Source organism: Bos grunniens, chromosome 2 (genome assembly GCF_055505025.1).
Source record: "Bos grunniens cultivar Pamir isolate PY7600 chromosome 2, Bosgru_T2T1.0, whole genome shotgun sequence".
Lineage (NCBI taxonomy): Eukaryota > Metazoa > Chordata > Mammalia > Artiodactyla > Bovidae > Bos > Bos grunniens.
The window spans coordinates 133,153,320-133,225,408 of NC_141166.1; the positions used below are offsets into that span (position 1 = coordinate 133,153,320).

The 72,089-nt window shown below is 41.4% G+C and overlaps 1 long non-coding RNA gene across 1 annotated transcript; it reads left to right on the top strand.

Annotated features, from left to right (window-relative positions):
• The first annotated feature begins 10,734 nt into the window (after window positions 1-10,734).
• Window positions 10,735-57,655, top strand: LOC147378786 (uncharacterized). Its single transcript, XR_015153389.1, has 2 exons — window positions 10,735-11,242; window positions 57,022-57,655. It is a non-coding gene; the product is annotated as an uncharacterized LOC147378786 (long non-coding RNA).
• Window positions 57,656-72,089: the final 14,434 nt, after the last annotated feature.

Genomic DNA, 72,089 nt, shown 5'->3' on the forward strand with positions numbered 1-72,089 from the left:
ACTGAGGAGTGAGCTCCTGCACCATCATTCCAGGCATGACAGACCGCATATTCCCTTTCAGGGGAGGATTTGCTTTTCTGATTTCCAGAGCAACTCAACAGAGTGTAAAAGCCATCCTAGAATTTAAAATGAATGCACAAGTCTGTTTAGTGAAACAAGTCGGAGAAAGACAAATATGCTATGATATCACCTATATGTGAAATCCAAAAAAATATAACAACTAGTAAATATAACAAAAAGAAACAGACTCACAGATATAGAGAACAAACTAGTGGTTACAAGAGGAGAGAGAGAAGGGAGAAGGGGCAATGTAGAGGTAGAGGGCTGAGAGGTGCAAACTATCAAGTGTAAGATAAGCTGCAAGGATATATTGTACAACATAGGGAATATAGCCAATACTTTCAGTTCAGTTCAGTTCAGTTCAGTCACTCAGTCGTGTCTGACTCTTTGCGACCCCATGAATCACAGCACGCCAGGCCTCCCTGTCCATCATCAACTCCTGGAGTTCACCCAGACTCACATCCATCGAGTCAGTGATGCCATCCAGCCATCTCATCCTCTATCGCCCCCTTCTCCTCCTGCCCCCAATCCCTCCCACCATCAGAGTCTTTTCCAATGAGTCAACTCTTCACATGAGGTGGCCAAAGTACTGAAGTTTCAGCTTTAGCATCATTCCTTCCAAAGAAATCCCAGGGCTGATCTCCTTCAGAATGGACTGGTTGGATCTCCTTGCAGTCCAAGGGACTCTCAAGAGTCTTCTCCAACACCACAGTTCAAAAGCATCAATTCTTTGACGCTCAGCCTTCTTCACAGTCCAACTCTCACATCCGTACACGACCACTGGAGAAACCATAGCCTTGACTAGCCGGACCTTTGTTGGCAAAGTAATGTCTCTGCTTTTGAATATGCTATCTAGGTTGGTCGTAACTTTCCTTCCAAGGAGTAATATAGCTATAAATGGATCATAACCTTTAAAGATGGTGAATCACTGCATTGTATATCTATAGAATATTGTACATCAACTATACTTCAATAAAAAATAAAACCAATGCACATGTTAAAAACTACATTTTACAAAATTGAGGCATTGTTTCTTTCCTGTTCCTGATCTCCTTTTGCTGAAAATTAGGACTGGCACTATAGGACCACTATTTTGTCAAAAAAGCATTCATAACCATTTTGGTGTCTGGGGCTGTAGTAGCCTCTCCCAGTGTTTTTTGGAGGGACCTAAACTCTTTTAAGAATTGACTTTAACAATTTTCTGGTGGACATATTCTACTGAAACCAAATCTACCTGACAGGACACACTCAGCTCATCTTTTTTCTTCTCCTCACTTTTCAGAGTCTTCTGCTATTTATTTTATACATAGCATCCAGGGGTTTTAGTGTACTTAGCAGAGAAATATTTGGAGAATAGAGAGGCATTTGTTTATTTCATCTTCTCTGACGCTCTGTTTTTACGGTCTGCAAGTTAACAATGGTTTGTATGCATTAAAGTGCTCTAGAAAAAAATAACAAAACCTAATAAACAAAAACAAGAGCAAAAAATAAAGAATGCATGACAGGGACCATGTGTGATTCATAAAGTACAACACATTTACTATTTGATCCTTTACAGAGAAATTGTACTGACTTTGGGTCATATATAAGCTAGTTTTTAGAGCAGTACAATGTATGTAACATATAATGATAATCCCAGCACTTTGATTTCTTTGTGTAGATCTAGGTTGTTGTATCACATTTTTTCTATCTGAGGAATTTTCTTCTAGAGTAGTTGTACTGGCAATATATTTTTTGTTTTGTTTGATGAATGTTTTTATTTCTCCTTTGTTTTAAAAAGATATTTTATTGGATTTATAATCAATTTTTTTTTCTTTCAGCCCTTTAAATATATCACTCTATTGCCTTCTGGCTCATATAGTTTCTGGTGAAACATTTTCTGTAATTCTTTTATTTGTTCCTCTGTATGTAGTGTTTTCCCTACCCTCTAGTTTCCATCAAGGTTTTAAACAACGTGTATCTATTGATTTGGCTGCACCAGGTCTTAGCTGTGGCACGTGGAATCTTTTAGTGGCAGTGTGTGAACTCTTAGTCCTGGCATGTGGGATCTAGTTCTCTGACCAGGGATTGAACCCGGGCCCCCCTGTATTGGGAGTGCACAGTCTTTACAAGAGTTACAGGTTCAATTCCTGGGTCAGGAAGATCCCCTGGAGAAGGAAATGGCACCTTACTTTGGTATTTACTTGCCTGGAAAATTCCACAGGCAGAGGAGCCTGACGGGCTACAGTCATGGGGCCACAATGAGTCAGACACGATTGAGTACATGCACAAACCTTTAGATATTCGTTAAAATTTTTAGATGAGATCTTAGCATTTTATACTGTGTCCATTGTCTGATGCAAATAAGTGCTTGTGCCCTATCTCTCACTGGAGGTGCTTGCTTTCCCTTAGATTTTGGGTTAATTGTTTTGTTCCAATCTCAGACCTCTTACTTATTCAAGAAAAATCATGATTTTTGCAAATTATCCAGAATTTTTTGGTTGTAAAGTGAGAGCAATGCTTTTCCAGTTTCTTCATATCCTAATCAGAAGCTTGAATTCCCATGAAGTTCATTTTAAGTTTTTGATTTCTCAATTATGGTCTATCCAATCTCATTTCAAAGTGTGTAACCTCTATGAGCCACAGTTCTCTGATCTATTAAAGGCACATAGAAATATTTATTTAATAGGGTTGTTTAGGATTAATTTTTAAGGTTAATTTATTTATTTTATTTGGAGACTAGTTATTTTACAATATTGTGGTGGTTTTTGCCATACATTGCCATGAATCAGCCACGGGTGTACATGTGTCTATATGAGAGACAGCAAAAGAGACAAAGATATAAAGAACAGACTTCTGGACTCTGTGGAAGAAGGTGAGGGTGGGATGATTTGAGAGAATAGCATTGAAACATGTATATTACCATATGTGAAACAGATCATGAAACAGGGATGGGGGACACATGTTTAGGATTAATTTAAAGATAAAAATATTTTCTCATTATTAGTATATAGGAATGCAAGGGATTTCTGTGTGTTGATTTTATATCCTGCAACTTTACTATATTCATTGATTAGCTCTAGTAATTTTCTGGTGGAGTCTTTAGGGTTTTCTATGTAGAGGATCATGTCATCTGCAAACAGTGAGAGTTTTACTGCTTCTTTTCCAATTTGGATTCCTTTTATTTCTTTTTCTGCTCTGATTGCTGTGGCCAAAACTTCCAAAACTATGTTGAATAGTAGTGGTGAAAGTGGGCACCCTTGTCCTGTTCCTGACTTTAGGGGAAATGCTTTCATTTTTTCACCATTGATGATAATGTTTGCTGTGGGTTTGTCATATATAGCTTTTATTATGTTGAGGTGTGTTCCTTCTATTCCTGCTTTCTGGAGATTTTTTTTTTCTCATAAATGGATGTTGCATTTTGTCAAAGGCTTTCTCTGCATCTATTGAGATAATCATATGGCTTTTATTTTTCAGTTTGTTAATGTGGGGTATTACATTGATTGATTTGCAGATACTGAAGACTCCTTGCATCCCTGGGATAAAGCCCACTTGGTCATGGTGCATGATTTTTTTAATATATTGTTGGATTCTGATTGCTAGAATTTTGTTAAGTATTTTTGCATCTATGTTCATCAGTGATATTGGTCTGTAGTTTTCTTTTTTCGTGGCATCTTTGTCAGGTTTTGGTATTAGTGTGATGGTGGCCTCATAGAATGAGTTTGGAAGTTTACCTTCCTCTGAAATTTTCTGGAAGAGTTTGAGTGGGATAGGTGTTAGCTCTTCTCTAAATTTTTGGTAGAAAGAGAAATTAAGGAAACAATCCCATTCACTATTGCAACGAAAAGAATAAAATATTTAGGAATATATCTACCTAAAGAAACTAAAGACCTATATATAGAAAACTATAAAAGACTGGTGAAAGAAATCAAAGAGGACACTAATAGATGGAGAAACATACCATGTTCATGGATCAGAAGAATCAATATAGTGAAAATGAGTATACTACCCAAAGCAATCTATAGATTCAATGCAATCCCTATCAAGCTATCAACGGTATTTTTCACAGAGCTAGAACAAATAATTTCACAATTTGTATGGAAATACAAAAAACCTTGAACAGCCAAAGCAATCTTGAGAAAGAAGAATGGAACTGGAGGAATCAACCTGCCTGACTTCAGGCTCTACTACAAAGCCACAGTTATCAACACAGTATGGTACTGGCACAAAGACAGAAATATAGACCAATGGAACAACATAGAAAGCCCAGGGATAAGCCCATGCACCTATGGACACCTTATCTTTGACAAAGGAAGCAAGAATATACAATGGAGAAAAGAAAATCTCTTTAACAAGTGGTGCTGGGAAAACTGGTCAACCACTTGTAAAAGAATGAAACTAGAACACTTTCTAACACCATACACAAAAATAAACTCAAAATGGATTGAAGATTTAAATGTAAGACCAGAAACTATAAAACTCTTGGGGGAGAACATAGGCAAAACACTCTCCGACATACATCACAGCAGGATCCTCTATGACCCACCTCTCAGAATATTGGAAATAAAAGCAAAAATAAACAAATGGGATCTAATTAAAATCAAAAGCTTCTGCACAACAAAAGAAAGTATAAGCAAGGTGAAATGACAGCCTTCAGAATGGGAGAAAATAATAGCAAATGAAACAACTGACAAAGAACTAATCTCAAAAATATACAAGCAACATCTGCAGCTCGATTCCAGAAAAATAAATGACCCAATCAAAACATGGGCCAAAGAACTAAACAGACATTTCTCCAAAGAAGACATACAGATGGCTAACAAACACATGAAAAGATACTCAACATCACTCATTATCAGAGAAATGCAAATCAAAACCACAATGAGGTACCATTTCACACCAGTCAGAATGGCTGTAATCCAAAAGTCTACAAGCAATAAATGCTGTAGAGGATGTGGAGAAAAGGGAACCTTCTTACACTGTTGGTGGGAATGCAAACTAGTACAGCCACTATGGAGAACAGTGTGGAAATTCCATAAAAAACTGGAAATAGAACTGCCATACGACCCAGCAATCCCACTGCTGGGCATACACACTGAGGAAACCAGAATTGAAAGAGACACGTGTACCCCAATGTTCATCGCAGCACTGTTTATAATAGCCAGGACATGGAAGCAACCTAGATGTCCATAAGCAGAACGAATGGATAAGAAAGCAGTGGTACATATACACAATGGAGTATTACTCAGCCATTAAAAAGAACACATTTGAATCAGTTCTAATGAGGTGGATGAAACTGGAGCCTATTATACAGAGTGAAGTAAGCCAGAAAGAGAAACACCAATACAGTATACTAACACATATATATGGAATTTAGAACGATGGTAATGATAACCCTGTATACGAGACAGCAAAAGAGACACAGATGTATAGAACAGTCTTTTGGACTCTGTGGGAGAGGGAGAGGGTGGGATGATTTGGGAGAATGACACTGAAACATGTATAATATCATATATGAAACAAATCGCCAGTCCAGGTTTGATGCAGGGTACAGGATGCTTGGGGCTGGTGCACTTGGATGATCCAGAGGGATGGTATGGGGAGGGAGGAGGGAGGGGGCATTCAGGATTGGGAACACATGTATACCCGTGGTGGATTCATGTTGATGTATGGCAAAAGCAATACAATATTGTAAAGTAATTAGCCTCCAATTAAAATAAATAAAAAAAAAAGGTAAAGATAAAAAAATACATATAGCCACAGCACCTGACATGAAACAGCGTATTTTATTTCTCCTCTGTTTTCTGACACCTATTTAAATGGATAAATGAAAATTCTCTTAAATGACATTTGTGTTAATTCATCAGTATAAACTGATGCAGCATCATTTGTCTGTTGTCATCAGGGAATGAATATCATCTTTAAATATTTGGAGAGAATTTTTCAGAAATGAAATCTGCCTTTGGAGTTGGAGGTTAATTTGTCATTCCTCTGGTTTAGCTCCATCTTTTCCCCTCTGCCTCATCTGCTGCCAGATTGTCCTTTGCTAGGGAATACAATGTACACTGAGACAGTTTTTCCCTTTCAAGCAGCTTTAAGTGGTCCTAGGGATTTCTTTTTTAGACCTGAAGGGTCTGTCCTCTGATTCCAGCCCTTTGGTCCTAATGCTAGTTCTCGGATTAGGACTGGTTAGTCTGAATCATTATTGCCCTCATTTATGTGAAGATTGGGCTTCCCAAGTGGAGTGGTGGTAAAAAATTAGCCTGCCAATGCAGGAGACACAAGAGACGTAGTTTCCATCCCTGGGTAGGGAAGATCCCTTGGAGTAGGAAATGGCAACCCACTCTAGTATTCTTGCCTGGAAAATTCCACGGACAGAGAAGCCTGGTGGGCTACAGTGCATGGGGTCAAAGAGTCTGATACAACTGAGCACACACACACACACAGGTCTTAAATCCTTTCTGAGTCTTCCTGTCTCAGGTGAAATCTCCCCAGTATTTTCACTTTTTTTTTAACCTGACAAGTTGTCCTTGCCACCAGGTGTCTGCTCAAATTCTTCTACAAGTGGGACTCCATGAATTGAGACTCATTCCCCAGATGTGGGCTGATCTATGCCGAGTCTACAAAGACCTAATTGTGCCAGGTACTAACCTTGGAGAGTGTAGCCCAGGTTTGGATTAGCCTTTGCAGAATCAGTATGTTTGCTGACTACATGAATAAAAGCCCAACTTGTCAAACATGCTATTGTTAAGCAGTATCTTCCCCATCTTCTACTCAGATGATGGATTTTGGCCCCAAGGACCCCTGATGCTTATCCTTATGAACCGCTGTGCTAACTGGATCTAGTCTATTTCTCCAGCACACCATTTTGCAACTTGAGTTGTCTTCTATCATATGCTTTCCTCCCTTAGCTTCTGTACATCTGTGGGTGTTAGCAAATATCAGATCTAGAGGACCTGGAGATCTAGCTTGGGTTTTTCCAATCACTCCTGCACCACCGTCTTCAAAACATCAAAACGTCAGTGTCTGTGGAAGCCTGCCCTGAACCCAGCTCTTGGCTGGCATGCCATGCTCACACCTGGACAGCTCTTTAGTTCACACTCCTGATAATTCACCCTCTTCTCATTCCTATTATCTCCTCAACAACTCCTAGATTATCCTTTTCTGGTTTTCTCCTTGGATTGTCCACTTCCACAGGGATGCAGGGGCTTTGTCAAAGGGGACTTGCCGTGAAGACTTCCCCCAGTTGTCTTCATGGAGCCCTGGACCAGTCCAGCTGACTTGTAGTGCTCTGAAGTTCATCTGTCCTCCAAGGCCCACGTTCTAGTCTTATAACTCCTCTTCCCTTTGTGCTTTCCTACTCAGACTCAAGCCTCAGCCCTTGTCCCACGTCCTACTCTGCACACTACCTGAAAGCAATTTTCACATGACTTCACACAAGTCATCGAAGACTCAGTGGCTGTGAAGACAAAGTAAAGGATAGAGCCTAGAAGCACACTTGAAGGACCTCCCCAGGCCATCTTCACGAGCTACCCATTAAAGAAGAGACTAGTCATAGCTGCCGCACATCTGCCTCCTGTTTCTGTCTGGCTTTCTACTCCTTTACTCCTGAGACCATTTTCCTAGAATGACAAGAAAAAAGTAAAATAGCAACTGAAGGATTGTTTTCCTCATTTCATCCATTGATTTTCTGTCATCAGACTTCAGTTTTGAGATTCTTGAACTTGCTGTGGACATTACTTCCCCTATACCTGTATGCATGACAGTGACAAACAGCAAGTTCCAGACAGCAATACCTTTGAGGATGAGGAGGAGGTTGAGGAGAGGTTCACAGGAGACTCAAGTCTGTCTGCAGTGTCTAATTTCTTAAAATTAAATCTCCATTCTATACATATCACTAGCTACTGACTTTTTTCTCTCATTCCTTTTAGAGTTAAATTTCTCCAAAGAGTAGTCTAGACTTTCTGTCTCTGTATTCTCAGTCCCACACATTCCTCAACCTGCTCTCATCTGCTGTCTGGTCCCAGCAAGACATGGAAACAATTGTTTCCAAGATCCCCTGATGACCTCCAAGGAGCAACAATGCTGTGTGTCTGTACATACCTTCACACACACACACACACACACACACACACACACACACAGTTTCAGGCATGGAAAACATGTGGTGATATCCAGTTTTAGTAAATCTTACCATTGTTCCTTATTTGGTTCAGATTTTCTTTTAAGATGCTCCTCTCTCACAGTCCCATCTAATTCATTTCCTCTGTAATATTCTCTATTGTGCCCTTGCCCCTGCCATAGAGACCGGGACCCTGTGTCGCAGCCACCCTGAGGCAGTTTAATCCAGGCTCACCCACTGTCCAGCCATATGACCTGAATGGGTTCTAAACTGCCCATGCCTCCATTTCCTCCACCCCAAGATGTTGGTGGTGAGATGACCTGATACATGCAAAACTCTTGGAACAGAGCGGAGGTGTCTCCCATGCTTACACTTGGGTTACTGTAGGGGACAGCCTGGGGGTCTGCATGTCCCCTTTCAATTCTTTAACATTCCCACCCTGAGGGCAGAGGGAAGTTTTGAAAACACAGACATGCTGAGGTCACTGAATCAGCATAACACACTACAAGCTGCTCTCCACTATCTCCAGAACCAGTAGCTGGCTGGCCAGGTCCCCAAGGCCTGTGTAGCCTGGTCTTACTGCCTGATCCATACCATCTTCCACTCATTTGCTGTTGTCAACCAAACCACCCTCCTTGCATGGCCTTTGAGTGTTCTGTGTTTTTCTCTTGATCTAACAGTCTTTTTCTGCCTTCAACCCTGTTGCCTCTCAGAGCCAACCTTCCCTCCAGGCTGAGCCTCCCCTGCAGGTGAGCGTGATAGGGGCTTTCACAGTGTGACATGTTTTCATCACAGTGTGTGATGGCATGGTTGTTGATTCATTCAACAGTAATTTATTTTTAAATTAATTTTTTCAAATGCCATTAAAAATTTTTTTTTGGCTCTTCTGAGTCTTTGTTGCAGTCTGGAGGCTATTTGTTGTGATGTGCAGGCTTCTTCTAAATATGGAAGGTGAGGGTTTCTCTAGCTGTGTGCACAGGCTTCTCCTGTGGAGCATGGGCTTTAGAGTGTGTGGGCTCAGTAGTTGCGATATGCGGTCTCTCTGGTTGCAGTGTGAGGGCTTAGTTGCTCCAAGGCATGTGGGATTTTGGCTCCCCTACCAGGGATTGAACCCATGTCCCTTGCATTGGAAGGCAGATTCGTAACACTTGGACTATCAGGGAAGTCCCAACAGTAGTTTATTGAGCATCTGCTATGTGCTGGGACCTGTGCTTGATGCTGGGACATAGCATGGGACACAAAAGCCTGGTCCCTTTGTCTAAGGACTTCTGATCCCTTGGGAAGCAGCATTTAACTGTGAACATGGCGATGTTGCCAAGGAAAGTTGCATTCATCATGGGATTATATGATGGGTGTTGACCTAACTGGGGGCCTCTTGAAGCTTCTCTCAAATCCTAAAAACAAATCAGAGTTTAACCTAGACGAGAAAGGGTAGAAGTTCAGACAGAGGGAACAGCTTATTCAAAGGCCCTGAGGCAGGAAAGAACAAGACACTTTTGATGGAACAATGATTTAAAGGGCAAATAAGGAGTGACAGGAAGAATGAGAAAGGTCTGTGAAGCTGCTAGAAGGAAAGAGCACCAGGGAGAAAAAGAGCCTGAAGTCTCACCAGTGTGACAGAGAAGCATGTCAGTGATCCATATCAGATTGAATTTCAGGGAAATGATGAGAGTGGCAGGACTAGGGAAGAGTTTGCTTGTCTCAAGCAGCAAAAGGTCCAACAACAGGGAGTCCATGACCGGTGCTTGGCTCAGCCTTGCCCTGGGAAGCAGGCTCTCTCTCTCCTTTTGCTTTTTGTCCTCTGCATGTGGTTTGTGACCGCAAGCATTGCCTTATGATCACAAGGCTGCTGCTGCTCCTCTAGGCTTCACATGTTTCAAAAGAGAGAGAAGGTTATATTGTTGTTGCTATTGATGTTTAATTGAGGAAGGGTGACTACCTCAAGACTTTTGCCTACCTCTTACTGGCTGTTGAGAAAGCACCATCCCTACAGGTTGGGATGTTATTTTCAGCTGAGTATATCACTATCTCTAACTAAAATGTTTTTGTTTTAGAAGGAAGTCTCTGACCTGGAGGATATAAACTGAGAACAAGCATGGGACCTCTGCTGGTACCAACGCCCTGTATCCTCACAGAGTTCAGGCAGAGGAGAGGAATCTGCTCTGAGTCCCTTCGTGGTGGTTGCCAAAACTGTTGGCTTAAAAAAGTAGTCACAACCTAGAACTTGAGAGCTATGTTTTATTTGGTGGGAATTTTTAGGACTTCAAGCTCCCAGGAGACAGCATGTCAAGTGACTGAGAAAATTGATTCAAGGAGAGGGAGGAGTTATATAGAAACTTGCAGCAAGGGGTGGGTAGTCTGAACATCAAAAATTGTTAACTAAGAAAACCCAGATATTTCAAGCTGAGGAATTTAACATTTTTCTATGTATGGGAAAATGCAAGAGTCTGGGGTTACTGAAATCATTCCTTTCATATGTATCTCAGCTGTCTGGGGCCAGCATGCTGTGATTTGATTATTCACATCCTTAATTCCTTGCTCACTGTAGGGAGTGGAAGCAACTTGTTGGATACCAGGCATTGTTCTGCCTGGGCTCAGAAATTCACATTTGGAGGGCTGGAATCCCTGATGGCTGCAACATCCTTGTTTAGTAATATGTCAGAAAATATTCCATTTCCAGGTAGAGCTCTAGGTGGGCTTTAAGAGAGGGGCTTCAGAATCTGCCCTCAAAATCCATCTCTAGGTTCAGCCCACCTGAAGCGGGCAGCCTGCAGCACTGTCACACTGTTCCAATGAGCAGGAAATTCCTGAGACTTCTCATCTTCTCTCTTTGCACAGGAATTCAGGCCACTCATGTACATGAAGGGACCAAGGTAAAGCTTTTTTGTTTAAAAAAAAAGAAAAGAAGAAAACTTTTCATTTACTTTCTAGAAAACACATCAAACCATCCTGACAAACTTATGTCAGGCAGAAAGTGGATCATGGCTGTTGGCAGGTGGGCCATTGATCTCTGACAAGGAGAGCCTCCACCAGCTGGAACCTGTCTACACTTCACAAGGGCAGTGCCATGGAAATAGCAAGGTAAGAGCTAATGTGGGCAGTGCCCCACCCCCATCATAGACAAGGGTGTACCCTGAAGGTGGGCAGCAAGGAAGAGCTCTGCTCACCAACAGAGGAGGCTCCTCCTCTTTCTTCACTCACCCGTGGGAGGGAGATCAAGGAGTAGCTCGTATTAGGCATGCTGCTGCTGCTGCTGCTAAGTCGCTTCAGTCGTGTCTGACTCTGTGCGACCTCAGAGACGGAAGCCCACCAGGCTCCCCCGTCCTTGGGATTAGGCATGAGTTAGGCTCAATTCAAGGATGCAGAGCAGGCAGGGAGTCACTCTCTCTGCCCTTTCTAATCATAGTGAATGGGTCACCTCCCTTGGAAAGCCCTCCTGAACTACTGGGGCCCACACTGTTCTTTTTCTTCAGCCATTTCCTGAGCCTCTGTGCCCCACCCAGGCCAAGCCATGCTCATTCCTCATTTTCTACTATAATGAGGCAGACAAGGCCAAGAAAAACAGCCCCTGCTTCTCCTTTTCTCAGGGGAGGGCAGCTGGGAAGGTACCAACAGACTGAGAGAGGGTGCTTCTGCTCTGAATACCAGCAGGTGCACCTGTGATGCTGAAAACAGCCTTTGTGCACCAGTGCTGAATTGAATATCAGAGACAGTTTTGTGTAGAGTAGAAAAGGATAATTTTATTGTTTTTCCAGGCACACAGTGAGCTCTTGTCCCTCAAAAGCTGTGTGTGCCAATGTGGAAGGATTTGGTGAGGAATTTTATAGTAATAGTTCAACGGTAAGTTCAAGATCCTTACTGATAAGGATCAGGGTGTATGCAGGGCCTGCACTCCTTTAATCTTGTCTCAAGAGGTAATTCTCTGGTATGAAGAATGCAAACACCTTCTATTTGGTGGGCAGAAGTGCGCCGGCTGTGAGGGATGGTGCAGAAGCGTGCTGGCTGCCATGGACTGCGTAGAAGCGTGGCCAAGAGGAGCTACCCCTCACCCAATGTCAGGGGCAGTGACTGAGGGTGCCAGGCTGCGATGGCAAAGGAGCAGCCTAGAGGAGCTACCCCATGCCTGAGGTCAGGGGTGGCAGCCGAGAGGAGCAGCCCCATGTCCGAGGAGCGGTGGATGTGTGGGTGCAGGAGGGACAAGAGGAGCTAGTCCACGTTCAAGGTCAGGAGGGTGGCCATGAGGAGATACCCCTCATCTAAGGTAAGGAGCAGTGGCTGTGCTTTGCTGGAGTAGCCGTGAAGAGATATCCCACGTCCAAGGTAAGAGAAACCCAAGTAAGACAGTAGGTGTTGCTAGAGGGCATCAGAGGGCAGACACACTGAAACCATAATCACAGAAAACTAGCCAATCTGATCACATGGACCACAGCCTTGTCTAACTCAACAAAACTAAGCCATGCCCTGTGGGGCCATCCAAGATGGGCGGGTCACGGTGGAGAGGTCTGACAGAATGTGGTCCACTGGAGAAGGGAATGGCAAACCACTTCAGTATTCTTGCCTTGAGAGTCCCATGAACAGTATGAAAAGGCAAAATGCTAGGATACTGAAAGAGGAACTCCCCAGGTCAGTAGGGGCCCAATATGCTACTGGAGATCATTGGAGAAATAACTCCAGCAAGAATGAAGGGATGGAGCCAAAGCAAAAACAATACCCAGTTGTGGATGTGACTGGTGATAGAAGCAAGGTCTGATGCTGTAAAGAGCAATACTGCATAGGAACCTGGAATGTTAGATCCATGAATCAAGGCAAATTGGAAGTGGTCAAACAGTAGATGGCAAGAGTGAACGTTGACATTCTAGGAATCAATGAACTAAAATGGACTGGAATGGGTGAATTTAACTCAGACAACCATTATATCTACTACTGTGGGCAGGGATCCCTTAGAAGAAATGGAGTAGCCATCATGGTCAACAAAAGAGTCCGAAATGCAGTACGTGGATGCAATGTCAAAAATGACAGAATGATCTCTGTTTGTTTCCAAGGCAAACCATTCAATATCACTGTAATCCAAGCCTATGCCCCAACCAGTAATGCTGAAGAAGCTGAAGTTGAATGGTTCTATGAAGACCTACAAGACCTTTTAGAACTAACACCTAAAAAAGATGTCCTTTTCATTATAAGGGACTGGAATGCAAAAGTAGGAAGTCAAGAAACACTTGGAGTAACAGGCAAATTTGGCCTTGGAATACAGAATGAAGCAGGGCAAAGGCTAATAGAGTTTTGCCAAGAAAATGCACTGGTCATAGCAAACACCCTCTTCCAACAACACAAGAGAAGACTCTACACATGGACATCACCAGATGGTCAACACCAAAATCAGATTGATCATATTCTTTGCAGCCAAAGATGGAGAAGCTCTATACACTCAGCAAAAACAAGACCAGGAGCTGACTGTGGCTCAGACCATGAACTCCTTATTGCCAAATTCAGACTGAAATTGAAGAAAGTAGGGAAAACCACTAGACCATTCAGTTATGACCTAAATTAAATCGCTTATGATTATACAGTGGAAGTGAGAAATAGACTTAAGGGACTTGATCTGATAGATAGAGTGCCTGATGAATTATGGGCAGAGATTTGTGACATTGTACAGGAGACAGGGATCAAGACCATCCCCTTGGAAAAGAAATGCAAAAAAGCAAAATGTCTGTCTGGGGAGGCCTTACAAATAGCTGTGAAAAGAAGAGAAGCGAAAAGCAAAGGAGAAAAGGAAAGATATAAGCATCTGAATGCAGAGTTCCAAAAAATAGCGAGGAGAGATAAGAAAGCCTTCCTCAGTGATCAATGCAAAGAAATAGAGGAAAACAACAGAATGGGAAAGATCTCTTCAAGAAAATTAGAACTATCAAGGGAACATTTTATGCAAAGATGGGCTCGATAAAGGACAGAAATGGTATGGACCTAACAGAAGCAGAAGATATTAAGAAGAGGAGGCAAGAACACACAGAAGAATGATAAAAAAAAAGATCTTAATGACCCAGATAATCATGATGGTGTGATCACTCACCTATAGCCAGACATCCTAGAGTGCAAAACAAGTGAGCCTTAGGAAGCATCATTACATACAAAGCAATGGAGGTGATGGAATTTCAGCTGATCTATTTCAAATCCTAGAAGATGTTTCTGTGAAAGTGCTGCATTCAATATGCCAGCAAATTTGGAAAACTCAGCAGTGGCCGCAGGACTGGAAAAGGTCAGTTTTCATTCCAATCCCAAAGAAGGGTAGTGTCAAAGAGTGTTCAAACTACCACAAAATTGCACTCATTTCACATGCTAGCAAGGTCATGTTCAAAACCCTTCAAGCTAGGCTTCAACAGCATGTGAAATGAGAGCTTTCAGATATACAAGCTGGATTTAGAAAAGGCAGAGGAACCAGAGATCAACAAATTTCCAACATTTGTTAATCATGAAAAAAGCAAGAGAACTCCAGAAAGACATCTGCTTCTGTTTCATTGACTACACTAAAGCTTTTGTGTGGATCACAACAAACTGTAAAAAATTTTTAAAGAGATGGGAACAACAGACCACATTACCTGCTTCCTGAGAAACCTCTATGCAGGTCAAGAAGAAACAGTTTGAATCACACATGAAACAATCTGGAATCAAGATTGCTGGGAGAAATATCAATAACCTCAAATGTGCAGATGACACCATCTTTATGGCAGAAAGTGAAGAACAAAAGAGCCCCTTGATGAAGGTCAAAGAAGAGAGTGAAAAAGCTGGCTTAAAACTCAACATTCACGAAATGAGGATCATGGCCTCTGGTCCCATCACTTCATGGAAAATAGAGGAAAACAATGGAAACCATGACAGACTTTATTCTTTTGGCTTCAAAATCACTGCAGATGGTGACTGCAGCCATGAAATTAAAAGATGCTTGCTCTTTGTAAGAAAAGCTATGAAAAACTTAGCATATTAAAAAGCAGAGACGTTACTTTGCCTACAAGGTCCATATAGTCAAAGCTATGGTTTTTCCAGTGGTCACATACGGATGTGAGAATTGGTCCATAAAGAAGACTGAGCACTGAAGAATTGATGCTTTCAAACTGTGGTGCTGGAGAAGATTCTTGAGACTCCCTTGGACTGTACAGAGATCAAACCAGTCAATCCTAAAGGAAATCAATCCTGAATATCCATTGAAAGAACTGATGCTGATTCTGAAGCTGAAGCTCCAATACTTTGGCCACCTGAGGGCAAGTGCTGACTCTGGAAAAGATCCTGATGCTGGGAAGGAGTGATGGCAGGAGCAGAAGGGGATGATGGAGGATTAAATAGTTGGATGGCATCACCAACTCAATGGACATGAGTCTGAGCAAGCTCTGGGAGACAGTGAAGGACAGGGAAGCCTGGTGTACTGCAGTCCACGGGATCAAAAAGAATCAGACATGATTGAGTGACTGAACAACAATAGCCCAGTCAAGATGACATTAACCATGACCCAGATGATGGTCCTGTGGTGCTGATAGGGGGCAAAGGACATAATTTCACCAGTTCCTGGACAAGCTCCTTTCCTCCCTAATGGAAAAGTGTCTGGACAGTAGAGGTCTCTATCCTGTGAAGAAGGGAAGAGAGGCTCAAGGGCAGAGAGGCAGGAATATGTCTCCCATTCCCTGGGGCAGCCCTGCAAGGGCAGCTTGTCCTCCTGCCCTTTTCTCTCTCTGCATGTCCCCTCCCTTCCTGGGTCCATGTTTTGAATTTGATTGCCCAACAAGATTCCTGGGAAGCTTGGCAGAATAGATTCATTTCCCACCCCTGAGAGCTGTAAACACAGCTGATTGGGGTGTGGCCCCGCACTGGTGTTTATACAGACACTCCTAGTGATTCTGGTGTTCAGGTGAAATTGAGAGCCATTCTCAGAGGTTTAGCACCCTGCATTATCCTATGTGTGGTTTTTTGTTTGTTTGCTTTTTTGCCATCACTCATGTATGAGTGCTGGAGACCTGGGTTTGATCTCTGGATTGGGAAGAGCCACTGGGGAAGGGAAAGGCTACCCACTCCAGTATTTTGGCCTAGAGAATTCCATGGACTGTATAGACCATGGAGTTGCAAAACATGACTGAGCAACTTTCACTTCACTCCACTTCACCACATTTTCACAACCTGGCTGCTGGATGACAGTGGTGCAGTGGTTCTTCCTCCTCCTCTTCCTCTTTCTCCGCCTCAACCTTCTATTAAGTCCTCTAGCCTGTCTCTTCTTTCTCTATCTTCTGCCATTTGTGGAGCAAATTATTAAGAAAGCTCTTCATGGCAGACACTAAGACCCTTGCTTATAAAGACCCTTGTGAATAAAATAGTACACATGCTGACTTCATGGAGCTCATATTCTGGGGGAGTGAGATTGATACAACTAAATAAATGAATCAGTTCAGTTCAGCCGCTCAGTCATGTTCAACTCTTTGTGACCCCATGAATCACAGCACGCCAGGCCTCCCTGTCCATCACCAACTCCCGGAGTTCACCCAGACTCACGTCCATCAAGTCAGTGATGCCATCCAGCCATCTCATCCTCTGTTGTCCCCTTCTCCTCCTGCCCCCAATCCCTCCCAGCATCAGAGTCTTTTCCAAAGAGACAACTCTTCCCATGAGGTGGCCAAAGTACTGGAGTTTCGGCTTCAGCATCATTCCCTCCAAAGAAATCCCAGGGCTGATCTCCTTCAGAATGGACTGGTTGGATCTCCATGCAGTCCAAGGGACTCTCAAGAGTCTTCTCCAACACCATAGTTCAAAAGCATCAATTCTTTGGCGCTCAGCCTTCTTCACAGTCCAACTCTCACATCCATACATGACCACTGGAAAAACCATAGCCTTGACTAGATGGACCTTTGTTGGCAAAGTAATGTCTCTGCTTTTCAATATGCTATCTAGGTTGGACATAACTTTCCTTCCAAGGAGTAAGCGTCTTTTAACTTCATGGCTGCAGTCATCATCTGCAGTGATTTTGGAGCCCATAAAGTAAAGTCTGACACTGTTTCCACTGTTTCCCCATCTATTCCCCATGAAGTGATGGGACCAATTGCCATGATCTTCATTTTCTGAATGTTCAGCTTTAAGCCAACTTTTTCACTCTCCACTTCCACTTTCATCAAGAGGCTTTTTAGTTCCTCTTCACTTTCTGCCATAAGGGTGGTGTCATCTGCATCTCTGAGGTTATTGATATTTCTCCCAGCGATCTTGATTCCAGCTTGTGTTTCTTCCAGTCCAGCGTTTCTCATGATGTACTCTGCATATAAGTTAAACAAGCAGGGTGATAATATACGGTTTTGATGTACTCCTTTTCCTATTTGGAACCAGTGTGTTGTTCCATGTCCAGTTCTAACTGTTGCTTCCTGACCTGCATACAGATTTCTCAAGAGACAGGTCAGGTGGTCTGGTATTCCCATCTCTCTCAGAATTTTCCACAGTTTATTGTGATCCACACAGTCAAAGGTTTTGGCATGGTCAATAAAACAGAAATAGATGTTTTTCTGGAACTCTCTTGCTTTTTCCATGATCCAGCGGATGTTAGCAATTTGATCTGTGGTTCCTCTGCCTTTTCTAAAACCAGCTTGAACATCAGGAAGTTCACGGTTCACATATTGCTGAAGCCTGGCTTGGAAAATTTTGAGCATTACTTTACTAGCATGTGAGATGAGTGCAATTGTGCAGTAGTTTGAGCATTCTTTGGCATTGCCTTTCTTTGGGATTGGAATGAAAACTGACCTTTTCCAGTCCTGTGGCCACTGCTGAGTTTTCCAAATTTGCTGGCATATTGAGTGCAGCACTTTCACTGCATCATCTTTCAGGATTTGAAAGAGCTCAACTGGAATTCTATTACCTCCACTAGCTTTGTTCGTAGTGATGCTTTCTAAGGCCCACTTGACTTCACATTCCCGGATGTCTGGCTCTAGATGAGTGATCATATCATCGTGATTATCTGGGTCGTGAAGATCTTTTTTGTACAGTTCTTCTGTGTATTCTTGCCATCTCTTCTTAATATCTTCTGCTTCTGCTAGGTCCATACCATTTCTGTCCTTTATTGAGCTCATCTTTGCATGAAATGTTCCCTTGGTATCTCTAATTTTCTTGAAGAGATCGCTAATCTTTCCTATTCTATTATTTCCTCTATTTCTTTGCAGTGTTTGTTGAAGAAGGCCATCTTATCTCTCCTTGCTATTCTCTGGAACTCTGCATTCAGTTGGGTATATCTTTCCCTTTCTCCTTTGCCTTTCACTTCTCTCCCTCCCTCAGCTATTTGTAACCCTCCTCAGACAACCACTTTGCCTTCTTTCATTCCCGCCACACCCCCCCCCCCCCCCCCCCCCGCCGCCTTTGGAATGGTTTTGGTCATTGCCTCCTGTATGTTATGAGCCTCTGTCTGTAATTCTTCAGACACTCTCTCTACCAGACCTATTCCTTGAACTGCTTCATCACGTCTCCTGTATAATCATAAGGGATTTGATTTAGGTGAAGTGGCCTAGTGATTTTCCTTAGCTTCTTCAATTTAAGCCTGAATTTTGCAATAGGGAGCCAATGATCTGAGCCACAGTCAGCTCTAGATTTTGTTTTTGCTGACTGCATAGAGTTTCTCCTTCTTTGGCTAAAGAGATGCCTGGCATTTGCCCTGGATTCTGGGAGGTCATTTCTGCCATACCCAACAGGAGTGTCTTTGTTTCACTGGGAGTGTGTGATTTTTTGTCTGGTAATAATGCCCCCAAATGATTACTGTGTAAGTTAGCCACAGTTATCTTAAAAAAAAAACTGCCAAATTCTTTTCCAGAGTAGCTGAATCTTTTTACATGCTCACAGCAGTTATGAGAGATGCAGAATCCTCACATCTTTACCAGCATTTGGTATTGTTATTATTATTATTTAAAAAATTATTTCATCTGTTTCAGTAGCAGGACACAGAAGAGGAATTAGATCTCATCATGACGTGGTCTTAAGTTGCACTTCCCTAGTGTGCAGTGATGCTAAACATCTTTTCTTGTGCTTATTTGCCCTCTATATATGCTCTTCAGTCAATTGTCTCTACATGTTTTTTTTTTTTTTTTTTTTTGCTCATTTTCTAATTGGATTGTGTGCTTTTTTAATGTCAAGTTTTGAAAATTATATAAGTATTCTGGACACAAATCATTTGTCAGCTCTGTGGCTTGCAAGTTCCACCCCCCCACCCCCCGCCCAATTCTATAGCTTGTCCTTTCATCCTCCTTAACATGATTAGTCACAGAGAAAAATCTTCTAATTTTGATAGAGCCTGAGTTATTGATTCTTCATGTCTGAAAACTTCTCACTAAAGTCGAAGTCGCAAAGATCTTCTACTATATGAGTGTGATAGTTTCACATTTTACATTTATTTCTAGGATCCATTAAGAACTAATTTTGTCATTAAGTTCCTTTTTTTTTTTTGCTATGATAATTTCTCTAGCACTATTTATTGAAAAAATTATCTTCTTTCATTGAACATTTTGTGTGCCTTTGTCAAAATCAACTTGCTATACTTGTGTGGAGCTGTTTCTGGGTTCTTTATTCTGTTCTATTGATCTGTCTTCATCCTTGGACCGATAACATGTTGTCTTGATTACCATAGCATAAAAATCTTAAAATCAAATTGACTGACTCTCCCTACTTTCTTTTTTTTTTGAAGTATTTTCAGTCAGTTCAGTTCAGTTCAGTCACTCAGTCGTGTCCAGCTGTTTGCAACCCCGTGGACTGCAGCATGCCAGGCCTCCCTGTCCATCACCAACTCCCAGAGTTTACTCAAACTCATGTCCACTGAGTCAGTGATGCCATCCAACCATCTCATCCTCTGTCATCCCCTTCTCCTCCTGGCTTCAATCTTTCCCCGCATCAGGGTCTTTTCAAATGAGTCAGTTCTTCACATCAGGTGGTCAAAATATTGGAGTTTCAGCTTCAACATCAGTCCTTCCAGTGAATATTCAGGACTGATTTCCTTTATGATGGACTGGTTGGATCTCCTTGCAGTTCAATGGATTCTCGAGAGTCTTCTCCAACACCACAGTTCAAAAACATCAATTCTTTGGCGCTCAGCTGTGCGAGTCCAACTCTCACATCCATACATGACTGTTGGAAAAACCATAGCTTTGACTAGACAGACCTTTGTTGGCAAAGAAATGTCTCTGCTTTTTAATATGCTGTCTAGGTTGGTCATATATTTTCTTCCAGGGAGAAAGCATCTTTTAATTTCATGGCTGCAGTCACCATCTACAGTGATTTTGGAGTCCAAGAAAATAAAGTCTGTCACTGTTTCCATTGTTTCCTATCTATTTGCCATGAAGTGATGGAACTGGATGCTGTGATCTTAGTTTTTTGAATGTTGAGTTTTAAGCTAAGTTTTTCACTCTCCTCTTTCACTTTCATCAAGCAGCTCTTTAGTTCGTTTTTGCTTTCTGCCATAAGTGTGGAGTCATCTGCATATCTGAGGTTATTGATATTTCTCCTGGAAATCTTGATTCTAGCTTGTGCTTCATCCAGCTTGGCATTTTGCATGATGTACTCTGCATGTAAGTTAAATAAGCAGAATGATAGAGTCTTGTTAGAGTTTGTAAATTTTATTGAACTTTTCAAAAAGCCAGCTTTTTGTTGCTTTAATTCCCTCCCCCCCCCTTTTTTTCCTGTTTTCACTTACATTGATTGTTGCTCTTATCTCTATTGTTTCCTTCTTTATACTTTCTTTGATTTATATAGCTCATTTTTCCTATGCTTTATAAGGTGAAAACTTAGGGTACTAAACTATTTCCTTTATTCTAATTCAAATGTTTAATGTTCTAAGTTTTTCCTCTCAGCTCTCTTTTCACTTTGTCCCATGAATTTTGATGTGTTGTATTTCTATTTCATGCAGTTTGATGTATTTTTTATTTGCCTTTGATCAGTGATCTATTTTAAATTGTCTTGCTTAGTTTCCAAGTGTTTATTTTCCTGTAATTTTCTGTTACTCATTTCTAGTTTGACTCCCATGTGGTCAGATAATGTACACTGTATGATTATAATACTTTAAATTCATTAAAGTTTATTTGGCCCTAGATATGGAATAGTCTGTAAATGTTCCATGAACGCTTGAGGAGAATGTGCATTCTTCTGTTAGTGAATGAAATATCTTATAACTGTCAGTTAGATGCTATTGACTGATGGTGTTGCTGAAATATTCTATGTACTTACTTTTCTGTCTTCATATTCTATCAATTTTTGAAAGAAGAGTACTGCAGTCTCCAACTATAGTCAAGGATTTGTATTTCTTTCCTCAAATCTATAATTTTTGCTTCACATATTTCTTAGCTTTGTTGTTTGATACATTACACATTTAGGTTTGCTATATCTTCTTGATGGATTGATCTGTATATCAATATGTGATGTCTGTCTTTGTCTCTAGTAATTTCTTTTGCTCGCAGTTACTTTATCTGATATAAATATAGTCATTCATACTTTTTTGTTGAGATATAGTTGATGTACTATATTATATAAGTTTCAGGTATACAATATACTGATTATAAAATGTTGACTATATTCTGTGTTGTACTATATATTCTTATAGCTTATTAATCTTATGTATATTTTCATTTGATGAAAGTTTGCATGGTATATCTTTTTCCAGTCTTTGCTTTCTACCTTCCTGTATCATTGTATTTGAAATGAATTTCTTGTAAATGGCATATTTAGATCATTTTTAAGTCCACTTTGTCAATCTCTGTCACCTAATTGGTATATTTATACCAATTACATTTAGTATAGTTGTTAAATGTTAGCAATAAAGTGTGTTATTTTAATCTTCATTTTCTGTTGCTTTCCTTCTTTATTTATTTCCTTTATCCTACTTTCTTGTGAGTTGTTTGTGCTTTCTTTAAAATTCCATTTTGATATATCAGTGAAGTACTTTGAGTGTCTATATTTGGATAGATATTTTATGGTTGCTCACTAATTACTAAATTATATTTAATTATTAAATACTGTATATATAACTACATGTTGAATTAAATTATACATAAATAACTTGTCACAGTCTAATGGGGTCAATATTTACCAGTTTGGATGAAATATAAAAACTTTACCCTCACTTAATCCTTTTATCTTCTCCCATTTATAATTATCTTAAATATTTTTTCTACATACTTTAAGAGTGATATCAGGGAATATTTTAATTTTGCTTCAATCATCAAATTTAGAATCTGAAAAGTCTATTTTATTTACTTACATTTTTTCTCTTTTAGTTGTTCTTTCTTTTTTCCCAATGTTCCAGATTTTGTATTATATATTTTTATTTCTGTTTAGATAACTCTCTTTGGTCATTCTTTTAGGGTAGGTTTGCTTGTGGCAGAATCTCTTTGCTTTTCCTCATCTGAGAATGTCTTGACTTCCCCTTCATTCCTATTGGTGATTTTTACTGGTAACAAGATGTGGGGTTGGCAGTTCTTTTTGCATGTAAAAGATGTACCAATTCCTTATGATCTACATAGTTTCTGATGAGAAATCTACCATCTTTCTGTTTTTCCCCTACTTTAAATGAAGAGTTCTTTCTTTCTTACTGTTTTACATATTCTTTTCTTCATCTTTAGTTTTCAGGAGTTGATTATAATGTATCTTGGCATGAGTTTATTTGGGTTTTTCCTTGTATTAGTTGAGGTTCTACAGTGAAATAGAAACAATAGGAGAGATAGATAGATAGATAGAAATTTATTATGGGAGAAAGATTAATGCAATTATGGGGACTAAGAAGTCCCACAGTGATGGAGTGGTGGCTGCATGGTGCTGGAGCGACTGTGAGGAGATACCCCACATCCAAAGGACAGAGAAGCCCCAACAAGATGGTAGATGCTGGAGCGGTGGCTGTGCAGTGCTGGAGAGGTGGCTGGTGGCACTGGAGAGGTGGCTATGTGGTGCCGGAGCAGCAGCTATGTGGCACTGGAGTGACTTTGAGGAGGAACCTGACATCCAAGGGCAAAGGAGAAGTCCCAGCAAGACAGTAGAAGGGGTGAAATCATGTTTAGAATCAAACCCCATACCCTCCAGAGATGCTAGGAGGGCTCAAAGATACCTTGTGCACACCAGGACCCAGAGACCCCACAGAGACTGAGACAGAACTGTGTTTGAGTGTCTCCTGTGGAGGTACAGGTCAGCAGTGGACTGTGGCCGGGGCAGGGGCTCTGGGTGCAGTAGACCTGGGTATGGCATAAATCCTCTTGGAGAAAGTCGCTGTTAACCCCACAGTAGAGTCACCAGAACTTACACAGGACTGGGGAAACAGACTCTTGGAGGGCACAAACAAAACCTTGTGCACACCAGGACCCAGGAGAAAGGAGCAGTGACCCCGCAAGAGACTGACCCAGACTTGCCTGTGAGTGTCCAGGAGTCTCCTGCAGAGATGTAGGTCAACAGTGGTCTGCTGCAGGGTTTAGGGCACTGATGTAGCAGTGTGTGCATGGGACCTTTTGAAAGAGGTCACCATTATCTTCATTACCTCTACCATAGTTTGGCCTCAGATCAAATAACAGGGAGGGAACACACCCCTGCCCATCAACAGAAATTTGGATTAAAGATTTACTGAGCATGGCCCTGCCCATCAGAACAAGACCCAGTTTCCCCTTCAGTCAGTCTCTCCCATCAGGAAGCTTCAAAAAGCCTCTTATCCTTCTCCATCAGAGGTCAGACAGACTGAAAACCACAATCACAGAAACCTAACCAATCTGATCACATGGACCACAGCCTTGTCTAACTCAAGGAAACTATGAGCCATGCTGTGTAGGGCTACCCAAGACAGACCCATGGTAGAGAATTCTGACAAAATGTAGTCCACTGGAGAAGGGAATGCCAAACCACTTCAGTATTCTTGCCTTGAGAACCCCATGAACGGTATGAAAAGAAGAAAAGATAGGACACTGAAAGGTGAACTCCTCAGGTCAGTAGGTGCCCAATATGCTACTCGAGATCAGTGGAAAAATAACTCCAGAAAGAATGAAGAGATGGAGCCAAAGCACAAACAACATCCAGTTGTGGATGTGACTGGTGATGGAAGTAAAGTCCGATGCTGTAAAGAGGAATATTGCATAGGAACCTGGAATGCTAGGTTCATAAATCAAGGCAAATCGAAAGTGGTCAAACAGTAGATGGCAAGAGTGAGCATCAACAGTTTAGGAATCAGCAAACTAAAATGGACTGAAATGGGTAAATTTAACTCAGGTGACCATTGTATCTACTGTGGGCAAGAATCCCTTAGAAGAAATGGAGTAGCCATCATAGTCAACAAAAGAGTCCAAAATGCAGTACATGGATGCAATCTCAAAAACAACAGAATAATCTCTGTTTGTTTCCAAGGCAAACCATTCAATATCACAGTAATCCAAGTCTATGCCCCAAACAGTAATGCTGAAGAAGAGGAAGTTGAATGGTTCTAAGAAGGCCTACAAGACTTTCTAGAACTAACACCCCCCAAAAGATGTCTTTTTCATTATAGGGGACTGGAATGCAAAAGTAGGAAGTCAATAGATACCAGGAGTAAGAGGCAAATTTGGCCTTGGAGTACAGAATGAAGCAGGGCAAAGGCTAACAGAGTTTTGCCAAGAGAATGCACTGGTCATAGCAAACACCCTCTTCCAACAACACAAGAGAAGACTCTACACATGGACATCACCAGATGGTTAATACTGAAATCAGATTGATTATATTTTTTTGCAGCCAAAGATGGAGAAGCTCTATTACAGTCAGCAAAAACAAGACCAGGAGCTGACTATGGCTCATATCATGAACTCCTTATTGCAAAATTCAGATTTAAATGGAAGAAAATAGGGGAAATCACTAGATCATTCAGGTATGACCTAAATCAAATCCCTTATGATTATACGAGAAATAGATTCAAGGGATTAGATTTGATAGACAGAGTGCCTGAAGAACTATGGATGGAGGTTCATGACATTGTACAGGATGCAGTGATCAAGACCATCCCCAAGGAAAAGAAATGCAAAAAGGCAAAATGGTTGTCTGAGGACGCCTTACAAGTAGCTGAGAAAAGAAGAGAAGCTAAAGGCAAAGGAGAAAAGGAAATATATACCAAGTTGAATGCAGAGTTCCAAGGACTAGCAAGGAGAGATAAGAAAGCCTTCTTCAGAGATCAATGCAAAGAAATAGAGGAAAACAATAAAATGGGAAAGAACAGAGATCTCTTCAAGAAAATTAGAGATGCCAAGGGAACATTTCATGCAAAAATGGGCACAATAACGGACAGAAATGATATGGACCTAACAGAAGCAGAAGATATTAAGAAGAGGTGGCAAGAGTACACAGAACTACACAGAAAGAAAATCTCAATGACCCAGATAACCACCATGGGGTGATCACTCACCTAGAGCCACACATCCTGGAATGCGAAGTCAAGTGGGCATTAGGAAGCATCACTATGAACAAAGCTAGTGGAGGTGATGGAATTCCAGTTGAGCTTTTTTAATCCTAAAAGATGATGCTTTGGAAGTACTGTGCTCAATATTCCAGCAAATTTGGAAAACTCAACAGTGGCCACAGGACTGGAAAAGTCAATTTTCATCACAATCCCAAAGAAAGGCAATGCCAAAGAACGCTCAACTTACTGCACAATTGCGCTCATTTCACACACTAGGAAATTAATGCTCAAAATTCTCCAAGCCAGGCTTCAACAGTGTGTGAACTTTGTACTTCCAGATCTTCAAGCTGGATTTAGAAAAAGCAGAGGAACCAGAGATCAAATTGCGAGCATCTGTTGGACCATTGAAAAAGCAAGTGAGTTCCAGAGAAACATCTACTTTTGCTTTATTGACTATGCCAAAGCCTTTGACTTGTGGATCACAACAAACTGTGGAAAATTCTTAAAGAAATGGGAATACCAGGCCACCTTACCTGCCTCCTGAGAAATCTGTATGCAGGTCAAGAAGCAACAGTTAGAACTGGACATGGCACAACAGACTGGCTCCAAGTTGGGAAAGGAGTATGTGAAGTCTGTATACTGTCACCCTGATTATTTAACTTATATGCAGAGTTCATCATGAGAAATGTTGGGCTGGATGAAGCACAAGCCGGAATCAAGATTTCCGGGAGAAATATCAATAACCTTAGATATGCAGATGACACCACCCTTATGGCAGAAAGTGAAGAGGAACTAAAGAGCCTCTTGATGAAATTGAAAGAGGAGAGTGAAAAATTGGCTTAAAACTCAACATTCAGAAAACTAAGATCATGGCACCCAGTCCCATCACTTCATGGCAAATAGATGGGGAAAAAATGGAAACAGTGACAGATTTTATTTTATTTTTTTTGCCTCTAAAATCACTGTAGGTGGTGACTGCAGCCATGAAATTAGAAGCCACTTGCTCCTTGGAGGAAAAGCTATGACCAGTGTAGATAGTTTAGAGATATTTAAAAGTATAGATGTTACTTTGCCAAGAAAGGTTTGTCTAGTCAAAGCTATGGTTTTTCCAGTAGTTATGTATGGATGTGAGAGTTGGACTATAAAGTAGGCTGAGCACCGAAGAACTGATGCTTTTGAACTGTGGTGTTGGAGAAGACCCTTGAGAGTCTCTTGGACTGCATGGGAAGACTGGCATGGTGCAGTCCATGGGGTCGCAAAGAGTTGAACACAATTGAATGACTGAACTGAACTGAACTTCTGGTTTTTTGTATTAAGGTTTTGCTGGTCTCCTAGAATGAGTTTGGAAGTTTTACCTATTTTGCATTTGTTTTTTTTTTTTTTTTTTGGAAGAATTGAGCAAGATAGGTCTTCAATTCAGTTCAGTTCAGTTGCTCAGTTGTGTCCGACTCCTCGACCCCATGAATTGCAGCATGCCAGGCCTCCTTGTCCATCACCAACTCCCAGAGTTCACTCAGACTCACGTCCATGGAGTCAGTGATGCCATCCAGCCATCTCATCCTCTGTCGTCCCCTTCTCAGTTTTCCTCTAAATGTTTGATAGAATTCACCTGCGAAGCCATCTGGCTCTGTGCTTTTTTGTTTTGTAAGATTTTAAATACAGTTTCAATTTCAGTGCTTGTGATTGATCCATTCATATTTTCTACTTCTTCCTGGTTAAGTCTTGGAAGATTGTGCTTCTCTAAAAATTTGTTTATTTTTTTCCAGGCTGTCCATTTTATTGGCTTATAGCTATTTAAATTAGTCTTTTACAGTCCTTTGTTTTTCTGTGTTGTCTGCTGCAACTTCTTTTTCATTTCTAATTTTTTTGATTCAGATCTTCTCTCTCTTTTTCTTTGTTAGTCTGGCTAATGTTTTGTGTTTTTTTTTTTTTTTTAACCTTTTCAAAGAAGCAGCTTTTAGTTTTTATTGATATTTGCTATTTTTCTTTCATTTCTCTTTCATTTTATTTTGGCTTTGATCTTTATGATTTCTTCTGCTCAGTTTGGATTTTTTTTTGTTGTTGTTCTTTTTCTAGTTGCTTTAGGTGTAAGTTTAGGTTGTTTATTTGGTGTTTTTCTCATATCTTCAGGTAGGCTTTTATTGCTACAAACTTCCCCATTAGAACTGCTTTTACTACATCTCATAAGTTCAGCATTGTAATGTTATTATTATCATTTGTTTCTAGGTATTTTTAAAAATTTCCTCTGATTTCTTCAGTGACTTCTTTGTCATTTAGAAGTGCATTGTTTAGTCTGCATATGTTTGTGATTTTACAGTTTTTTCCTGTAATTAATACCTAATATTGTAGTGTTGTGGTAGGAAAAAAAAATGCTTGATACAATTCTGGCTTTCTTAAATTTACCAAGCCTTGATTTGTGACCGAAGATGTGACCTATCCCGGAGAATGTTTCATGTGCCTTTGAGAAAAAACTGTTGTTTATTGTTTTTGGATGGAATGTCCTGTAGGTACCACTTGGGTCCATCTGATCCATGTGTCATTGGATGATTGTGTTTTCTTATTAATTTTCTGTCTGGATGATCTTCCATTTGTGTGAGCAGGGTGTTAGTGTCCCCCACTATTATTGTGTTACTGTTGATTTCCTCTTTCATACTTGCTAGCATTTGCTTATGTATTGAGGTGCTCCGATGTTGGGTGCATATATTTATCTTTGTTATGCCTTCTTCTTGGATTGATCCCTCAATCATTATGTAGTGTCTCTCTTTGTCTCTTGTAATGGCCTTTATTTTAAAGTCTGCTTTATCAGTTATGAGAATTATGACTCCCAGTTTTTTTTGATTTCCATTTGCATGGAATATCTTTTCCATTCCCTCACTTCCAGTCTATATGTGTCCCTAGTTCTGAGGTGGATCTCTTGTAGATAGCACATATATTGGTCTTGTTTTTGTATCCATTCAGCTAGTCTTTGTCTTTTAGTTGGAGCATTTAATCCATTTACCTTTAAGGTAATTATTGATATTTATGATCCTATTACCATTTACTTTAATTTTTTTTTTTTTTAGGTCTTTTCTTTGTCCTGTGTTTCCTGTCTAGAGAAGTTCCTTTAGCATTTGTTGTAAAATCGCTTTGTTGCTGCTGAATTTGCTTAACTTTTGCTTATATGCAGAACTTTTGATTTCTCTGTTGAAGATGAATGAGATTCTTGCTGGATAGAGTAATCTTGGCTGTAAGTTTTTCCTTTCATCTTTTTAAATATATCCTGCCATTCCCTTTTGTCTTGAAGAGTTTCTGTTGAAAGATCAGCTGTTTGCCTTACGGGGATTCCCTTTTATATTTGTTGCTTTTCCCTTGCTGCTTTTAATATTTTTTGCTTGTGTTTATTTTTTGTTAGTTTGATTAATATATATCTTAGCATGTTTCTCTTTGGGTTATCCTATATGGGACTCTCTGGGCTTCCTGGGCTTGAGTGGCTTTTTCCTTTTTCATGTTAGGGAAGTTTTCAACTATAATGTCTTCAAATATTTTCTCATACTTTTTTTTCTTTTTTACTCTTTTTCTTCTGGGACCCCTATAATTCAAATGTTGTTGCATTTAATGTTGTCCCAGAGGTCTCTGAGTTTGTCCTCATTTCTTTTCATTCTTTTTCTTTATTTTTCTCTACATCAGTTATTTCCACCCGTCTATCTTCCAGCCCACTTTTCCATTCTTCTGCCTCAGTTTTTCTGCTATTGGTTCCCTCTAGTGCATTTTTAAATTAATTTTAGTTGGAAGATAATTACTCACAACATTGTGATGGTTTTTGCTATATATCAACATAAATCAGCCATGGGTACACATGTGTCCCCCTACCCGGACCCCCCTACTCACCTCCCTCCATCTCTCTGGGTTGTCCCAGGGCACCACTTTGAATTCCCTGCTTCATGCATTGAACTTGCACTGGTCATCTATTTTATATATGGTAATATACACGTTTCAATGCTACAGTCTCAAATTTTCCCACCCTCACCTTCTCCCAGAGAGTCCAAAAGTTTGTTCTTTACATCTGTTTCTCTTTTGCTGCCTTGCACATAGGCTTGTTGTTATTGTCTTTCTAAATTCCATAAATATATGTTAATATACAGAATTGGTGTTTCTCTTTCTGACTTACTTCACTCTGTATAATAGGCTCCAGTTTCATTTACCTCATTAGAACTGACTCAAATGCATTCCTTATTACAGCTGAGTAACATTCCATTGTCTATATGTACCATGACTTCCTTATCTATTCGTCTGCCGATGGACATCTAGGTTGCTTCCATGTCCTGGCTATTGTAAACAGTGCTGCAATGAACACTGGAGTACATGTATGTCTTTCAGTTCTTGTTTCCTTGCTGTGCATGCCCAGCAGCAGATTGCTTGGTCATATGGCAGCTTTATTTCCAGTTTTTAAAGGAATCTCCACACTGTTCTCCATACTGGCTGTACCAGTTTGCATTCCAACCAACAGTGTAAGAGGGTTCCCTTTTCTCCACACCCTCTCCAGCATTTATCATTTGTAGACTTTTTGATGGCAGCCATTCTGACTGGTATGAGATGATGCCTCATTGTAGTTTTGATTTGCATTTCTCTAATAATGAGCCCTGCTTATTTAACTTATATGCAGAGTACATCATGAGAAATGCTGGGCTGGAAGAAGCACAAGCTGGAATCAAGATTGCTGGGAGAAATATCAATAACCTCAGATATGCAGATGACACCACCCTTATGGCAGAAAGTGAAGAGGAACTCAAAAGCCTCTTGATGAAAGTGAAAGAGGAGAGTGAAAAAGTTGGCTTAAAACTCAACATTTAGAAAACAAAGATCATGGCATCTGGTCCCATCACTTCATGGCAAATAGATGGGGAAACAGTGGAAACAGTGTCAGATTTTATTTTTTGGGGCTCCAAAATCACTGCAGATGGTGACTGCAGCCATGAAATTAAAAGACACTTACTCCTTGGAAGGAAAGTTAAGACCAACCTAGATAGCATATTCAAAAGCAGAGACATTACTTTGCCAACAAAGGTCCGGCTAGTCAAGGCTATGGTTTTTCCAGTGGTCATATATGGATGTGAGCGTTGGACTGTGAAGAAAGCTGAGCACCAAAGAATTGATGCTTTTGAACTGTGGTGTTGGGGAAGACTCTTGAGAGTCCCTTGGACTGCAAGGAGATCCAACCAGTCCATTCTGAAGGAGATCAGCCCTGGGATTTCTTTGGAAGGAATGATACTAAAGCTGAAACTTCAGTACTTTGGCCACCTCATGTGAAGAGTTGACTCATTGGAAAAGACTCTGATGGTGGGAGGGATTAGGGCAGGAGGAGAAGGGGACGACAGAGGATGAGATGGCTGGATGGCATCACTGACTTGATGGACGTGAATCTGAGTGAACTCCGGGAGTTGGTGATGGACAGGGAGGCTTGGCATGCTGCGATTCATGGGGTCGCAAAGAGTCGGACACGACTGAGTGACTGAACTGAACTGAATAATGAGTGATGTTGAGCATCTTTTCATGTGTTTGTTAGCCATCTGTATGTCTTCTTTGGAGAAATGTCTGTTCAGTCCTTTGGCCCAGTTTTTGATTAGGTTGTTTGTTTTTCTGGTATTGAGCTTCATGAGCTGCTTGTATATTTTGGTGATTAATTCTTTGTCAGTTGTTTTTTGTATTTCAGCCATTGTGTTGCTTATTGATGATTGTCTGTTTTTTATTTCTTCTAGGTTCTTGTTAAACATGGCTTGTATCTTCTTGTTCCATGCCTCTAGTCTATTTATCTGTGCTCCACTTTATTTCCAAGGTTTTGGATCATCTTTACTATCATTACTCTGAATTCTTTTTCAGGCAGACTGCCCATTTTCTCTTCATTTATTTGGTCTTGTGGGTTTTTACCATGCTCCTTCATCTGCATGTTTCTCTGTCTTTTCATTTTGTTTAATTTACTGTGTTTGAAGTCTCCTTTTTGTAGGCTAAAAGATTATAGTTCCTCTTACTTTTGAAGTCTGTCTCCAGTGGGTGAGGTTGGACCAGTGTCTTCTGAAGGTTTTCTGCTGGGGCAGGGGGACTGGTGCCTGTGTTCTGGTGGGTGAAGTTGGATCTTATCTCTCTGAAGGGCACTGCCGTGTCTAGTAGTGTGTTGTTATCTGTGAGCTTGGTATATCTTTGAGCAGGGCAGCCTGTCTGCTAAGTTGTTTTGCTAGTTGTTGGGTTTTTCTGGTAGTTCAGATGGTAAAGAATCTGCCTGCAATGCAGAAGACCCAGATTCAATTCCTGGGTTGGGAAGATGCTCTGAAGAATGGAATGGCTACCCACTCAAGTATTCTTGCCTGTATAATTCCATGGACAGAGGAGCCTAGTGGGCTATAGTTCATGTTTCACATGCAGTTGGACATGACTGAGTGACTAACTTACTAACTTTGTTAGTTGCTGGATTGAGGTGTCCAACAGGAGCTTGCTGGCCTTTGCATGGGTCTTAGTGTTTAGATGGATGCCTTTGGGAGAGCTCTTGCCAATTAGTATTTCACAGAATCACATGTTCTCTAGTGGTCCAATGTCCTGGATTTGGGTCTTCTACCTCAGATATTCAGGCCTGACCTCTCGCTTGAACACCAGACTCCACAAGCCACAGAGCACAGAAGAGAAAAATAAAGTAATATAAAACATACATTAAATATTAACATACTAACAAAAAAAGGACAGATAAAACCCCAAGGCAAATAGTAAAATCAACACTAAAGAGACAAGAACAAACCCATACACTCACACTCACAAAATGAAGAGAAAAGAGAAAAAATGAAAAATAAGAGAGGAACCAAAAAGAATAGAGCAATAAAACTAACACACAAGCCCATAAATGAAGTGAAGTGAAGTGAAGTCGCTCAGTCGTGTCCGACTCTTTGCGACTCCATGGACTGTAGCCTACCAGGCTCCTCTGTCCATGGGATTTTCCAGGCAATATTACTGGAGTGGATTGCCATTTCCTTCTCCAGGGGATCTTCCCAACCCAGGGACTGAACCCGGGTCTCCCTCATTGTAGACAGATGCTTTACCATCTGAGCCTCCAGGGAAGTCCTCCATAAATGAAAACAAACACTAAAAACTAGACTAACAACAACACAAAACCAAAAACATGGGAAAAATGTAAGATAACAAAAAAGTACTGTAGAAATAGGAAAAAATAAAAGAAATATATTTAAAAATAAAAGCATCAAAAAAGAAGTAAAAATATAAAAAATGAGATTATTAATAGAAAAGAATAATCATAGAACAAAATTAAAAAGAAAAAAAGACCAAAAAATATAGAGAGGGAGAGTGGTTGTAAGAATATTTTCTTGTGGTTTGAGCTGTCAGTGTCCTTGCTACTCAATGAGCTTTAGGCAATTTGCCTTCTCAGGGTGACCTCCAGTATTTCTACAAAGGTCTTTGGATCTGCTGTAGGCATGCAGACAAGTGTCTCAGGCTGGGAAGTGCTGGATGGCACTGATCTCTGTGCTGAATTCTCTCTACTTTGCCTTCTGTGCATGTGTTGCTCCACACCTTTTTGAAATTTCAAAGCTCCTCCCCGCCCTTGCCTGTGAAGGGGTTTCCACGTGTGCAGAAACTTTTACTCCTTCACAGCTCCCGTCTCAATTCCTTCCCCCCCCCCCTTTTTTTTTAAACTTATTTCTTTTTCCCTAATCTAATTTCTAATCTCCCATTATGTGGAGATTAGCTTGCCTTTTTGGAAGTCTGAGGTCTTCTGCCAGAATTAAGTAGGTGTTCTGTAGTAGTTGTTCCACATGCAGATGTATTTTTGATGTATTTGTGGGGATAAAGATGATATCCACATTTTACTCCTCTGCCCTCTTGAAAATCTTCTCCATTCTGGTTTTGCAACTTCCTAAATATCTGTGATTATTTTAAACATCAAAAGTTGAAAAAAAAAAAAAAAAAGAAAAGAAAATAAGGACTGAGTAAGACAACTGGAATTTCTCTCCAACACAGTGCTGAGGCTATAGAAATCTGGGGACAAAGGAGCTCACAATTATCAGTTGTTGTTTTTTTAAATTGGAAGTGTTTTCAAAATTTGAAAGCATGATATAAACATAGGCCTAAGGATGTCCAACCATGAGTAAGTGTGAGTCAGGAAAACAGTGGAGGAGGGGGAGGAGAGAAGGGTGAGATCAGAAGGCCCATTCTTTAGAGATAAGGAGAACCTGGGCTTGCACTGGGAGTAAGAATACACAGGGCCACAGGGAGGATGCAGGGAAGCCAGGGCAGCAGGGAGAAACTGGTGCTTCAGCTGGGATGCTTCCAGGGAGCTGCCGGCCAGAGTGGGCTGGTCCTCTAGCCTGAGAGCACTTCCTGTTCCCTAGGCCCTGACACTACCGTGGTGTGAGGAACCCCCCGTTCACACCCCTGAACCCTCCCCTATGAAACGGAACCAAGGAGCAGGTCAGGCCCAATTCAAGAAAGCTCTGGACAAGAAACTATGCTTAGAATGCTGCTTTTAGCCTTTGGAGAACAAACGTTACACAAAAGAGGTCTGCAGAATCACCGAGCAAAGGAGGAAAGGGGTGATGCATATCTAAGGAATAGAAATAATCTCATAGAAAGTTGTGATGTCTAAGAAATACATCTAATGCAATATGTAAATAGAGATTTCTAACATCTTAAAATAAGACTTGCAGTCATGAACATGTTTGGTAGTCACATTTCTATTCTGTGCATGTCTTAATATGGTTGGTAAATTTTAAAATATTGAATTGGAAGAGATTAGGATTAAAATTCAACTGAAATGAGGGTAATGACAGTGTATCAGATTTTTAAAGAGCTCCACAAACTAAACTGTGTAAAATTTAACATAATTCATTCATCCAGACTCTTGGCCCACCATCATAATTCAATCCAAAGAGTGTTTGAAGTGTTCCTATAATTTATTCACATCTATTTCATCATCAGTTGAAGTATGCGGTGAGGATACCTGGTCAGGGATGGGAAAAGCTTCCTGGGACCCTGAGGTGGTCAGTGTCTGATAAGGCCCCACTCTCGCTAGTGAGTGGACTGGACCCAGACTCAATTCTAACCCTTAGCATATGGAGAAAAGAGGGCATATCTCTGACCAGGATGCTATTCTCTCTATGCCTCTAGGCTTTTACACTTTATGAAGCAAGTTGCTCTCTTGGCAAGGTCTGTGTGGAAGGAGCTGAGGGTGGCCTCTGTCCAGCAGCCAGCAAGACAGTGAGGCCATTGGCTCTATAGCCAGTGAGGACCAAGTGAGGTAAGTGGTTTTAGAAGCAGCCCTCCCTGTCCAACCTTGGGATGGGACTGTGGCCCCTGAGTGTAGCCTGTGACAGACCCTGAGGTACTCAGCTGGGCTGTGCCCAGATTATTCACCCATGGGAGCCATGAGATAATAACTGTATATTGTTTCAAGTCATTAAGTTCTGGTATAATTCTCCATGCAGAGAACTGGTGTCTCTGGACACCAACAGAGATCTTAAGACTTTTATGTAACGCACCTGAAAAGTACATCTAAGGTCAGGTGGCCAAATGTAATCTATTATGACCAAAATCATGTCTGTCCAGTTCTACCTGTGCACCTGCTGCTGTCTCCTAGCCCTTCCCATTCTCGGGTGACAACCTGTGTGGCAGGTAGTAGGTGTATCCTATAGATCCTTGATGTGTTTCCCCTCCCTCCACTTGTGCTTCCTACAATGACATAGATCCCCTTCCTCTTGGACCTGGAGGGCCTATGGCCACAGTGATGCTATTGGATTTCCTTGGCTCGGTCCTATGAGGTGATATAGGACAGTCTCCGCCTTGGGCAGCTCACCAAGGACCCAGTTGCCACACTGTGAGGAAGCTAAGGAGCCATGCGGGAGGCCACTTTCCAGGCTCCAGCTCCAGCCCCATCTGGGCTGCTCTGACCACATAAGGGACCACATAAGGGACACAGCAGGACTTCAGGGGTTCCAGCCCAGCCTCTGAGTCCCCACCAACTGATGGTTTACACTAGGGGGTAACAGAGACAAATGTCCCTGTGGCCAAATGAAAGGGCATTATTGTCTTTGGGGTGGTTCATTATAAAGAAACAGATGCATCCCCAAGGTTATGCGAATGTGCCCTGGAGCTCTGGCAGGTTTCATACGTGATGCAGAGGCGGTTAGTCTCCTGCAGGCTGTGAACAGAGAGAACATCAGTTATGTTACTAAAGCGTTGGGGCCTGATCTATTATTTTAACCACAGTAATTAAAGGAATGGGAGGGACAGCGGAAGAACTAGATTGCTCAAAGTGAGTGAGCAGGAGATAGATGCCACCCCTCTGAGGGTGAGCGCTGGAGTTCATTCCCTGTGAACAGAAGCTCCGACATAGCAACAGCAGGACAGTCTAGAGAGGAGGCTGAGCCCTGCCCAAATAAAAGATAAGAGACCACGTATTTCTCATTCTTGATGTCAAGGAGACCTTCTTGACTAGAAAGTTCCTTGGAGGTCAAATGGGAATGATGTCAAAGCTACCCACTGGCCTCTTCACTGGAATCCATCTTGGCTGAGGAGTGCATGTGCACACAGGAGGAAGACCTTGAGATAAAATAAATATGGACTCAGAACCAGGCAAATCAAAATGACAGGCCAAAGGAAACACGGAACAAATGCTTCATAAAAGTGATTCAAACTGCCATGACAGTGTGATTGACTCTCTTAGTCTGCCTGTGTATTTATCCACACGTAATGTACTATTTTGCCTCCTAATTAATACTTGTTTGACTACTTTCTGTCTTTATCTTTTCTGCAAAGCTGAAGGGCCAGGGCCATGTCACTGACTGCTGGCCTAGCAGTTAGGATTCAGCACTCTCACTGCCACAACCTGACCTCAGTCTCTGACTGGGAACTGAAACCCTGATTCAAGCCTCAGCAGGCTGAGGCCCCCTGAGATCAAGAGAAAGGTCATTTCATTCAATGAAATTCAAGGTAATGAGATATGGGGGGAACAGAATAAAATTCACTTTTCAAGTAACAAGAGGTGGGTGATGACAAAAGAGACTCAAAGTGACAACAGACTCTTTTTGAAGGAATCAGGAATCTGCATTACAATATTCATTAACATACCTTCACTGAGCATGGCTCCAGATACTGCAGAATAAGAGTGAATGGATGTTATTATCCGATGTTATTATCAGGAGTGAACCTGATTATTACCATCCCTGACATGTCACCCTTGTGGGGACCAGACATAGAACAAATATTTTAACAAAGTAAATACAGGTATCCCCACTTTTCAAAAGATCAATTTATGCCACTTCACTTTTGTGAAAAATCCATCACATCAGTACCTATTTTTGTTAACCAAAATGAAGTCTGAAGAGGATGTTCGCTTTTACAAAAATAAAAGGCAAAAGCAAAGAACAGCACTGGCTTTGTAGGCAACTGTCATATAGGCAGTACCCCCCAAGGAGCAGCAAGAGTGACTCCCCCGAACTCCTTCCCTGGAACTACACTCAGCGTCTCAGCATCGAGCACCCACAGCCTAGGACTGTGTCTGTGAGCATCTGTGTTTATCTCGATTTATTTTGTTAGCAAGATGTGTCCTAAGGTAATTGCTTCTTCGCTTTTCGCCATTTCAGCTTATGAAAGATTTCATAGGAACATTCTACTTTTGAATAATTGAGAAACCTCTAGTTAAATTCAAATTTTGAATTTGTTATCAAGGGAAAAGATGGGCTTGGATCAGTTGGAGTCCTGAAGGCTTCTATGAGGGAGTGAAACTGATGCAGAAGCTGGAAGGAGGGGACTTTCACTACCCTCTCACAGTCCGTCAGTCCTTCCTTTTTTCCTCCTTCTTTCCCTCCCCAGGCTCTGTCTGTTCAGCAGGACCTGCCATCAGGCTTGTCCTCAGATGGGTTGTGGCTTGCCCACTTCAAGATTTGGAAACCTACGTTTTGAGAGATTCTGTAACTATACCAGCCAGGGCTCTTGATCGTAGGCAAAAGAAATAGGCTGGTTGTTTAATCAGGAAAGGGATTTATTTAAAAAATCTGGGGAACTCACAGAATCACCAGGAGGACTGGAGAACCTGGTCTGGCACATGGGCTGGAATGAGGGAGGCTGGGCATCAGGACCACAGCAGGGCCCACCCTGGAGCAGCAGGTCCTCTGCGGGTGTGGCTGCTGCCCCTTTACCTGTATGCCGTGGCTTGCACACGTGGGTCCTGGGCCCCATGAGGAACCCCACTCTCTCCAGAAGCTGAGTGCTGCTGCGCACTCTGGATCCCCCATGAGACTGGCCTGTGATCACTGCTCTCACCCCAGATAAGTGCTCAGGGTAAATCAATGATCCTTTGATCTCCAGTTCTGCACCTGGAGTGCACTCAGTCACTCAACTGGTCTCATAAGTGAGGTTTAGCTGCTGCTGAGTGTCCTCAAGTGGCACATTTCCACTTTAGGAAGGTCTGCAGTAGGCACAGGGAGGAGCCAGATGGGCGTGGCTCCCAAGGCCCACAGCACCACTGGACACCTGGGTACCAATGAGCCTTGCAGTATGCCCCAGGGCTATGATTGTAAAGTAGACATGATTCATATATTTGAATGTAGGATTAGCTCACTTACCAAAGTAAAAAGCCTTTCAAAACATCATCGTTATCTATAGATTAAGTGGTGAGAAAATCACACACACTGTGTGAGTGAATAAATAGTCCAACACTTCTGGAGGGCAGTTTGACAATATGTACACAAAAGCCTTGAAAATAAAGCATATGACTTAATGGTTTCAAGCCTGGGAAAATAGCCTAAGGAAATAATTAGGGATGAGGGCAGATTTACCTTAATAATATATGACCCAACATCTACATGTTGAAAAGATATGCTAGAATTTATGCACCTGGTGGAAAATACAGCCCAGTTAGCAGAGGCAAGGAGACTCTTTGCCCGCACCTTTGGGTGTGCACTGTGCTCAGGAACAGCTTTGTACAGGGCCCCCACAAAGTGATCAGGATCTGTTTCTATGTTTACATCCCTCAGTGTTACTTCTGTTTTGATTCTGATCCAAGGTAGGACTCTGGTTGAAAGTAGTTCCCAGGGTTCACAGCAAAGCAAACAGTGAAAATCTTCCTGACTTCCTTCAGCAAGGAAAGGCCCCTTGGAAGCTCTCTCTGATTGGATGGGGCAGGGGTCACATGACCACCCTTGAGAAGGCTCCCCGCTGCCCCTGAGCTGGGCCTGTGGCTTTTGCCTATAGCCTGGGTGAGCCCCAGCCACACATGGACCCAATGAGGGAGGGATGTGTGTTGGTACTCAATGGCTCAGTCATGTCTGACTTTTTGCGAACCCGTGAATGGTAGCCTGCTAGGCTCCTCTGTCCATGGAATTATACAGGCAAAAATCCTGGAGTGGGCTGCCATTTCCTAGTCCAGGGAGTCTTCCCAACCCAGGGATCCAACCTGTGTCTCCTGCATTGGCAAGCAGATTCTTTACCACAGAATCACTAGGGAAGCTGGGAGGAGGGACACCTCCTGCTAAAAATTGGGACTACTCTTGGAAAAGGGAGAAAGAATCCTGGGGATCAAATTTCTACCAAAAAAGAAAGGGAGAAAATACACGAGTATTTATGGCAGTAACCTCTTGATGTGAGGGGTTCGTTGGCCCAGGTGGCACTAGTGGTAAAGAACCTGCCTGCCAGTGCAGGAGATGTAAGAAGCACAGGTTTGATCCTTGGTTGGGAGGATCTGCTGGAGGAGGGCATGGCAACCCACTTCAATATTCTTGCTTGGAGAATCCCATGTATTCTCCAAGGAGGAGCCTGGCGGCCTACCTTCTATAGGGTTACAGAGTCAGGCAGGACTAAAGTGACTTAGCATGCATGCCGGCATAATCAGGAAAATAAGTAAGCCTTTATAAGATCACAGAAAATCAGCCAAGGTAGTGGTGTAGTGGATGTGGTGGCTTTCTTCCTGTAACCCCACCCCTCCCCATCCTGGCCACGTGTCTACTTTCCCAGGCCCTAGTCATCCTCACAAGGTACGCCCTTGCCCACAGGCCTGAACGGGCAGGGTCAGCATCAGGACTTGAATTTGGTGGTGGAGTGAAGGCTATTCTAGGCCCAATGCACTGCTGAGTCTCTTATGACCAGGAAGAAAGCCAGCCTGGGCACACAGCCAGCACAGGGGGCTGGGGGAGGTGAGGGAGAGAGCTGAGAAACAGAGAGGAGGGGAAACGTCCTCTTCCCATAGACCTTTGCATTACAAAAGACTATGAATCCTTTATTGTTTCAGCCAGTTTCTCAACTGAAACTGATATAAATACTTATTTATTTTGGGTCTACAATCACTTCTACTGTATTTGAGTACAAGATTGGCCTGACATTTACAGAGAGAAAAAGGAAACTTTTGCTGGCCTTGTGACTTCAAGAAGGATGTGAAAGAGCGGGGGCTGGGCCTGACTTCTCCAGAACCCTCTCCAGCCCTCTAGAGGGAAACCATAAGGAAAGGCACTCCCACAAGGACTGGAGGTAGCAGTGGACTGGGGTCAGCAAGCATAGATCCAGGAGGTGACGCAGCTTGTTCTGGGGCAACTAGTGAGGGCCAAATCCTGTCTGCCTCTGTTTCCTCATTTCTAAGAGGAAGTTGGAAAAAAAAAAAAGGACAAATATGCTGCGAAAGAGCAGTCTCCTTTGGTGAAAAACAAACCAATCCAACCTATTCAGAGTTTGAAAGCCAAAGCTGTACAGACTGTCCCCTGTGCTGCAAACAGGTCAAGGGCTTCCTCTGGCTTCACCTCCGGAGGCCAAGCCCACCTCCAGTGGCAGCTGTTTTCTCTTCTGCAGAAGGAACTCAAGGGGAATGGTTAGACGCCTGTCCAGCTATGTGCTAAGAAGAGAGGACAACAGAATCAGCCACAGGAGAGGCTGGAAAATCTGGGCAGTGCTGGAGGGGATGGCCCTGGAGGTTCAGGGATTTGGCTGGAGTTTCCCCTGCACTCAGCACACCTTTATGTTTATTTGCTGACTTTGTCATCTCCTTAATCAGACCCTGACCCTGAGGAAGGCATGTTGTCTGCTTCAGAATGCCAATGCCAGAGGCAGATAGGGTTCACTGAATGAAGGAATAGAAGTGGGAGCTGCAGCCTTGGGTCCCTTTGTCAGAGTGGGGCAGGCAGGAAAGGGTCAAACCGGGCGAGGCAAGGGTCACCGCTGCAGTCCTGGCTGCTGTGGCAAGGCTGCCCGACACCCTTGTTCATGGTTCTCTGTGAGCAGTATCTCCTCTGGATGCAGGGAGTTGTGCTAGGGTGGATTGGGGTTATATATCAACCTGACCATAAAACCGCACATTAGGAAAGGTATCTAATCAATTAGTTCTAATTAATTATGAACAAAATGCATCTCCAACTGTGGGATGTGGTTTGTTTCTCGTTTGCTATAATTAGATAAGTTTAGTGACTAGAAAGAAAAAATGTCTAAGTACAAGGGAGGAAAAAGAAAAGAAAATAAAGCAAGTGGTAGTGGTTAGAATTAGTATTAAATGGCAATAGAATGTTGTAACCACTGCCCACAGACGTGTACTCAGCTTCCTTGAACTGAATATAGCTGCCTGATGCTGTTCTGCATGAGCAGAAGCCTCCCTGTCCATCCCTTCCCCACCACAACCATCTCTATCAGGCCCCCAGGCATCTCTGCTCCTTCAAGGGGACTGGGTGGGATTGACAGTCTTGTGGCCCTGATATTTATTGTCCTGAAGCTGCTGCTGTGGCCCCAGGGTCTCTTGAATTCAGTGACTAGAGTAGAGTTGGGCCAGGACAGGGCAGGGGGCTTTCTGGGGATATCAGACATCAAGGGAATCTGTCATCCCTCTGTGGTTTCTTTGTCTGGACACTGTGGAAAGCTAGTATCTTCACTGCTGGGCTCTTTTGTGGACTCCTTAAACTTGTCCTGGGGCTTCCCTGGTGGCTCAGATGGTAAAGAATCTGCTTGCAATGGCAGGAGACCTGGGTTTGATTCCTGGGTTTGAAAGATGCCCCGGAGAAGGGAATGGCTACCCACTCGAGTATTTTTGCCTGGAGAATTCCATGGACAGAAGAGCTTGGCAGGCTACAGTTCATGGGGTCGCACAGAGTCGGACATGACTGAGCACAACTGGGATCCATGGGAATCAGATCACACAAGGGGCACATCCTGACCGTGACAGACAGCGACAGACCCCTTGGTCTCACTGGCTAATGGCGCTCACAGTGCTTAATGAGGAGAATAAATGCATATGAACCCAATATAGCACTCATGCGGAAACTACACAACCCGGTTTGGAACTTGAATCCAGTCTTTTAATTGATATCACACACCTGGTCTTAGGAGTTACTGAAGTTCAGAGGATTCTTTATGGCTCAGCACAGAAAGATTCAGTGAGAGGCAAAAAGTTATGGTTAAGAAGTAGATTTATTTAGAAAGATACACATTCCATAGACAGAATATAGTCTATCTAAAAAGGTGACAGAGGCCTTGGGGGAAACAAACTCCTCAGAGTGTGCAGAAGTATGATGTTTTTAGCTTTTATGCACTGGATAAGTTCATATGCATAGGCTAATGAGTGGGAAGATTATTTCAATTATTTCGTGGAAGAGGTGGAAATTTCCAGGAACTAGGCCACCCCCCATGTTTTGGCTTTTTATGGTTGGTCTCAGAACTGTCTTGGTACCTGTGGGTGTGTCATTTAGTGGATGTATTACAATGAACGTACCAGTTCAATTCAGTTCAGTCACTCAGTTGTGTGCGGCCCTTTTTAACCCCATGGACTGCAGCACGGCAGGCTTCCCTGTCCATCACCAACTCCCGGAGCTTGCTCAAACTCATGTCCATAGAGTCTGTGATGCCATCCAAACATCTCATCCTCTGTCATCCCCTTCTCCTCCCTCCTTCAATCTTTCCCAGCATCAGGGTCTTTTCCAATGAGTTAGTACTTTCAATCAGGTGGCCAAATTATTGGAGCTTCAGCTTCAACAGCAGTCCTTCCAATGAATATTCAGGACTGATTTCCTTTAGGATGGACTGGTTGGATCTCCTTGCAGTCCAAAGGACTCTCAAGAGTCTTCTCCAACACCACAGTTCAAAAACATCAATTCTTCGGCGCTCAGCTTTCTTTATAGTCCAACTCTCACATCCATACATGACTACTAGAAAAACCATAGCTGTTTAGATGGACCTTTGTTGGCAAAGTAATGTCTCTGCTTTTTAATGTGCTATCTAGGTTGGACATAGCTTTTCTTCCAAGCAGCAAGTGTCTTTTAATTTCATGGCTGCACTCACCATGTGCGATGATTTTGGAGCCCCCCCAAATAGTCTGTCACTGTTTCTATTGTTTCCCCATCTATTTGCCATGAAGAAATGGGACCAGATGCCATAATCTTCATTTTCTGAATGTTGAGTTTTAAGCCAAATTTTTCACTCTCCTCTTTCACTTTCATCAAGAGGCTCTTTAGTTCCTCTTCACTTTCTGCCATAAGGGTGGTGTCATCTGCATATCTGAGGTGATTGAAATTTCTTCAGGCAACCTTGATTCCAGCTTGTGCTTCATCCAGTCCAGTGTTTCTCATGAGGTACTCTACATATAAGTTAAATAAACAGGGTGGCAATATATAGCCTTGACGTATTCCTTTTCCAATTAGGAGCCAGTCTGTTGTTCCATGTCCAGTTCTAACTGTTGCTTCTTGATCTGCATACAGATTTCTCAGGAGGCAGGTCAGGTGGTCTGGTATTCCCATCTGTTTAAGAAATTTCCAGTTTGGAAACTCAACTGCAAGTTGAAACTTCTGCCATCTTGGACCTAGTAGGTTCTAACTAGTTTATGTCATATCCTCATGGCTGTGTTACTCTTTTAAGATTGTGCCCTCTTTGCTTCCCTCCTGTTTCAGTTCCAGAGTAAGCCTACTATCACTCCCAACTCATCCTTCCATTGTTTTAGGTCTTTTGTTTGGTCTTAGGGTAAAAAAGTCCTCCAGGGATTGCTCCCTCCTGAACTGTGTCCCTGAGTGTGTTTATTAATAAGTGGTGCTGACCATGATGGAGGGGGTGTTCTCTGACCACACTAGCCACCCACAGCTAGTTAAGTCTCTGAGCGATTCTGTTTAAGGTTGCTAAGCCGGATGTGCCCCAGATCCACACCAAGCATCTCCAGGCACGTGCCACGCCTCAGTGGCCCACATGCAGGGCAGCAACCTCTCCACAGGGAGGGAAGAGGCTGTATCTAACAGCCTGGCTTCCTTGGTTCTGTCTGGAATTCTTGGATACAGCTGACTTATTGACTGTCTCTACATAAAATTGTATCTCTGGAGCCTCCTGTGGGAGGGCGTGTGTGGTCTCTGGGTTTCCTCTTGTGTGCAAGCAAGAGTCAGTTAATCAGCCGTAGAGACCCTCCTCTAGTCAGCTGCACCTTCAGATATTCATTCATCAAACATCTGCTACATCTATGTTCTCCTCTGGGTCAGGTTTGAGATTCTCAGATCTGGGTAGAACTTGGGCACTCATCATAAGATGCTCGTGATTTCATGGAGGAGGGCAGAAGGGGATTCATAATCATTAACTTTTAAGCCCTTTTTAAAGCCACATATTATCTTATTTTACTTTCTGGCAACTGTCATTTTCTCAAGTTCTTGGTGAAGAAACTAAGGTGCAGGGAGATTGAGTGACTTGTCCATTCAACTGGGTGTGGGGAGCCAGCACACCAGGGCTGGGGCCTGTAACCGCTGTCTGAGTTCCCTCACAGTCAAATGCGGCACGTGCTTTAGGAGGTGAGTGAAGTGGGAATAGCTGATGGAGTCCAGGAAGCTTCCAGCAGGAACTCAAATCAGCCCCTCCTTCCTTCTCTCTCTCTCCCTCTTTCCTTTCTTCCTTTTCCCCCCTCTCTCTCACTTCATTCATTTGTTCATTTGTTTGTTCCTTCCTTCCTTCCTTATTTCCTTCTATTTCACAAATACTGAATGCCTACTATATTCCAGGCAGCAACATTCTAGCCTCTGAGGATGTTAAAAATAAATGATGAGCAATAAGAAAGCCTTTTTTATTTCCAGAAGAAATTCAGGCTCCACCGTGGGTGTTGGTAGCATCCCCATCATACACCTTGTGTTCTATGTTCTGCCCAGGCTGCCTCCTGAGAGAGTAGATTCTGCTTGCATATTCCTACCTTGCATATCTCCAACTCTTCAAGGCCTTTGCCCCACACCCCCATCCCACCCCCATGTCTCTCCTTCTGCCTAGAACTTCTTTTACTCTCTTTAAAAGATTGAAGATTATAAGAATGTGGTCTCTGATTCATAGAATAAATCCTACCCCCCCGCCCCCAACTCAGAGAGGGGCACCACAGGTCATAGGGTAAGGCATCAATTACCTCATGAATGTATATGTGTCCTGGGGCCCTGCAGCTCCTGTTTCCCTCTCCTTGTGGCCAGATGTATCCTAGAAACTCAGGCCCAGCTCTATGCCAGGTGTGATGCTTCCTACCTTGCAAGGGTGTTAGAACTCCTCTCTAAGAGATGGCCTTGCATTCCTGTGAGCAGGTCACTTTGATGCAGGTTCAGCATTGATGCTGTTCTTCATACCCATTTGTGAGCTATGTTTAAACTTGTCCACGTGTGCCAACCTTTGTTTATCATTTCTATATGTTTGAAGCAAGTGATGGGTGCAGAAGCATGGAGAGTGGATTTCAGCTTCAGTCCCCATTTTACTGGGATTCCCAAGGCTCCTTTTTTAGTTCACTTTTCTGCATGTTTTTCCTTCTAGTCATCTGGCATTTTTTTTACTGCCTGCCTAGAACATTTTCATATTATTAAGACAGATACACCCTGAAGTCTGAGAGGAGAAATTCCAAAGATGTTTACTTCTGCTCAGATCTGTCCACTACAGCAGGCAGAATGCTTGCCCTGGGCAGGCATCTATAGACCCAAGCTCTACACAGGCTGTGACATGATTCCCAGGGGCCTGAGACCCTCTCCCTTTCATCCCTAGTGACTTTCTTTGGAGCTCAAAGGTGATATCTCTAATAATAATTCAAACTTATTTTATAGCTCTTATTTTAAACTTATTTTTATGCATTCTGAGACAATAAACTAAGCCCCCCCAGGAGGACACAGCTGCCGGCCTGCTGGCTCATCCCTTTTCCTTCTGGATAGTCAGTGGGGGAGCTAACCTGGCCACTGTGTCATGGTTAACTTTATGTCTGCTTGGGTGTGTCATGACAGCCAAACATTTGGTCTAATGTGTCTAGATGTTGCTGTGAGGGTGTTTTTTAGATGATATTAACATTTCAGTTGGTGGACTTTGAGCAAAGAATGACTCTTTGAATGTGGTGGACCTCGTCCAATCAGTTGAAGGCCTTAGGGCTAAGAAAGAGTTCTTTTGGCTCACTGACTTTAGAATTAAACTGCAACATCAACTGTTCACTTAGTCTCCAGCCTGCCTGCCTACCTGGGCAGATTTTGGACTTGCTAGCCTCCACAATCCCATATATCAACTCCTTAAAATCTCTGTCTCTTTTGAGGACTCTGAGTAGTACAAGGTGGAAACTTTGGATAGGCTGATACTGGCCCTAAACCCCTGTTTTACAAGGTCACTTCTCCGCTCTTACATGGTTCCATAGCCAATCCCCACCCACTAGATCCCAAAGGACAGAGGACAGCACAGAGGCAGGATCCTTCTTCACTATGACATTGGCCATGGAGCACAAAGACCATACACGATAGCCCCATCGTACAACAACACTGAGTGTGTATCCTGACCCCTCAGCATGAGCTTTGATGAGTTTCTGGATGATAATGACAATGTTCAGTATCTATGTTGTGCTGGTTACTTTTATGCTTGTTCTTTCATTTCATCATCACAACTACACAGCAATTTAAGTCTCTTTTTCATTGGTTCTCAGATGAGCAAATCACCCTCAAAGAAGTGAGGCAGCTTCTCGGAGATTTCAAACCATTCTAGGGGACCACAGTCACTCACGCCAAGAACCTTTCTGCCTCACCCTGTCGTCTGTGGTCTTCTCCAGCAGCTTGAGAATTTTGTGTTAGGAGCCCTGTAATAGCAGACTCAGCTTTAAGCCAAAGGAAAAGTAAGCCTTTTATGGTGGGCAACAGCAGGGTTGGGAGATGGAGCGAGTCTGGACACCAGGTTCTTGGCTCCATGAAATCTCATTTCCTAGATGAACATTCCTGAACTGATATGCATTAGCAGTTCTGTCCTGCTGCTGTTAATACTAGGAAACTGTTTAATACAGAAAAATAACTGAGAGGGGGTGCTCTGGGGGTGGGATTTTAGTACTTTTTTCTCTCACTAAATTATTTACCTTAATAATAGTTTTAGATCTACAGATAAGTCACAAAAATAGTGTAGAGCATTCTCATATACACCACACTTTTATATATATACACATCTATATATTTTTGATATGTATCTGTATGTTAATATAGATATGAGATCATATTAATGTCTCTATCTTTAATACTTTATTATATAAATCGTTCTAGCCCTCTCCCCTTGCTACTCCATACCTTCTAGCTCCAGAGGTGAGAAACCTGGTTCCCACCATACACTATCCACTTACTGATACTTAGTTTTTAAGAAAACAGCATCATCATCTAGAGTACAGTGCTTTTGTACAGTTCTTTCTGCCTTTAATCTCACAGACCATTCTTATTTCCAAAGTTACTTAGATCAACACCTTTTTTACCTTCATGAGGAGGAAACCACTTTCATGAGGTGGTCTCATACATTTGTACTACAACTGGATTCTTTCATCACATAATGCATTAATTTGTGTCCACTGACCTAAACAATTATTAAAAATTTTGCAGTCATTAAAGTTTACTGTTCATATTGAAAAATTCCATGGATTTCTATGAATGCATAATATCATGTATCTACTATCACATCAAGCAGAATAGCTTTACCACCCTCCAAATCTGTTATGCTTTACCTATCCGATCCTCTGCTCTACCCCTGCTGAACTCCTAGCAAACACTTATCTGTTTATAATTTTGTATATACAGTTTTACCTTTTCCATAATGTTATATAAATTGAACCATACAGAATGTGCCATTTTCAGATTGGCTGTTTTTACTTTGTGATATTCATTTAAAATTCACTCATGGCTTTATGCGGCTTCACAGTTAATGCTCTTTTAGTGCTCAATAATTTTGCAGTATACGAATGTACTCACTCTTTTTTCCCCACTCATTTTATTGAAGGATATTTTGGTTTCTGCAAGTTTTTTGCAATTATGAAAAGCTCTTGTAATAGCCCATGTAGGTTTTTGTGTGGACATAAGTTTTCAAATCAGTTGGGTAAATATCTAGAAGTGAGATTGCTGGACCATATGAAAGATTATGTACAATTTGTAAGAAAGTGACAAACTGTCTTCTAAAGTAACTGGGCCATTTTGCATTTTCAGCAGCAATGAAATGAGAGTTCCTGTTGCTCTACATCTTCACAAGCAATTGGTATTAATAGTGTTTTGCCTTTGGCCATCCTAGTAGGCATGTAATGATACCTCATTGTTGTTTTGATGTGGATTTTGCTTATGATAAATGACTTTGAGCACCTTTTTACATACTTATTTGTCATCTGTACACCTTCTTTATGAGATGTCTGCTTAGGTATTTTGTCTATTTATTAATTGGGTATTTGCTTTCCTATTGTTAAACTTTAAGAGTTCATTGAACATTGTAAATATAAGTCCTTTATTATATGTGCTTTGCAAAAATTTCTCCCAGTCTATGACTTGTATTTTCCTCTCTTAAGTGTATTCATAAAACAGAAATTTACAATTTTTGTATAGTTTTTAATTTTAATGAAGCCCAGCTTATTGTTTTCTTTCTTTCGTGGATCACGTAGGATGTTAAATCAAAAACTTATCTCTAAACCCAATGTCATGTTGATTCTCTCTTGTGTTTTATAAGTTTTCATTTATATTTGTTTCTATGATCCATTTTTAGTTACTCTTTGTGGAAGTGTAAGTTCTTTGTCAAGGTTCTTTTTTTTTTTTTGCATATGGACATCTAAATTTTTGAGTAGTATTTTTGAAAAGATTGTCTTCTCTCAATGACCTTTGTGCCTTTGTAAATAATCAGTTAACTACATTTTTATGGGTCTTTTTTGGGCTCCTAATTCTATCCCATTGATCTATGTATTTCTTTCACCAATAATACATTGTCTTGATTACCTTACCTTTATTGTATATCTTGAAATCAGGTAGTAAAAATTCTCCAATCTAATCTTCTTCATATTGTGATGTATATTCCAGGTCTTTTGGATTTCTATATAAGTTTTAGAATTAGTTTGTGGATATCTACAAATATCTAATGGGATTATATGGAATCAATATATGAAGTTGGGAAGACCTGATGTCAGCATTGAGTCTTAAAATCCATGAATACGAAATATCCATTTATTTATATATTTTATACTTCTTTCATCAGTGTTTATAGTTTTCCACATATAGAGTCTGGGCATGTGCTATGCTTAGTCGTGCAGTTGTGTCTGACTCTTTGTGATCCTATGGATTGTAGCCTGCCAGGTTCCTCTGTCCATGGGGATTCTCCAAGCAAGACTACTGGAGTGGGTTGCCATGCCCTCCTCCAAGGGATCTTCCCAACCCAGGACCAGGGATCGAACCCAGGTCTCCTGCATTGCAGGTGGATTCTTAACTGTCTGAGCCACCAGGGAAGCCCAAGAATACTGGAGTGGGTAGTTTATCCCTTCTCCAGGGGGTCTTCCCAACCTAGGAATTGAACTGGAGTCTTCTCATTGCAGGTGGATTCTTTACCAGATGAGCTCCCAGGGAAGCCTGAATCTTTGCATATTTATATCTAAATATCTTGCTTTTAGGTGTTATTTTAAATGGCATTTAAAAAATTTTCAAACTTGAATTATTCATTGATTATTCAAAGGAAAGCAATTGGTTTTGTATATTAACTTTGTATTTTGTGACTTTGCTATACTGACTTACTAGTTTCAGTAATATTTTTGTAGATTCTTTGGGAATTTCTATGTTGATAGTAATGTCATTTGTGAATAAGGATGTTTTTATCTTTTCCTTTAATCAATATACCTCTTCTCCTTCCCCTTTTCCCTTTTCTCCTTTTTACTATTTCCTTCTCCTCCTCTTCATCCTCCTTCTTTTCTTTAGTCTTATTGCACTAGCTAGGATTTTCTGTGTGATGTTGAATAAGATTGGTGAGATTTGTTCTTAATCTAAGAGTGCTGTTACCTACGATGTTGGCCATAGTTCTTTTTTGGTGGATGTTATTTATCATGTCAATGAGTTTCCTTCTATTACTAGCTTTCTTATGGTTTTAAAATTTTAATTCTTAAAATTAATTTCTAATTGGAGGATAATTGCTTTATAATGTTGTGTTAATTTCTGCTATACAATGACATGAATCAGTTATGAAAATACATATTATCCCCTCTTTATTGAACCTCCCTCCCTCTTCCCCCATCCCATACCTCTAGGTCACCACAGAGTACTGAGCTGAGTTTCCTGTGCTATAGAGCTACTTTCTGCTGCTGCTGCTGCTAAGTCACTTCAATCGTGTCCTGCTAGCTATCTTTTTTACACATGGCAAAATGCTACTCTCTTAATTTGTCTCATCCTTTTATTCCCTTGATGTGACCACAAGTCTGTTCTTTATGTCTGTATTTCTATTCCTGCCATGTGAATAGGTTCATAAGGATAATTTTTTCTAGATTACATATATATGTGTTAATATATGATGTTTGTTTTTCTCTTTCTGACTTACTTCACTCTGTATAATAGGCTCTAAGTTCATCCAACTCACTTCAACTGGCACAAATCCATTCCTTTTTAATGGCTGAGTAATATTCCATTGTATATATGTACCACAACTTCCTTGTTCACTTATCTGCTGATGAACACTTAGGTTGCTTCCATATCCTGGTATTGTAAGTAGTGCTGCAATGAATGGGGTACATATGTCTTTCTGAATTGTGGTCAATGTGACATGACTGAGTGACTGAACTGAACTGAAATTAACTTTCTCAGGGTATATGCAGTAGCGGAATTGCTGGGTCATATGGTAGATTTGCTCCTAGTTTTTTACAGAATCTCCATACTGTTATCCATAGTGGCTGTATCAGTTTACATTCCCACCAACCTTGCAAGTTGTTATTACTGTTCAATCACTAAGTTGTGTCTGACTCTTTACAACCCCATGGACTGCAGCACACCAGTCTTCCCTGTCCTTCACCATCTCCAGGAGTTTGCTCAAATTCATGTCCATTGAGTCAGTGATGCTATCTAACCATTTCATCCTCTGTCGTCCCTTTCTCCTCTTGCCCTCAATCTTTTCCAGCATCAGGGTCTTTTTCAATGAGCCTGCTCTCCACATCAGGTGGCCAAAGTATTGGAGCTTCAGTTTCAACATCAGTCCTTCCAATGAATATTCAGGGTTGATTTCCTTTAGGATTGACTGGTTTGCTGTCTTTGCTGTCCAAGGGACTCTCAAGAGTCTTCTCCAGCACCCCAAATCTAAAGCATCAATTTTTTGGTGCTCAGACCTCTTTATGGTCCAACTCTCACATCTGTAAATGGCTACTAGAAAAACCATAGCTTTGATTATATAGACTTTTGTTCTCCTAGAGAATTCGCTTTTCTCCACATCCTTTCCAGCATTTATTGCCTGTAGATATTTTGATGATGGATATTTGGATTGGTGTGAGGTGATACCTCATTGTTGTTGTGATTTGCATTTCTCTAATAATGAGCAATGTTGAGTATCTTTTCATGTATTTGTTGGCCATGTGTATATCTTTGGAGAAATGTCTGTTTTGATCTTCTGCCCATTTTTTTCTTTTTGATTGGTTGGTTTGTTTTTGTGATATTTTAATAGTTGGATGAACTGCTTGTGTATTTTAGATGTTAGTCCTTTGTCAGTTGCTTCATTTGCAGTTATATTCTCCCAATCTGAAAGTTGTCTTTTTACCTTGTTTATAGTTTCTTTTGCTGTGTAAAAAGCTTTTAAGTTTAATTAGCTCTCAATTATTTATTTTTGTTTTTATTTCCATTGGTCCAGGAGGTGGGTCAAAGAGGATCTTGCTGTGATTTATATCAAAGAGTGTTCTGCCTGTGTTTTCCCTTAAGAGTTTTATAGTATCTGGCCTATAGTTTAGATCTTCAATCCATTTTGAATTTAGCTTCGTGTGTGATTTTAGGAAGTGTTCTAATTTCATTTTTTTACTTGTGGTTGTCAAGGTTTATGAGCACCATTCATTGAAGAGGTTGTTTTTTCTCCATTGTATATTCTTGCCTCCTTTGTCAAAGATAAGGTGCCCATAGATGCATGGGTCTATCTCTGGACTTTCTACCTTTTTCCCATTGATCCTTATGTCTTTTTTTTTGTGCTAGTACCATACTGTCTTGGAACTATAGCTTTGTAGTATAGTCTAAAGTCAGGAAGTCTGATTCCCAAAGCTCTGTTTTTCTTTCTGAAGATAGCTTTGGCTATTGGAGGTCCTTTGTGCTTCTATACAAATTGTAAATATCTTTGCTCTAGTTCTGTGATAAAGGTCACTGATAATTTGATAAGGATGGTATTGAATCTGTATATTGCTTTGGCTAGTATAGTCATTTTCACAGTACTGATTCTTCCAATGCAAGAACATGATATCTCTCCAACTGTTGGTGTTGTCTTTGATTTCTTTTATCAGTGTCTTACAGTTTTCTGCATATATGTTTTTTGTCTCCTTAGATAGGTTTACTCCTAGGTATTTTATTCTTTTTGTTGCAATGGTGAATGGGATTATTTCTTTAATTTCTCTTTCTGTTTTTTCATTGTTAATGTGCAAGAATGAAAGAAATTTTTGTGTATTGATTTTGTATTCTGTGGCTTTACTAAATTTATTGATTAGCTCTGGTAATTTTCTGGTGGCATCTGTAGGTTTTTCTATGTATATAGTATCATATGATCTGCAAACAGTGAGAATTTTATGTCTTCTTTTCCAATCTTGATTTCTTTTATTTCTTTTTCTTCTCTAATAGCCATGGCTAGGACTTTCAGAACTATATTAAATAATAATGGTGAGAATGGACACCCTTGTCTTGTTCTTGATCTTAGAGGAAAGCTTTCAGTTTTTCACCTTTGAGAATAATTTTTGCCATGGATTTGTCATGGATTTGTTATTATCTCGAGGTAGTTTCCTTCTATGCCCAGTTTCTGTGGAGTTTTTATTGTAAATTTTGTCAAAAGGTTTTTATGCATCTATTGAGATAATCATATGGCTTTTATCTTTTTGTTTGTTATTATGGTGCAACATATTTTTCAATCTGTGTATATTGAAGAATCTTTGTATACTGAAGAATCTTTGTATCCCTGGGATACATTCCACTTATCATGATATATAATCCTTTTAATGTGTTGTTGGATTCTGTGTGCTAGTATTTTATTGAGGATTTTTGCCTCTAAGTTCATCAGTGATATTGGCTTATATTTTCTTTTCTTTTTTTTTTTTTTTGTGGTATCTTTGTCTGGTTTTGGTATTAGGGAGATGGTGGCCTCATAGAATGAGTTTTGGGGTCTTCCTTCCTCTGAATTTTCTTGAAAGAATTTGAGATATTAGTTCTTCTCTATACATTTAATAGAATTTGCCTATGAAACCATCTGGGAGAAACCAGATGACACCACCCTTATGGCAGAAAGTGAAGAGGAATGAAAAAGCCTCTTGATGAAAGTGAAAGTGGAGAGTGAAAAAGTTGGCTTAAAGCTCAACATTCAGAAAATGAAGATCATGGCATCTGGTCCCATCACTTCATGGCAAATAGATGGGGAAACAGTGAAAACAGTGTCAGACTTTATTTTTTTGGGCTCCAAAACCACTGCAGATAGTGACTGCTGTCATGAAATTAAAAGATGCTTACTCCTTGGAAGGAAAGTTATGACCAACCTAGATAGCATATTGAAAAGCAGAGACATTACTTTGCCAACAAAGGTCTGTCTAGTCAAGGCTATGGCTTTTCCAGTGTTTATGTATGGACATGAAAGTTGGACTGTGAAGAAAGCTGAGCGCTGAAGAATTGATGCTTTTGAACTGTGGTGTTGGAGAAGACTCTTGCGAGTCCTTTGGACTGCATGGAGATCCAACCAGTCCATTCTGAAGGAGATCAGCCCTGGGATTTCTTTGGAAGGAATGATGCTAAAGCTGAAACTCCGGTACTTTGGCCACCTCATGTGAAGAGTTGACTCATTGGAAAAGACTCTGATGCTGGGAGGGATTGGGGGCAGGAGGAGAAGGGAACGACAGAGGATGAGATGGCTGGATGGCATCACTGACTCGATGGATGTGAGTATGAGTGAACTCTGGGAGTTGGTGATGGACAGGGAGGCCTGGCGTGCTGCGATTCATGGGGTCGCAAAGAGTCGGACACAAATGATCGACTGAACTGAATGAAATCATTTGGCCATGTGGTTTTATTTTTTGTAAAATTTTTATTCACAGTTTTTATTCAGTGCTTGTGATTATTTTCTTCATATTTTGTATTTCTTTTTGGTTCAGACTTGGAAGATTGTATTTTTCTAAGAATTAGTTCATTTCTCCAGGTCGACCATTTAATTGGCATATAGTTACTCGTAATAGTCTCTTATGATCCTGTTATTCTGTATTATCTGGTGTAACTTTTCCTTTTTCATTTCTAACTTTATTGGTTTTCATCTTTTTCCTTTTTTTCCATGATGAATATGGCTAGTGGTTTATCAATTTTGTTAATCTTCTCAAAGAATCAACTTTTACTTTTATTGATCTTTGCTATCATTTCCTTCATTTCTTTTTCATTTATTTCTGTTTTGACTTTAATGATTTCTTTCCTTTTACTAACCTTGGATGTTTTTGTTCTTTTTCTAGCTGCTTTAGGTATAAGATTAGCTTATATATTTGATGTTTTTCTCATTTCTTGAGCTAGGATTGTATTGCTATAAAATTCTATCTTAGAATACTTTCAGTCCATCCCATAGGTTTTGGGTTGCTGTGTTATTATTATCATTTGTTTCTTGGTATTTTTTTAATTTCCTCTTTGATTTCTTCAGTAATAATTTGGTTTTTTAGAACATTATTGTTTAGCCTCCATACGTTTGTGATTTTTAGTTTTTTTTTCCCCCTGTAAATGTTATCTAATCTCAGCATTGTTGCAGTTTAAATATTCTTAAACTTACCAAGGCTTGATTTGTGACCCAAGATGTGATCTATCCTGAAAATGTTCTACAAGTATTTGAGGAGAAGGTGTATTCTGTTGCTTTTGGATGAAATGGACTTTAAATATCAACTAGGTCCATCTGTTGATACATGGAGAGGCAATGGCACCCCACTCCAGTACTCTTGCCTGGAAAGTCCCATGGATGGAGGAGCCTGGTAGGCTGAAGTCCATGGGGTCGCTAAGAGTCGGGCACGACTGAGAGACTTCACTTTCACTTTTCACTTTCATGTATTGGGGAAGGAAATGGCAACCCACTCCATAATTCTTGCTTGGAGAATCCCAGGGATAGAGGAACTTAGTGGGCTGCTGTCTACAGGGTTGCACAGAGTTGGACACAACTGAAGCAACTTAGCAGCAGCAGCAGCAGGTCCATCTGTTCCAATGTGTCATTTAAGACTTGCATTTCCCTGTTAATTTTCTGTCTGGATGATCTATCCATTGGTATAAAGGGGTGTTAAAGTCCCCTGCTATTATTGTGTCACTGTTAGTTTCCCCTTTTATGTCTATTTGCATTAGCTTTATGTATTGAGATGCACCTTTGTGTGGTGCATAAATATTTACGATTGGTATATCTTCTTGGATTGATCTCTTGATCATTATATAGTCTCCTACCTTGTCTCTTGCAGTAGTCCTTAAAGTCTATTTTGCCTAATATGAGATTTACACCTTTGACTTTGTTTTGACTTTTTACCTGTATCAGATGTCTCTTTCTATCCCCTCCATTGATTCTGAATGAGGTCCTTGCTGGGTAGAGTAATCTTGGTTGTAGGTTTTTCCTTTTCATTACTTTAAGTATATCTTGCCATTCCCTTCCAGCCTGCAGAGTTTCTGCTGAAATGTCAGCTGTTAACCTTAGACTTTACTGCCATAACAATAAAACCCTCTCAAAACAAAAACAAAAAATCAAACCCAGACAGATGATAAAAGAAATATCAGATAAGTGGAAACAAACCAATAAAGAAAGAAAGAAAGAAAGAAAGAAAGAACACACACACACCCAGGAGAAATCAATACAGACTGAAAAAAAAGAAATTACAAGTGAATAACCTGATGAACAAAAGAAACCAAAAATGAACCTAACCAATTAAAAACAAAGCTAACTAAAGCACAAAACAGAAAACAAAACCAAGCAGAGTGCCAACTGGGGAATAAAGCATGGAAAACAAGACAGACAAAAATGGTAAATAAAAAAAAAAGAAAAAGAAAATCTAAGTTTAAACAGAAACATGAAAAAAGATCTGTATATATAAATTAAAACAACAAAACAAACAAACAAACAAAAAGAAACAGAATAGCATGAAGTCAAGATAGAAGTAGAAATATATAAAAGAAATTAAAAGTATGATTTAAAAAATCCCAATGCTTAATAATAATAAAAGCAACAACTACAATAACAAAGAAAAAAGAAAGAAAAAAAGCAACAGCAAATCCAACAGCAGAACAGAAAAATAATAAAAAACGTTTTCCTAGCATCTCAACTGTTAGCATCCTTCACACAGCTGTGAACCCACCTCTAAATCCCTAGGAGGCCCTCCTATACTGAGGAAGGCTGGTCTGAACCTGCTGTAGAGACAGCTCAGGCTCTAATCTTGCCCTGCTCCCATGTGTGCTTGCCTCCAATGTCTAGCTCTGCCAGAGCTAGAGCATTTCCTTTTGTGGAAACACTGTTTTATATATATATATATTCCACAGACATAGAGTATACCTAGTTGATTGTGTAGATTTAATCTGCAGATTGTGCAGCTCGTGGAAAGTTTTCTGAGTTGCTCTTCTTTAGTTTCTCTGCCTCTGGAGCTCAGGGTGGTTTTATTCCAACCTGAGTTTGGACTACCCACAGAAGTCTGCTCCAGGGGTTGCCCTGGAGGACTTGGGACATTCCTGGTGAGGACTGGGCATGGAGTTGGCATGGTTGCTTATATCACAGAGACCCCAGCAGTGCCAGGTATGCAGGGAAGCCAATATCCATGGGTGCAGAAGATATGGCTCTATTAAATATTTTTTTAAGGCTTTGGCAGCTGGCACTTAAAGGGTCTCCCTGACTGGTCCTTCTCTATTGCTTGGCACAACAGGCACTCAAAGGGCAGCCCTGGCTGGTCCTTCTCTATTACACAATTGTCAGAGCCAGCATGAGGGGAGAAAGGGGCTATAGTGGTGGTTCCACCCACTGTGCATGACTCAGCCCCACCCTGCTTCCATTGCCACCTGGTTTCTCTCCAAAGGCATTCTCTGTTTCAGATTTCTTTCCTTCTTCCCTTCAGGCCATCTCCCTGAAGTCAACAGCAGTCCTCAACCCAGGATTACTCTCCAATCTCCATGCTCCAGCTCCCAGCCCCGTGCACACCAGTGGAATTGTGTCCCAGTCTGGAGCACGTACTGTCATGGTACAGATTGTCTGTATGTTTCTCACTCAACTCAGACTGTCACAGAGCATCTGCTTCACCCTTCTCCAACAGCCTCAAATGCTTCTCTTCTGTTCCAACCAATTTCCCTGGATTTGGAGTCAAGGACCCCTACAAGTATTCAGTCAGTGTTCTGTGAGAACTGATGTATCTATAGATATATTTCTAATGCATCCTTGGAGAGAGGTGTATTCTATGTCCATCTAATCCTCTGCCATCTTGGTTTTCTCCTCAGGGTTCTTAATTTTTTTAATCATACATGTTGACTTTTGTCTATTGCTGTCATTAAATGATTGTATTACTTTTCTCCTTTAGACAGAGATATGGTAAATTACATTAACTAACTTTTGAACATTGAACCAGCCTTGCAAACCTAAAATAAATCTCACTTGGTTATGGTTTTCAAACTTTATTCATGATTGAATTTTATTTGCTAATATTTTGTGGAGGATGTTTAAGTTTATTTGTAAATAAATGAGAGATGGGATTTTAATTTTCTTTTCTTGTTGTCATTTTCTGCTTTTCATATTAAGATAGTGCTAGCCTCACAGCCCACCCATTAACAGACAATTGGATTAAAGATTTATGAGTATGGCCCTGTCCATCAGAACAAGACCCAGATTCCCCCAAGTCAGTATCTCCCATCAGGAACCTTCCATAAACCTCTTATATTTATCCATCAGAGGGCAGACAGAATGAAAACCACAATCACAGAGAATTAACCAAAATGATAACATGGATTACAGCCTTGTCTAACTCAATGAAACGATGAGCCATGCCGAATAGGGCCACCCAAGGTGGACGGGTCATGGTGGAGTTCTGACAAAACGTGGCCCACTGGAGAAGGGAATGGCAAACCATTTCAATATTCTTGCCTTTGGAACCCCATAAATAGTATGAAAAAACAAAAAGATATGACACTGAAAGATGAATCCCCCAGCTTGGTAGGTGCCCAAAATGCTACTGGAGAAGAGTGGAGAAATAACTCCAGAAAGAATGAAGAGATGGAGCCAAAGCGAAAACAACTCCCAGTTGTGGATGTGACTGGTGATGGAGATAAACCCAATGCTGTAAAGAACAATATTCCATAGAAACCTGAAATGTTAAGTCCATGAATCTAACATGGAAGTGGGCAAACAAGAGATGACAAGAGTGAACACTGACATTTTAGGAATCAGTGAATTAAAAGGGATTCAGTTCAGTTCAGCTCAGTCACTCAGTCCTGTTTGACTCTGCCACCCCATGGACCACAGCACGCCAGGCCTCCCTGTCCATCACCAACTCCCGGAGTTTACTCAAACTCATGTCCATTGAGTTGGTGATGTCATCCAACCATCTCATCCTCTGTTGTCCCCTTCTCCTCCTGCTTTCAATCTTACCCAGCATCAGGGTCTTCTCCAATGAGTCAGTTCTTCACATCAGGTGGCCAAAGTATTGGAGTTTCAGCTTCAACGTCAGTCCTTCCAATGAACACCCAGGACTGATCTCCTTTAGGATGGACTGGTTGGATCTCCTTGCAGTCCAAGGGACTCTCAAGAGTCTTCTCCAACACCACAGTTCCAAAGCTTCAATTCTTCAGTGCTCAGCTTTCTTTATAGTCCCACTCTCACATCTCACAGCCATACATGACTACTGGAAAAACCATAGCCTTGACTTAGACAGACCTTTGTTGGCAAAGTAATGTATCTGCTTTTTAATATGCTGTCTAGGTTGGTCATGACTTTTCTCCCAAGGAGTAAGCCTCTTTTAATTTCATGGCTGCAATCTCCATCTGCAGTGATTTTGGAGCCCCCCCCCCCCCCCCCCCCCACCAAATAAAGTCAGCCACTGTTTCTACTGTTTCTCCATCTATTTGCCGTGAAGTGATGGGACCGGATGTTATGATCTTAGTTTTCTGAATGTTGAACTTTAAGCCAACTTTTTAAATCTCCTCTTTCACTTTCATCAAGAGGCTTTTTAGTTCTTCTTCACTTTCTGCCATAAGATTGGTGTCATCTGCATATCTGATATTGATATTTCTCCCAGCAATCTTGATTCCAGCTTGGGCTTCATCCAGCCTAGCATTTCTCATGATGTACTCTGCATATAAGTTAAATAAGCAGGGTGACAAATTGGATGGGAATGGACAAATTTAATTCAGATGACCATTATATCTACTAGTGTGGGCAAGAATCCCTTAGAAGAAATGGAGTAGCCCTCATGGTCAACAAAACAGCCCAAAATTCAGTACTGGGGTGCAATCTCAAAAATGACAGAATGATTTCTGTTTGTTTCCAAGACAAACTATTCAAAATCACAGTAATCCAAATCTATGCCCCAATGACTAATGCCAAAGAAGTTCAAGTTGAACAGTTCTATGATGATCTAAAGGACCTTCTAGAGCTAACACCAAAGAAAGATGTCCTTTTCATCATAAAGGGACAGGAATGCAAAAGTAGGAAGTCAAGAGACACCAGGAGTAACAGACAAGTCTGGTCTTGGAGTAAAAAATGAGGCAGGGCAAAGGCTAACAGAGCTTTGCCAAGAGAACACACTGGTCATAGCAAATACCCTCTTCCAACAATACAAGAGATGACTCTAAACACGGACATCACCAGATGGTCAATACCAAAACCATACTGATTATATTCTTTAGGCTGAAGATGGTGAAGCTCTACACAGTCAGCCAGAACAAGACTGGGAGCTGACTGTGGCTCAGATCATGAACTCCTTATTGCCAAATTCAAACTTAAATTGAAGAAAGTAAGGAAAACCACTGGACCATTCAGGTATGACCTAAATCAAATCCTTTATGATTACATAATAGAAATGATAAATAGATTCAAAGGATTAGATCTAATAGAGTGCCTGGAGAACTATGGGTGGAGGTTCATGACATTGTATAGGAGATAGACCATCCCCAAGAAAGAGAAATACAAAAAGGAAAAATGGTTGTCTGAGGAGGCCTTACAAATAGCTGAGAAAAGAAGAGAAGCAGAAGGCAAAGGAGAAAAGGAAAGATACAGTCATCTGAATGCAGAGTTCCAAAGAATAGCAAGAACAGATAAGACAGCCTTCCTCAGTGATTAATGCAAAGAAATAGAGGGAAACAACAGAATGGGAAAGAGTAAAGATCTCTTCAAGAAAATTAGAGATACCAAGAGAACATTTCATGGAAAAATGGGCACAATAAAAGACAGACATTACAGACCTAACAGAAGCAGAAGCTATTAAGAAGAGGTGGCAAGAATACACAGAAGAACTATACAAAAAGATCTTAATGAACCAGGTAATCACAATAGTGTGATCACTCACCTAGAGCTAGACATCCTGGAATGTGATGCCTTAGGAAGCATCTGTATGAATAAAACTAGTGGAGGTCATGAAATTCTTATTCAGCTATTTCAAATCCTAAAAGATAATGCTGTGAAAGTGCATACAGTCAATACGCCAGTAAATTAGGAAAACTCAGCAGTGGCCACAGTACTGGAAAAGATCAGTTTTTATTCTAATCTCAAATAAAAGCAATGCCAAAGAATGTTCAAACTACTGCACAATTGCACTCATTTCACACACTAGCAAGGTAATGCTCAAAATTGTCCAAGCAAGGCTTCAACGGTACATGAACTGAGAACTTCCAGATGTTCAAGCTGGATTTAGGAAAGGCAGAGGAACCAGAGATCAAAATGCCAATATCCATTGGATCATAAAGAAAGCAAGAGAGTTTCAGAAAAACATCTACTTCTGCTTTATTGACTATGCCAAAGCTTTGTGTGGATCACAACAAACTGTGGAAAATTCTGAAAGAGATGGGAAATACCAGACCACCTGACCTGCCTCCTGAGAAACCTGTATGCAGGTCAGGAAGCAACAGTTAGAACTGGGCATGAAACAACAGACTGGTTCCAAATAGGAAAAGGAGTACGTCAAGGCTGCATATTCTCACCCTACTTATTTAACTTATATGCAGAGTACATCATGAGAAATGCTAGGCTGGATGAAGCACAAGCTGGAATCAGATTGCTGGGAGAAATATCAATAACCTCAGATATGCAGATGATACCACCCTTATGGCAGAAAGTGAAGAGGAACTAAAAAGCCAGAGTGAAAAAGCTGGTTTACAACTCAACATTAAAAAAATGAAGATCTTGGCTTTCAGTCCCATTACCCCATGGGAAATAGATGGGGAAACAATAGAAACAGTGAAAGACTTTATTTTCTTGGGATCCAAAATCACTGCAGATTGTGACTGCAGCAATGAAATTAAAAGACGCTTGCTCCTTGGAAGAAAAACTATAACAAACCTAGATAGCAAATTAAAAAGTAGAAACATTACTTTGCCAACAAAGATCCATCTAGTCAAAGCTATCATTTCTCCAGTAGTCATGTATGAATGTGAGAGTTGGGCCATAAAGAAAGCTGAGCACCAAAGTATTGATGCTTTTGACCTGTGGTGTTGGAGAAGACTCTTGAGAGTCCGTTGGACTGCAAGGAGATTGAACCAGTCAGTCTTAAAGGAAATCAGTCCTGAATATTCATTGGAAGGACTGATGCTGAAGCTGAAGCTCCAATATTTGACCACCTGATGTGAAGGACTGTTTCATTGGAAAAGACCCTGATGCTGGGAAAGATTGAAGGCAGGAGAAGGGGACTACAGAGGATGAAATGTTTGGATGGCATTACTGATTTGATGGACATGAGATTGAGCAAGCTGCACAAGTTGGTGATGGACAGGGAAGCCTGGCGTGCTACAGTCCATGGGTTGCGAAGGGTTGGACATGGCTGAGTGACTGAACTGTACTGAGTCTCATAGATGATCAAGTATTTTTTATGCTTCTCTATCTGGAAGATAGTGTGTGGAATTAGTATCATTTCTTCCTAAATATTTTCAGAATTCATCAGTGAATACACCTGGACTTGCTACTTTTTTTTTTTTTTTTGGAAGGTTTTAAATAGTTGATTTAAAATTTGATGGATAGGTATTCAAGTCATCTATTTTTCTTGTGTGAACCTGTCTCTTTGAAGTAATTAGTTATTGCTTTGGTACACATTTTACCCCTTTCTCCCCACCTTCACCCTTGTCTTTTCATTGGAGACAGTGTTTACAATTTATATTCTTGAAACCCTTAGTCCTGTGGGCTATATTCCTGACCCTTCCTTAGATGATGCAAGAGGCCAGAGAAGGTTAACTGGTAGGAATTTCCTTTTCCCATATGAGATAAAGATATCATCTTATCTAAAGTGGTCTCCTGGATAGTAGACCTTTGTTACGAAGAAGGTCCTGGGCATATTTCTTTATAGTTACTCTTTGCTTCCCCCTGCCAAAGTTAGGAGATGAGTCTTTTAGGATCTTCACCATGAGAATATAGTAGGGTCTCCAAATATAAAGGCCAAAAGTAAATAGGGTCATCTTTAAGACTGTGGCCCCTAGAAATTTCTCCCTTTCATGCTAGTCCACACCCAGCCTCCAGTAATTCATCAAAATTACCCTTTTAGTGTTCCTACCACTTTATGACTCCAGTAGCTTTTGCCCCATTTGGATAAGATGATCTCCGTTCTTTCTTCCTGGATGTACCTGTCCCCACATATTTTGGAGTGACAGTCTTGCAACATTGGCTCTGTGATGATTCTTTAAAAAGTTGTTAATTTTCACTTTGCCTAGCTTTCATTTGTTTTAAGGACAAGAGTGATGATCTCCAGACTCTACATGTTGGAACAAAAACCAAAAGTCACTCATCCTTCCTGAACTTCTTGGGGTCTTGTAGAACTTGGTGCATTTTCATTGGCAAAACTGAGGGTGAAGTTGGGAATTGCAGCTGGGAGTCAGAGAGTCAGCACTGTAAGACCAAGGACTGGTTCTGTTCACCTTTACACCAGGTTAAGAGTTTACTTTTGATACTTGACAGTCTGGCTTCAATTTCTTATACATTGATTACATGACTTAAGATACCTAGGTTCTTTAATCCTAAAAATTAATGCTCAAACAAGCTCAAAAATTGCCAAAGAGGCCCAGTCCAGGAAAAGTCTCAATCTGTGTACCTCTACTTTAAATCCAGGCCCCTCAGCAGCCCTCCTGCCTGTCACCCCTCATCTTGGCCCAGGCAGAGCTCCAAGGGTACCTGTCTCTGTCACTAAGGCTCTGTCCTGGACCTTTCTGAGAGGTGGGGACTGATGTTCACCCTCCATGTCATGATGAAGCAGAGCTCAAAGAGGCCATGTGGTAGAGGCCCTGCCCCCACTGACTGTGGTAACCACAAGGAAGTGGGGGCTCTTTTCCTGCCCACCAAGTAAAGACTCTCTCCTCAGCCTGTGAACCTTCTTACCCAGAGCCTTCACCTGGCTGTGTCCCTGTCTCTGATGGTTTATATCCATCTCTTTACTCAGTTGTTTGTTCAACAAATATTCTTTAAGTGTTGCTGTATGTTGGCCACCAGAAGATGAGCAGGTGACCAGGTAGACACTGCCCCTAGCCTGAGGAACCAGTGGTGCCAGGGGCTCCAGTCCTAGAGACACAATTGCAATAAAGAGTGAGAAAGCTTTGCATGATGCCATAGGAACAAATACCTTTGTCCAGGGGCCCAGGAAGACTTCTCTGATGTATTGATGTCTTCAGACAAGTTCTGGAGGATGAGAAAGAGTTGGCTTTGTGAAGATGGTAGAAAAATTGTCCTATACATAAATGAAGGATGAAAAAAGTCTTGAAAGTAAAAGAGAGCTTGGGCTTTTCAAGAAGCTGAAAGATATTTGACCAGAGCAGGCAGAGAAGTAAGAAGGAAGTCAAGAGGAAGTCAGTCCAGGTGAGAATACTTGGGGACAACTGACACCTCACCAGTGATTTAGAGATTTTATTCTAAGGTTGAATGGAGGCTTCTGAAGGGTTTAAGTAGAGGTGTGCATGCACAAGCTGTTTCTGAAGGATCACAGCAGGGTAGAGGATGGATTGTAAGATGGTAACCAGGGAAGCTAATTGGGAAGTCCTGACTGTTGTCCAGGTTGGCAATGAAGGTGACTTAAATGAGAGTGGTTCTGGAGAGTGAGTGGATTCAAAAGATGCTTAGCATGGAGAACTCTTCTCTTGGTCTTCCTGATGGCAGGCTCCCTCATTCAGGTCTGCAGAGAGTCTCTGCCTGGCGCTCCCTCCTCCCCTTCCCCACCATGCTCCACTATCCCTAATCCTGTTTTTGATTGGTTCAAAGCACTAGATACTATCTGGCATTATGCCATCTCAGTCATTTCATATTACATGACATATTTTCTGCAACACTGGTTTACTCAATGGACTATATTTGCTAGATGGCAGCTAAGAAAGAGTTTCATTCTCTTCTACTGGCCCTCAAACACATCACTCCTCCCTTCCTTACCACTCATGGCATTTCACATTCTATAAATTTCTGATGACTTTCAGGAAGGAAGCCATTTGGTTGAGCTTAAGTTGAAATTGTGATCACGCAACAAACTTAAAGCCTCACACCTCATTCCTCTAGGCTGACCTGGGGTGGGGTTTAGCAGTGCACAGTTAATGTGCCATCTGTCTAATTCTTTGTCTTTACTTTCTGCTTTCCCTCACCTCTTTATAGCTCCTTTAGGGTTGGCGGCAGCTCAGAGGGATCAGAAGTAAAGAAATGAAAGGCTTTTGACTTGGTTGGCTGTCTGTGGAGTTCTTTCTTGTCAAAGCCCTTGGTCTCAGGAAGCATCTTAGGTCCTTCTTGGGGCTCACGAATAAATAGGTTCTTTCAAAACTACTGTCAGTGTCTCTGCACTTCCCATGCCCTAAAGCATAACCTCATCCAAGAATCTTCTCACCTTAGGCTGCAACCCTCTTGGCATGGGGTGGTTAACATAGGTGGAACTCAGACCACTCAGAGCCTCACCAACCTCACCAAGGATGAGGCCAAGAAAATTCCTGCATTCTTTTCCCACTTGACCCTAATAGAAGTGCCCAGTCCCTGCCTCCTGCCTTTATTCCAGCTGTGTACTCTCCCACAGTCCAGGGGAGAACTGACACCTTCTCCCAAGGACTACTGGGGGCTCTCTCCTAAGACAGTGTGGGATGCACAAAATTTAATCTCAGCCCTCATCCTGAGTGCAGTGTTCCTATAATGGGAAGCCCCAAACACTGAAACAATTCGTTGAAAGAGGGGCTCTCATTTGACCTGGCTTGAGGTAGAAGCAGGCCACAAAATCCTCTCTTTCTATAATCTTCAAAGAAGTCTGCCAACATGGACTCTTTCAAGTTAGAGATGAGTGATGAGTCAAAAGGACCAGGATCAGCAGTACCTAACATATAACTGGAATATGGGAATACTTATTACCCATTGCTCTCAACTTGAAGCTTTTGCCAAAATTCTGAAATGCCAAAGCAAATTCCATGGCAAATAATTCTAATTTTCTGTTGCTGTTCAGTTCCTGACTCTTTGTGACCCATGGACAGCAGCACACCAGGCTTCCCTGTCCTTTACTGTTCTGGAGTTTGCTCAAACACATGACCATTGACTTGATGATGCTATCCAACCATCTCATCCTCTGTCGTTCCCTTCCCCTCCTGCCCTCAATCTTTCCCAGCAGGTTCTTTTCAATAAGTCAACTTTTCACATCAGGTGGCCAAAGTACTGCAGCTTCAGCTTCAGCTTCAGCATCAAACCTTCCAATGAATATTCAGGGTTGATTTTCTTTAGGATTAACTGATTTGATCTCCTTGCTGTCCAGTGAACTCTCAAGAGTCTTCTCCAGCACCACAGTTTGAAAGGATCGGTTCTTCAGTGCTCAGCCTTCTTTATGATCCAACTCTGACACCAACAAATGACTACTGGAAAAACCATAGCTTTGACTAGGCGGGCCTTTGTCAGCAAAGTAATGTCTCTGGTTTCTAATGTGCTCTCTAGGTTTGTCATAGCTTTTCTTCCAAGGAACAAGTGTCTTTAAATTTCGAGGCTGCACTCACAAACTGCAGTGATTTTGGAGCCCAAGAAACATAAAAAGTCTATCACTGTTTCCATTGTTTCCCCATCTATTTGCCACGAAGTGATGGAACTGGATGCCATGATCTTTGTTTTTTGAATGTTGAGTTTTAAGCCATATTTTTCACTCTCCTTTTTCACCTTCATCAAGATGCTCTTTCATTCCTCTTCACTTTCTGTGATAAAGGTGGTGTCATCTGCATATGTGAGGTTATTGATATTTCTCTGTGCAATCTGGATTCCAGTTTGTGCTTCATCTAGCCTGGCATTTTGCCTGATGTCCTTTGCACAGAAGTTAAATAAACAGGGTGACAATGTACAGCCTTGATGTACTCCTTTTCTAATTTTGATCCAGTCTATTGTTTCATGTCTGGTTCTAGCTGTTGCTTCTTGACCTGCATACAGATTTCTCAGAAGGCAAGTGGTCTGGTATTCCCATCTCATTAAGAATATTCCATGGTTTGTGATCCACACAGTCAAAGGTTTTAGTTGAAGTCAATGAAACAGATGTTTTTCTGGAATTCCCTTGCTTTTTCTATGATCAAATGGATGTTGGCAATTTGATCTCTGGTTCCTCTGCCTTTTCTAAATCCAGCTGGTACATTTGGTTCACAGAATGTTGAAGCTGAGCTTGGAGGATTTTGAGCTAGCATGTGAAATGAACCCATTTGAGCAGTATGAGCATTCTTTGGCATCGCCTTTCTTTGGGATTGGAATGAAAACTGACCTTTTCCAGTCCTGTGGCCACTGCTGAGTTTTCCAAATTTTTTGGCATGTTGTGTGCAGCACTTTCACAGCATCATCTTTTAGGATTTGAAATAGCTCAACCAGAATTCCATCACCTCTACTAACTTTGTTTATAGTCAGGCTTCCTAAGACCCACTTGACTTCACTCCAGGATGTCTGGCTCTAGGTGAGTGATCACACCATCATGGTTATCCAAGTCATTAAGATCTTTTTTGTACAATTCTTCTGTGTATTCTTGCCACCTCTTCTTAATATCTTCTGCTTCTGTTAGGTCCATACTGTTTCTCTCCTCTATTGTGCCCATCTTTTCATGAAATGTTGCCTTGGTATCTCTAATTTTCTTGAAGAGATCTCTACTCTTTCACATTCTAGTGTTTTCCTCTATTTCTTTGCATTGTTCACTTAGGAAGGCTTTCTTATCTCTCCTTGCTGTCCTTTGGAGCTCTGCATTCAGATAGGTATATATTTCCTTTTCTCCTTTGCCTTTCACTCTTTTCTCAGATATTTGTAAGGCCTCTTCAGACAACCATTTTGCTTTGTTGCATTTCTGTTTCTTGGGGGTGCTTTTGATCACTGCCTCCTGTACAATGTTACAAACCTCTGTCCCTAGTTCTTTAGGCACTCTATCAGATCTAATCCCTTGAATCTCTTTGTCACTTCTACTGTATAATCATAAGGGATTTAGGTCATACCTAAATGGCCTAATGGTTTCCCCTACTTTCTTCAATTTAAGTCTGAATTTGGCAATAAGGAGTTCATGAGGTGAGCCACAGCCAGCTCCCGGTCTTGTTTTTGCTGACCGTATGGAATTTCTTCATCTTTAGCTACAAAGAATGTTATCAATCTGATTTCAGTGTTGGTCATCTGGTGATGTCCATGTGTAGAGTCATTTCTTGTGTTGTTGAAAGAAGGTGTTTACTATGATCTTTGCATTCTCTTGGCAAAGCTCTGTTAGCCTTTGCCCTGCTTCATTTTGTACTCCAAGGCCAAACTTGCCTGTTATTCCAGGTATTCCTTGACTTCCTGCCATTGCAGTCCAGTCCTCTATGATGAAAAGGACATCTTCTTTTGGTGTTCTAGAAGGTCTTATAGGTATACATAAAGCCATTCAGCTTCACCTTCTTTGGCATTAGTGGTTGGAGCATAGACTTGGATTACTGTGATGTTGAATGGTTTGACTTGGAAATGAAATGAAGTCATTCTGTCATTTTTGAGGTTGCACCCAAGTATTATATTTTGGACTCTTTTGTTGATTATGAAGGCTACTCCATTATTCTATGGGATTCTTGCCCACAGTAATAGATATAATGGTCATTTGAATTAAATTTGCCCATCCCCAACCACTTTAGTTCACTGATTCCTAAAAGGTCAATGTTCACTCTTGCCATCTCCTGTTGACCACTTCCAATTTACCTTGATTCATGGACCTAACATTCCAGGTTCCTATGCAATATTGTTTTTTACAGTGTCAGACTTTACTTTCATCACCAGAGAGATACACAACTGGGCATCATTTCCACTTTGGCTCAGCCTTATCATTCCTTCTGGAGCTATTTCTCTCCTCTTCCCCAGTAGCATATTTGATACCTAATGACCTGGGGGACTCATCTTTCAGTGTTGTATCTTTTTGCTTTTTCATTTGGCCACCTCATGCGAAGAGTTGACTCATTGGAAAAGACTCTGATGCTGGGAGGGATTGGGGGCAGGAGGAGAAGGGGACGACAGAGGATGAGATGGCTGGATGGCATCACTGACTCGAAGGATGTGAGTCATAGTGAACTCCGGGAGTTGGTGATGGACAGGGAGGCCTGGCGTGCTGTGATTCATGGGGTCGCAAAGAGTCGGACACGACTGAGTGACTGATCTGATGGGGTTCTCAAGGCAAAAATCCTGAAGTGGTTTGCCATTCTCTTCTCCAGTGGACCCTGTTTTGTGAAAACTCTCTTCCATGACCCGTCCATTTTTTTGTGGCCTTACATGGCATGGCTCCTAGTTTTATTGAATTATAGAAGGCTATGATCCATGTGATCATTTTGGTTAGTTTTCTGTGATTGTGGTTTTCATTCTGTCTGCCCTCTAATGGATAAGCATAAGAGGCTTTTGCAAGCTCCCCGATGGGAAATACTGCCTGTAGGAAAACTGGGTCTTGCTTTGGTGGGCACTTCCATGATCAGTAAGTTTTATTCCAATTTTCTGCTGACGGTTGGGTCTGTGCTCCTTCCCTGTAATTTGGCCTGATGTGGCCCAGTCCTAGAATCTGCAGTCTTTAGCAGGTTACAGGCCCTATGGTAAGGGTAATTATCCCTACCATAATTCTGATAATTCTAATTTTTAATTTCCCACTAGAATTATGAGTCCTGTAGGACAAAGGATGATTTGTTTGCCTCTGTATTTCCAGGAACTGCAAGAACGTTCTGCACATAGAGACAGAATGAATGAATGGACATGTACCAACACGGTGACACTATAAAGATGAATAAGAGAAGAGACTGGCATACAGTTCATATTGACCTTGCCTCCTGGTGATAAACACACTGTTTTCTAAATGTCCATTTAGAAGACCCAGTTCTGGGACATGGATGAGCAGTAAATTGATTTTGGCATGTAGGTAACAGACTTGGGTCTAGACGTGGGTGACAGACTCAGGACTGCAGAGGTGGGTGAGCAGACTCAGGACTAGGGATGGGTTACCAACTCACATCTGAGAGTGGGTGAGAAGTGGGCTCAGGTCTGAGATTTGAGTTAAGAGCTATAACTTTTATTTGGGGCTCAATTGTGACTCCTTTTAAATGAATCTGGAGGGCATTAAAACTTATAAATAAGTTTTATATAACCTTATTGGCTAATGGATCTATTTGGATCCTTGGATCCCTAACATTGATTAACTTAGAGGCAGACCTTCCTGATGCCCCTAAGGCGTCTGTAACTGATGCTTGTTACAGTCTCATGCCTTCCTTGCCTCTGACATATCTGTGGGCCCTGCCATGCTTGCATCTTGCCAACTCCATTTAAATCAGGGACCTACTCCTTGCCCCCCCCACCAACCCCCCTACCTGTTCCTGTTCTGCAGAGAAGAACCAAGACAGAGCCTTCCAAGGACTCTAATACTCTCCTCTCCAAATAGTCTTGGTGATAGGAATGTCCTCTGGGCTCTTTCAAAAGACATAGAGTGTAGTTGGGAGGATTGCTCCTTGTGAAGGTCTGAGGTTCTGTCTCACTTACAAGCTAACAGTTTAGTTACATGAACACTAACAGGAAAACCAGACACTCGGACCAGAGATGAAAGAATATTACAGTAATAGCAGCAGCCGTTGTGTAAACATAGTTATGCTATGTTCTTTGTCCCCAAGCACACAGAGGCTGTAATGGGCACAGATCCATGCCACACACATAGTGAGTTTGTGTTGCAGCTGAGGAACCCTGGCCAAAAGCCCGTGACTTTCTGAGCAAATAGCAGATGTTGCAGCAAACAGTAGTTGCATGATAGGTCATTCCATGGTCACTTTGACATGCTTAGGTGCCTCAGAAATCTCTCATCATCCAGGCTGACCTGCCAGGCAGCCAAGTACTCTTGGTAAGACCACAGGATTGCCAGGCCCATGGTGGGCTTTCATTCTCAACAGGAACATATTATCAACCATCCCGACATTTTTGCTTCCTAAAATTTCCTAAGGATATCAATCCATTCTCCCTTGATTTTGGCTGATGTCAATCAGCATCTTTCAAGCTTCCTGATGTTAGCTTCCCAGATTTGCCATTTTAACTGATCCTGGGACATTTTGGACTCTGAGGAGTGGTTGGGTTGGGACATGAGAAGAGAGAGGCTCTCTATCAGAGTAACTCTCTGCCGAGATTGTTAGAGAGTAGTCAGGCAGGGCAAGAGAGAATGTGGAGGACAGTGGGCCTGGTCCTAAGATGCTCAGCTATAGGGGAGAGCTATCCCACTGTGTCTTAGGATAGGACAGCATGATATTGGGAAAGCAAAATTCAGTTCATGCAACTCATTTGCCCCTGTCCCCTCACTTTCCCTCTCTGAGCATCACTTTTCTTGTCTGGCAAATGGAGACACTAATACTTTTTCTAAATATTTTTTTGGAGAATGCTAAGTAGAAATTAAGAGTGTGTATGTTAACTCACTCTGTAAATGTGCTTGCTCAGCTTTCAGAAAGCTAAAGCGGTCATTTCTAATCCTTTGGCTCATAGAGATGGTAGTGCTTTGGAGCTGTCTGCTTTTCCCTAGTTATAGCAAGGTTTGGTATTAGTAAACCTCAGGTTAGAACCCTGACTGATCACACGGTGAGCTTCTTAACTTTGCCAAGCCTTGGCTTTCCTATTGGTGGAACACAGATAATACCAGCAACAGAAATTTGTAGTGAAAATGAAAAATAAAAAGTTCTTATTACTGTTCTTGTCACATGGAACACACTGGATAAAGGTTAATTTTGCAAATGCACAGAGCTCTTCTTTTACTGCAGTCTTTTTAAAGTTTTGTTAAAGATTCCATGTCTTTCTTCCCAAGATTTAACTAAAGAAGTGCCATCTGTCCCTTTCAGGCTTGAATGGCCTGAAAGCCAGGTTCAGAGCACAGGGTGCAGAGGATAGGCCACCCAGCCATTCCTGGATCTGTGGGCACCCACTTGTTTCCCAACATGACCCTGATCATGAGGATAATTCTGCACAATGGGGAGGGCAATGAACAATCACACTGGTAAACAGATGACTGTGAGTAGTGAAAGATGTTTCCAGCCAAGCATTCTGAATGTAGTATTTATGGACTCAAGTTGTTACTGGGATATTTATAGTCTAGATGCAAATATAAAGCATATGGTGCTCTCTTCCCAAAATACTCTTTCAATTAAGCTGTGCATGGTGCTCAGCCGTGCTGCTCTTTCATTTGAAGATGCTCTCTAGCACACTTGTAGGCAACATCACTCTAATTTGCAGAAAATAGGGTGAACAGCTCTCCCCCAGGACACTCTCTGGGAACAGGCTGTTTCCTTTTGACTGACGTTGCTTTGACCCAGTCTCCAGGGCCCCTACAAGGGTGTCCTGCAGTGAAATGTGTGGTTGAATTTTTCTTTCTCTTCCTGTTCCTTGACATGTGAAAATCACAGTGGGGGATATGGCAGAAAATGCCAAGTACAGATTTAAGAATAATCTGGAAGAAGATCCCTTGTCTCTAACTTTCAGTTTGTATAATACATGCAGATCAGGAACTGGTAATACCAGGACATATTCTGCATC